The sequence below is a fragment of the Mytilus galloprovincialis genome, chromosome 6 (genome assembly GCF_965363235.1).
Source record: "Mytilus galloprovincialis chromosome 6, xbMytGall1.hap1.1, whole genome shotgun sequence".
In the NCBI taxonomy this organism is placed as follows: Eukaryota; Metazoa; Mollusca; class Bivalvia; order Mytilida; family Mytilidae; genus Mytilus; species Mytilus galloprovincialis.
This window is the reverse complement of record NC_134843.1, coordinates 37,242,719-37,314,807: the sequence shown is the minus strand read 5'-3', so window position 1 is coordinate 37,314,807 and position 72,089 is coordinate 37,242,719. Positions and strand designations below refer to the sequence as shown.

Sequence of the window (72,089 nt, the reverse complement as noted above, 5' to 3'; positions counted from 1 at the left end):
ATTGTCATTGCGGATGATATAAAAATCTGGCAAGAATTGTACACATGAGAGTGCAAACAACACCGGATGGACGGACACCCGGAATTTCGATGATGTCCCCTGCGACGTGTTAATGGGATCACTTCAGTTCCTATATTCCGAAGTGCCGCTGTGATTGGACCGTTTTTTTATAAATGCTAGGAAAGGGGATCACTTCAGTTCTTTTATACAGAAGTGCCGCTGTGATGGGACCGTTTATGAGATGTCAAATATAAGGTTGGTGGGAAACTTTTACATCAAATAAATAAATTATGAATTACATTCAATTTCGAGAATTTGGAGAAAACATTAAAATTTTGTTTGAAATATAATTATATAAATTGGTGGGTATTTTGAAATTAAACAAAAATCTAACCAGTGTCGGATTCTAGGGAAGTACATGTGCTCACAGGAACAATGTCTGAAAAAAAATATAATTTTCTGCATAAAATAGTCCAAAATAAATTTCACATCATTTCAACCCTTGCTACGCCACTGCATAACGTAATAGATGTTTGGACATAATGTAATAGGCATTTGCACATAACTTACATGGTGTTTGCACATAATGCAAGCGGTATTTGCATAACTTAATAGTGTTTGCACATAATGATGTAGTTTTTATACATAACTTAATAGGTACTTGCACATAACGTAATAGGTATTTGCACATAACGTAATAGGTGTTTGCACATAAGGTAAACGATGTTTGCACATAGGGTGAACGATGTTTGCACATAAGGTAAACGAGGTTTGCACAAAACGTATTAGTTGTTTGCACAAAATGTAAAAAGTATTTGCACATGACGTAATGAATGCTCACAGAGAATATCAACTGTACGGCAAAACGCATATGAATTATACCATGATGTATTGTGTTTTTCACTGGAGATACATATGTCTAAGCACAACATAACACCAAAAGACTATAATATCATGAGGTTTACTTAGAACAAAGGTGTATCAAAACAAAACGTGTAGAACATTTGACATATCAATAACACTTGAGACAGGACGCAATTATTAGCTGACTTACGTAAAAGAAGAAAAGACACAACATAGATAAAATATGAGAGAATGTAAAGGTGGTTGATCATAAAGTTTCGAAGTATTTACAGAATATATAGTATTTACAGCATAATGTAATGCATATTTTACTCAACAAAGTTTAGCAATGACATATCATACAATTGTTTGACCAAACGAATAACTAATTTGACATAACACAGATATGCCGTGTCAGGAAATAAAGGCATCTGCACATAAGATAAAGAAGAAATGACAGGACGTAAAGACAAAGCGACAAAACACATTAAATATTCACAATATAAGACAGTTCCGGCGTTCCATACTAAGGTCTTAAAAAACAAGTCAAGTATTGTTTTTCAGAAAACATATATTTACCCTGATTTTAGTTTTTAAACTTATTATATATGAAAATATAATGTACAGACTCCATGGGGAGGAAATTTAAACAGTCAAAACAATTTAAGGTATTTTCGTCCGCTTCGACCTATGAAACACTGTATTTATCCTAATAATTCTTTCATGTCATGCTCTTTGCTCATTTTAACCTGGGTAGACATTATATTTGACAATAATTTACACCTCGCTAATGTTCAGTGTAAAATATCGACAAATATAATGCCAGCTTATGTTTATGTGAGCATAGAGCATGATATGAAGGGATTATTTCTTAGATGTACCACGAAAATATGTTCAAGGTCAGACGAACCATGCCAGACGGATATTTACACCTTACAATTATGTAATGCTTTAAATATAGTTGATCAATTACATATAGTTTCTAAGAAACACACTTTAACAGAAAACCTTAACTTTGACCTATTAACCATTAAAATAATGTCAACATCAGATGGTTTCTGCTAGGCAGGCAGATACACCCCACAATCATTCCATACGCCAAAAACGGACCTTTTGCTTATAATTTAGGAAATTCAGACCAAAAACAAAAAATATTAACCCTCAGTAATGAAATGTGAAAATGATGTTAAGTTTAAGCAAAACCTGTCAGACTAAAATCTACATAGTAAGATATGTCCATACACCATACATCTATACCTTACAATTATTCCATATATACAAAGTATAGTAGACTTATTGCTTACAGTATCTGATATATGGTCTTGACCACAAAGACTCCTCCTTTGAAATAAATTACCAAATGAACCACGGAATGGTGTCTTCTGATTTGATCTTTAGTAACGCTTATAAATTATAAGTGAGAATGAGGGTGTTTTACGACCTTGACTTCCTATGAGGGTTCTGAACGGTCGGCCCTTGATTGTGCCTTTTGAGCATTGATATGTCATTTTTTTTTTACCTTAAGTTAATTGATTTAATTTGTTTTCAGTGATGATATAGATTTGGTGCTTATATAAGCATGGGTCATATTTTAAATATTGTATATAAGTATAAGTTTTTCTTTCTAAAATATTTATATAACTATAGGTACTAAATTTCAGTGAATGTTATATTAAAATGGTTACTTTTTTAGGCAAAAATGTAAACCCCTTACCTAAGCAATATCGAAATTTCACCCCCCCCCCTTTTGTGCCATTATCAGTGATGTGCTCTTCGCGCAAGAACTGCTATAAAATAATTGTGCGAAAAATAACGGAAATAAAAACTTCATTAGTCAATAATTGGTTTACCGAAACAATATGTCTGCATCACAACTCGTAAGCATGAGACGCTTACCTTGTCGTCATACACGTTTTTACTCTTTTTTTTTTTGGTTGATGCGATTTTCTCATCTTTGTTACCTTAAGTTCTCTTCTTTAATGATTAATGAGATTTGAATACCGGAAAACTACTGTTGTTATAATAATATCATTGTATCATTTATATTGGACATCGCATCACGACAAATACCTAACAAAAAATATGTGTCTATGGGAATATACGTGATACATCTTGATTTGATCTTTCATTATATGTATTTGATGGTAATAAACCAAGTAAAGCTCACAAAATCAGACAGTCTTGTAAAAATGATTTCAATTCACCATTAGTAATCTTATAGAATGTGTAGTATTATTGATAATGTCTAATGGTTGAAAATGGTAAAACAGAAAAAATCTATTTAATTTAAAATATTTACCTTTTACAAGGCCCAGAAAAAATATGATAGTCATCATCATTTTAGAGATCAATGTAAACTGTGACAATCAACTTATCGTGTGCTGATATCATATGAAATAGGAAAAATGTTTTCCGCCCATCAAGAGAAAGTTAACTGTAATGCAATTTGGTTTATGATTATGAAATATACGTTTATAACTTCGCTTATTACTAAACTCGAGAGAATTTATAGAACCATTTGTGAAATCTCATGAGAAAGAATTGAAAAATTACATACATTGATTTAGTATATAATTTCTGATTTAGTATATATAGAAATTCTATCAGAATGAATGTTTTACTGTTAACGAAATGCGGACAAAATTTGCCTTTAAAAGAATTTTGTATATTGTATCTTTACATGCTAAATCAATTATATAGGTCACGTAACAAATTTTAATTCAAATTATAAGGCAAACTTTTCCGTGGAATAATCCATTAGTCTCATATAATCTCAAACTTTTTTATTCAAACAAAACATGAGTGATCATATTACATTTTTGGTATAGTGTTGAAACGTTTATTCAGTGTAAACATTTAATAACAAATTACGAGCTTTCTTAAAACATGTATAAAAGTACGTTTACCCAATTGTATCAAACTATTGTAATTGTTTCTTGTGCCCAAAGTCAAGCATTATACAAAAAGTAAAATCACAAAAACACTGAACTGCGAGAAAAATTCAAAAAGGAAAGTCCCTAATCAAATGACAATATCAAATGCTCAAACGCATCAAATGAATGGATAACAACTGTCATATTCCTCACTTGGTGCAGGCATTTTCTTATGAAGGCAATTGTGGATTAATCCTTGTTTTAAAACAAGCTTAATCTCTCAATTGTATGACAGTCGTAACAAATTCCAAAGAAAAAATTCAACTGAATCTGCAATTGTATGCATTGTTACATTCTGGTCATATGGGAATTGTGGGATGTCAGCCCAGTATTAACATGCATCTTATTTGTCGGGCACACCAATGATTTGACACCTTAGTAAGAAAAAACTCACCTATAGTTTGACTCTCATTAATCGACTATCTGCAAGTAATTAGGTTCAAAATGCTAATAATTGTTACTTTGTCTTCATTTTTGTTTCTCATCATATTTCGTTCAAAATGAGTAAGATAACTAATAAATCAATGGCATTATTACTTGAAATGCATGGTAACGATATATATCTTTATACAAATGCTTGAACATTATATAGAATCATCAATGAAACACTTTCAATTTAGGTGACTGATGTTAATACAATGTATATTATCAGTTGAAAGACAAAACAGTCCGTTTTCACGCTTAAGAATATTTGATTACATACCCTGTTTTATCCTGTAACAGTTTTCGGAAAGTTTTACCCTCGTTATATTTCAATCATATGTTTGAATGCTAATTTTTCAAATATATTTCCCATTCATATCAAGATACAATGTTGACACCTTTTTTTTGCAATTCAATTAAATGTCACGGTTTCATCTTTTTAATGGTCACCAGAACACAGCATGAATAGAGTTGGCACATTCCCCATTTCTATTTTCAATGGTATATAAAATAAATGATACAGTTCATATGTCACTGCTCTAAGCAGGAGAGCTCGAATACGGAGAGTGGCTCTTTTTTTTTTTTAATTGTAATCATACCAAATTATAATTGATCGATTCATTTTAGAATTGTAACCCTTAAATGCTAATTAAAACCTATTTCGCATTGTTCTTTTTATATTGTCTTAAACAAAATAGGAAAAGCAAAAATATTCAGCTACATACTAAAATTTACAAATAAGCAAACATAATCGATTGCAATAAATTGGAAAATAAATATCAAAATGGCCTTTTTGTCAGGCTCGTACGTGTCTCTGTTTTTTGTGTGAGAAGAAACTAAATGTGCCAGATACTCCACAATGTAACTTGGCTTAAGAGAAACCCATTGTTTAAAATGTAATGTTTAAGTATAATATGAATCTGATTCAAGATAGGTTCGCAATCCCAAAAACACACCAAATGCATTAATCTGCTGATATAAAACAATAATATTTATACTATCGGCTTGTGTGCTTTTACATATGTATAAAAAGTATATCCAATGTAGGCAGTAGTTACTATATTTTACGTTGGATGTTGTTGGGGATTGCAATAAAAACAAATTGTGTTGAATGTGTTAACGAAACGAATCATTTTTTCTGGACATATTATTCATAACAATAGTGCTATACTCATCATAAGGTCATTGAAACGTGTTTTCATTCAGTTAAACAGAAGCATTTAAAATAAAACACAAAAGTAAAATTCGCAATAATTATTGATTTCGTCATTAACTTCCTTTTCTTCTTTATGTTTTAGTCTAAATGCTTGCACACATAAATCTTGCTTCAATAACACTCCATCGCACCGTTTATATATCTTTAAAAACCCGATCTCTAATTTATTTCAAGTTTTGTTAGAACTTACAATTTGATAGCTAATATTTGAAATGAAAAACATCTCTTTTAGATGACAACTTCTGGCGCTATCTCTCTTCAGTTTAAATTGATTTAAAAACTGTTCATATTTAGAAAAGTCTCTGAAGTTTACATAAAATTTAACTGAAGTATCCAAATCACAAGTTGAAGTATATATTTTATTTGTTGGAAGTGAAATAAACCAATCGAGTAATTAGACCAATAACGAGCTTCCTGGTATCGGAATAGTTTTATATCTTTTAAATACACATGTATATTCAATGACAATCATATTTATCGCTAAATTAACAATTTTGATATCATAAAATTTAATAATGTATTGATTTTTGTCTGTTTAAACAACAGAAATGGGTCTTCAATTGCAGAAACGGTGGGGGTTTCCCATAGATATTTTTTTGAAGTTTTATTGAATGTAATTGAACATCTTCATATTTCAAATAAGTTCATAAATTATTTATTTATGTTTTCTACTGTACTGTCAAACATTAATTTGTGCACTTAATGTTCTTCCTTTTCGTTAACTGAATTTTTCATCTTGTTTTATTCGCACCTAACTGGGAGGTTTATTTGAAGACGAAACGCGCGTCTGGCGTACATAACTGCATCCCTGATATAGATAATGAGTCTATTTGCTCTCCTATAAAGATGTTTCAAGACGCTTACTATGCCATTACTAGATACAGTGTAACTGGAATTATATGAGACAAGTTGAAATAAAAAATTGAAGAATGTGAAAATGGGGCATAGATGATGCCCACTCTTTCATACAGCATTTTAAAGCCTATGGGGCTTACATCGAAAACCGTAAAAGTGAGACGTCACCCAAATTTGAACTTGTTCTGTGTTTTATGGTTATAAGTTTTGTGTATAAGTTTCATAACATTTGTTTGAGACAAAATAAGATAGAGAACGAAAACCACTTTTTGGACGGACGGAAGGACGGACATACATACGGACGTACGGGTGGACAAGGGTAACACTTTATGCCTCTTCCGCTGTGGCTGGAGCATAAAAAATACTGTATTGATCAATAATAAAACTTTATCTGACCTGTTTAAATTTGTTTTATTCCAGCATCACTGGTGGGTGTTTTGTAGATGAAACACACGCCAAACGTAAAAAATTAAAAGCCTGTCATTTATGATGTGTTTACTTTTATCTCTAACCAGTAATCCCTAGAAACAATTTGAAACTTGCTTTTATTTGTTTTTGTTCTCCATTATGGCATATATACAAAATAGAAATGTTAAACAAATTCGTTATAGTATAATATAAACATGTTAGAATTCCAAGACTATTGCAATAGGTAATCTTTTCGCGAATTCCTTATTTGAGATTATGTTATTATCTGAATAGACCAGAAAAGAACTTATCCTGTTTTACATTATTTCCTTCGTGTTTGGGCTTTATTATAGTCAAATTGATTCAAATTTCAATACTTCTTTCCATTTCTTGAAGAATTTATTTCAAGTTTAAGTTTTGTTACTGTGTGCTCACGATCCGATTTTATTAAGATTATATCATTCTATATATGTGATTGTATTTGAAACAGTCATTATTCCAAAAATATATTAAGAGAAAGCTGATCAATCTCTGTAATCTTGTTTCAAAAGACACGCATGGAACTGTACATAAAATGTTGTTCCTGTTATTGATGCAATTGGTTTTGTTGAAGATTACAACTTTAATAAAACAAACATTTCTTAAACTGCTTATAATTGAACAAAGCGACCTAACCCCTAGGTGAACTATGTATGTTGTGTATTGCTAAATGAATTCCTTTTACCACAGTTACTTCGTTCTACTGTATTAAAAGACAAGACGATATTGGAACGAAATAGTTAGTATTAACATTTCAATCAGTTTAATTGAGGTCTTGATCTGGCATGTCAGTTAACTGCTAGTAGTCTGTTGTTATTTATGTATTATTGTTATTTTATTTATTTTCTTTTGTTACATCTTTTGACATCGGACTCGGAATTCTCTTGAACTGAATTTTAATGTGCGTATTGTTATGCGTTTACTTTTCTACATTGACTAGAGGTATAGGGAGAGGGTTAAGATCTCATAAACATGTTTAACCCCGCCGCAATTTTGCGCCTGTCCAAAGTCAGGAGCCTCTGGCCTTTGTTAGTCTTGTATGATTTTTAATTTTAGTTTCTTGTGTATAATTCGGAGTTTAGTATGATGTCCATTATCACTGTACTAGTATACATATTTTTAGGGGCCAGCTGAAGGACACCTACGGGTACGGGAATTCTCGCTACATTGAAGACCCATTGGTGGCCTTCGACTGTTGTCTGCTCTATGGTCGGGTTGTTGTCGCTTAGACATATTCCCCATTTCCTTTCTCAATTTTATAACACTTTAACTTGGAGTGCATTTTTTATTTGTATGATAAAACATGGTACATTTAATGTAGGTACTCAAAAACTGTATTATAAACTGTGAACATAAAAGAAATTAACTGACCGACGAATCCATTGATTGTTGTCTGTCATGTTTGTTTTTTTTTTCCTTTATTGTTGAAGGCTAAATTAGGCTATTGGTTTCCTCTTTATATTTCTTGTCACATTTTCATTGTCATGACGTATTTCTATAAGTTATAGTTATTTAACAAGCAAGTCGGTATATGGGATTCAATCTGCTCAGCTCGTGTGACCTAAATCAACCCGAACGACGTAGGAGTTCTGTTTAAAGGGTTACACGAGCTGCAAATTAAATCAAATATACCGAATTGATTGGCAGATAACTGTTTTAACACATTACGCAATCAATTTACGTGAACGTTTAGGAAATGTGGACGATATTCCGCAATCCACGGATACAAGGAAAGTTTCTTGAAGGGTAAAAAAACGGACAAAATACGACTTTGATAAGTTTTGAATTAATAACTTTTTTTTATATTTAGACTTAAATATTCTAAAATCGCGATTAAATGTTATTTTTTTATCGTTTCTGTTAAATTTATTCACAATTTTTATTTGATTAGTGACGATTAAGTGTTTGACAAAATTTATTACAGGGCGGATCCAACCATTTTAAAGGGGGTCCCAACCCAGATTAAAAGGGGGGTTAAACAATATGCTCCCATTCAAATTCATTGGTCGTCCAAGAAAGGGGGAGGTTCTAAACAACCCCCGACCCCCTGAATCCGCCACTGCAAATTGTATACTTTCAAAAGGGTGAATGAAAAAAATCATAACTGAAAGGGTTATTGAGTTTGGATTAATTGCGTTTGAATTCCTTTCTCTCAATGATATGCGTAGAGAAAGATGTATATTACCTAAATTTAGAATGTTAAATAAACAGAAAATACGTTTCTCTTTCCAATCTTTTACTTCCCAACCCCACAAATTTCCTTTTATCTACTGTATTAATTTTCAAGATGCATCCATCTAAATGAAGTCTGATTGATCTCTAGCTAATCCACCCTCCCCTTGTTTTGAAACAAACTTACATATTATCCCCATTTAATCGATCCAAAAGTAGTCATTTTGTAGGAATAGATATTCAAAAAGTTGTTATAAATTCCATTGAGTCTAAAACTAATCTAAATCAGATTTCTGTTATTCGAATATCCTTAGATACCATTCTTATTTGGCAGAAATTACCAAAAAAGGAACGAGACACCTTTCGTGTGTCCTATTTTGAATCTACGATGTTTGTACAAAGTTCAACTTTGTCGTAATTTAAGGCCGATGGTGGATTCGGAGGTGGGGGAGAAAAGGTCGTTCACCCTTGGATTGGACATTGTTATGTATTGAGTTTTAGCATAAAATCGTCAATATTGTTTTTAGTCTCGCTACACTCGGTAATATTTTTTTTTAAATTTTGTAGATTAACGCTCCTTTCAAAATCCAAAATCGCCCCTAAAGTTAAAAATAGATTTGTGCAGTATAACTGAGGTAGTTAATGCACACCTTTGCTATGCATTATCCAGATTATAGAACAGCAAGAACAAAAAGATTTTACCAATGGCATGTGTTAACTTATTATAAGGTGATGAGTTACTCATGCAATACTAGTTGTTTACATCCTACATGTGTCCTAGCTTACCCTAGCATTGATCATGCACTGCTAGAAACTATTTCCATTTGCAATTATTCCTCTTTTCCTTATTCCTCTTTTCCTTATTCATGTTATTATATATTTGGAAGAAGAAAAACGTTCATCGCATTTCTTCTCATATTTTTATTGAAATGATCTTATAACGTCTAGCTGTTGAATTCTTATTTGTATGGGGTCACCTGTTACCGAGTGGTTCAATAGCTATTTTCAATATTCTACATGTAGGTGCATCCGACTCCGATCTTAGTTAAGGTGCAAATATATTGTTGTCAGCAGTATGTGTTGCTAATGTCGAATAATAAGCGCACCATTTGAAAGATTTTACTTTTTTTTTACATTACAACTGTTTATAACTCGGTTTCAATCAGACCAAGTTGCAGCATACAATTTCCGGCAGTAAATGGTTAACCATAGGTAACATATGGTTAATTGCACTTGCGTGTTTACAAAACATTTGAAGCACTTATTAAACTCCCAGCAATAATATTTATGTAAGTGATTCTCTTATCTGCTACATCTATCTGTAATGATACGTTGTAAGCAATCGGATAATTTAAAAGCGAAATAATTACTGCGTGTACATGTATGTGTGTAGTGCATGTTGTTATTCTCTAGCAAACCGTGACCAGGGATCTCGGAGGCATAACATTCTTTGAAGAAAATCGATTTATACTCAGAAAATTATTTATGATACTATACTTAATGTTAGAGACAAATTAAACATGTTAAAGTATAATAGCGAAATCTAATTTGATAATGTTTGATAAAACCACTCTGTATGTACCTAATTTTACCTACTGTGAAGGCATATTGAGTACATCAACCCGCATTATTTAAAACAATAAATACCAATATAACATAAATTATGTGCAGGCCTTTTTGATTAAAAAAGATAACTTGTGCAAAACCATTCATAAGACTACATACCCTCATAAAGCTTAAAGACGTGTTTGTTTTTCGTGTTGAACTGCTCAGTATATCTGCTCCTTTTAAAAAAAACAGTAATTAATACAAATATCGTTACCCACGGCAGATAAAGGGTAATTATTCCCACAACAAGAACAAAATTACCCCCACCCCTGACAAAATTATAGTCGGCAGCAAACAAAAAGTCATAATACTTTTTTCATTGCAATACAGATCAATTGGATAAATACCGTGAGATAACAGTTTCGTGTAATGCTACAAGATAACAAATACGTAAACCAAGCTTAGAGGTACCATGTACATGATCTCATTCACAAGATAATTTTTATTTCTTATGTACATGTATTTGTTTTTCGGTGTTCGTTTTATTTATATAAATAGAGTTTTAAAACTATCATAAGCAATCGGTAAGCAACCACATTTATTTCGTAAAATTATATTTACATATATTTTTTATTTGAAAAGTTGTAGGTGCTCAGCTTGAACCGCATCAGTATACTGGATATTTAAATTTCTAATATAAAGATGTGAATAGTATAACTTATAAACTTTGATGTTTACGGTGCATGTATTAATTCGGTAAAAAAAAAAGACTGAAAATTGGAAGAAAAAAAAAACAAACATTGACGATAGTTTTAATTGTTATCCAATAACTGAGTACCGGTGAGGGCCTAAGATTTTAGGACTTGGATAATACAGATCGCTCAGATGTAGTATACCAGTCCTTTTTCACTAGTTAGCAAACTCGATATAAAATATCAGGACACTATTTGCAGACACCAAAAATTGGGATATGCAAAAAAAATCATATCTAAAAAAAAATCTTACGGAAAGGCTAGTAATTTCGTTGAAAGTAGGCTCATTTGAATAAAACGTATATAGAAACTTTCCGTAAAACTAACTTCTATTACCAGTGTGTCAGTAATTTTCACAACTTGTCTAGGTTCAGGACTGACTGTTTATTTACGGATATATCTTTGTTGCAATTGTGTGTTGTCCTCTAGATGTCTTTCAATAAGTGTTTGTGTTGTTGAGTTATTGTCGCATTAGTATGCGCCGCATATATTATTTTACGACTACCAACCAAATGTATTTCAGAACAACGCAATTTAGGAAATTGATACAACTTTATGTTTCTGTATATTTTCGGGTTTCTCGAAAAATCTTTTATTCAATGCAGTAAGATTATAGTGTTTGTTCTTTTTTTTTTTTTTTTTTTTTTCTTCTTCTTTTTTTTTGGGGGGGAGGGGGGTAGGAGGTTCCTTTGTCGTTGTGTTGTTGTCTTATTAAATGGCGAAATTAAAAGCTGTTAAGACCCACAACACATAGACAAATATGATAGACTAACAAACAACAATCCACAAAACACCACAGAGAAATGTATAGATTCAATATCACTCACCCAATAAAAAACACAGATCTCGGGATTGGTGCTGAAAATAGGTAAGCGTCTACTTTAAAAGTAGTATTATGGTGTTTTACTTGTAGCAAATAAAATTGAGAAAGGAAATGGTGAATATGTCAAAGCGACAACCACCCGACCATAGAGCAAACAACAGCCGAAGGCAACCAATGGGTCTTCAATGTAGCGAGAATTCCCGCACCCGTAGGTGTCCTTCAGCTGGCCCCTAAAATATGCATAATAGTACAGTGATAATGGACGTCATACTAAACTCCGAATTATACACAAGAAAATAAAATTTAAAATCATACAAGACTAACAAAGGCCAGAGGCTCCTGACTTTGGACAGGCGCAAAATTGCGGCGGGGTTAAACATGTTTATGAGATCTCAACCCTCCCCCTATACCTCTAGCCAATGTAGAAAAGTAAAAGAATAACAATACGCACATTAAAATTCAGTTCAAGAGAAGTCCGAGTCTGATGTCAAAAGATGTAACAAAAGAAAATAAATAAAATGACAATAATACATAAATAACAACAGACTACTAGCAGTTAACTGACATGCCAGCTCCAGACCTCAATTAAACTGATTGAAATATTATGTCTTCATCATATGAATATCAGGTACAATCCCTCCCGTTAGGGGTTTAGTATCATACTATCATAAAATATATGAGAAGAACATAACCCGTGTCATGCCAACAACTGTTTTTTTAGAAGTAAATGTGTTTAGTTCCGATGCAAAGACCCTATCAGTGAATCAATGTTAAAGCCAAAATATGCAATCTTTAATGACCTGACAACAGTATCGTAACTATATCCCCTTTTAATAAGTCTATTTAAAGGTTTTGTTAGTTTCTGAGGAGAATACTGACATTTTTGTGCTTTATAAAGAATATTTCCATAAAATTTTGGATGTGAAATACCTGAACGTATAAGATGTCTGCATGTTGAGTTATATTTACGAATTATTTCCTTATACCGGTGATAAAATTTAGTAAATGTTTTGACCAGTTTGTGATATCGAAAACCCTGGTGTAATAATTTTTCAGTAATACATAAATTTCTCTCGCTAAAATCTAATACATTGTTACATACACGAGCGAATCGTACAAGTTGAGATATATAAACACCATAAGATGGTGACAAGGGAACGTCACCATCTAAAAATGGATAATTAACAATAGGAAATGAAAAATCATCTCTTTTATCATAAATTTTTGTATTAAGCTTCCCGTTTATGATATAGATATCAAGATCGAGGAAAGGGCAGTGGTCATTGTTATCATTAGCTTTATTTAAAGTAAGTTCTACAGGATAAATTTCTTTAGTATACATACTGAAGTCGTCATTATTTAGAGCCAATATATCATCCAAATATCTAAAAGTATTGTTAAATTTTTGTATCAAATGTTGTTTTGATGGGTCTTTGCTAATTTTAGTCATAAATTGTAACTCATAACAATACAAAAACAGGTCCGCAATAAGTGGTGCACAGTTAGTCCCCATTGGAATTCCAATAACTTGACGATATACGGAATCTCCAAAGCGAACAAAAATGTTATCAAGTAAAAATTCAAGTGCATAAATAGTATCAAAGCATGTCCAATTGACATAGTTCTTTTGTTTATTGCTACTAAAAAATGATCTAAAAGAGTTTGAACATATGTACTCGCATTCCGACTTTTTAAATGCCCAGTTAATTAGGGATGTGAATTTTTTCTTAATAAGAATATGAGGCAAAGTGGTATATAGGGTAGAAAAATCAAAACTTTGAACAGATTCAAAATCACCAATATATGCATGCAATTTATCAAGTACTTCCAACGAGTTTTTGACACTCCAAAAGTAATTAATTCCACTATTTTCAAAGGCCTTATTTGAACAATTTATTATCAGGTTTTTTATTGTACCAAGTGTACTAGTAAGTAAAACAGACAATTTAGTAGTTGAACAATGGCTGGAAGATGAAATAAATCTATATTTGTAAGGTTTTTTGTGCAGCTTCGGAAGCCAGTACATAGTTGGGACTTTCATTGTGTTTGGTTCTGCTTGTAAAGAAGTAGCTAAAAGTTTATGTTTGTTACAGATGTCGTTTTCTGAAAATGAAGTCAGTTGGAATGTTGGTGAATTCGTGATTTCCTTTTGCAGAACCTCTATATAAAATTTACGTCAAACAATAATGATATTATTAGCAGCTTTATCAGCCGGGACAAAAACAAATTCCTTGGCTAGTTCTGTTAGTTTATTTTTGATACGCGAAATAGGGTTTTTATAGTTTTTGTTGAGGGTAAAATGTTCTTTAAAATGTTGTATTCGAATATCAACTATCTTCATTACTGAATTAATAAAAGAGTCCAAAGATTTTTTGTCAGCTTTTTCCCGTTTTACCCATTTCAAACAGTAGGCGCGGAGTGAGTCGTTGATGATATTACGACACTCATTCCAGTTAATAGTTGACGGGGGACGATATTTAGGTCCTTTACTGAGGAATGATTTTAACTCTCGGTCGCGAACGATGTTAAGGTCTCCTGTTATAACATGGGAAATTGGTCCATAGGTGTATTCTGAATTACTGCAATTACACGACATAGGTGTATTTTCAGTGATATTTACATCTTTACACAATTGGCTATAATTAAACACATATTTTCGGGTAGATTTCTTGTAAATATAACAAATGAGAGGGAGTTCAGTATTATCAAAATATCCAGGAATAAAGCAAAGTCGAAATCCTGTATTTACTGTTTCGTATGTATTATAATGCTTCTACTTCATCGAAGTTGATAACGAATTCACTATTCACACTGTATGTTCCTGTATATTTTCGGGTTACTCAAAAAATGTTTTATTCAATGCAGTTAGATTATAATGTTTTTTTCTTTTTTCTTTATTTTTATTTGGGGGGAGGGTAGAAGGTTCTTTTGTCGTTGTGTTGTTGTCTAAATGGCGAAATTAAAAGCTGTAAAGACACACAACACATAGGCTAATATGAAAGACTAACAAACAACAGTCCACAAAACACCATAGAGAAATATATAGATTCAGTATCTCTCACCCATAAAAACTCAGAGGGATTGGTGTACAGAATGGGTTAGCGTCTACTTTAAAAGAAGTATTATAGTGTTTTACTTGTAGCAAAGTCAAAATCATGTAATTACTTTTTCGTACATGTTATGGCGCTTCTACTTCACCGAAGTTGATAACTTGACAAAAATGTCCTAGATAATTGTCACTCTAAATGAATTTGCCAAGTATATCATAATAGTTGTGATTACAGTTCATCGACTGCACGTAATATTGAGCATAATTCATTTAACGGCATATTTTCTTCAGGCCATTGTTTTTTTTATGTTTGAATTGTTAAACGTTTTTTTGCGGTGTGGGTTTTGTTCATTTTTTGGCAAGCCGAAGTAAAACTATAGTTGTTTACATCCGAATTTTTTTATGTCAATACTAAAGAAATAGTATGTTTACAAAAGTGAAGGGGAGAGGATAGGATGCACATTCGTTGAAGTTTATTAATTCATTAATTTAGGAAGCTTTTCGTGTTCCCTCGTTTTGGTACGTCATTTTGTACATTTTAGTTAGAAAACATGTGAATAACTTGATGATTGGTTTCTAAACACAATACAGTGAACTCTTTTAGTTTAAAAAAAGGAAGAAGTAGTATAGTTGTCTTTGATTCTCCTTCTCATAGCGTTTTCAAAATGGAGGTGCAATCATGCATTCACCTGTTGGTACAGAAAAAGCATCCCTTTTAAAAGCTACTATCGCCTAGTATGTTTCAACATTTGCATAAAAATATGTATGCAAAAGTATAGGTAGTCGTTTTTTTACATTTTATGTTGTCGGTAAAGGAATGCATTTCAATGAAAAAGCTAAGAAAAGGTTTAATGTGTTAAACATGTTTAAGAAAGTATGTTTGTTATACATATATTACAATATTAGGATACCCATCACCAGGTCATTAACACATTTTATTTCAATAATACAGAAACATAATAAATAAAAAATAAATCACACACAAACAAAACACAACAGTTATCGACTTCTTTATCTTCCTTTTTTCTTTCTTATTTTAAGACTTAATTTTTTAGTAGTCGAAATGTTTGCATACATATATATTGCTTCAATAATCCGTTATATGATTAATTTCGAGTTTTGTTCGATTTTATTGCTGATATTTGAAATAAAAATGATCTTTTTCTAGATGACAACTTCTGGCAATATCAATCTTTGGCTTGAATTGAATTAAAAACATATAGATATAAATAAAACTTGATAAAGTTTATATAACACTCAACTAAAGAATCACTTTAGTTAGATTTATATACCAAAATCACAAGTTCAAATATATTTATTGATAGTAAAATAAAGCAATCGGGTAATTGGACCAAAAGCGAGCTTCCTGGTATCGTGATACTTTAATATCTTTTAATTCCACATTTATATTCAATGACAATCATCTTTATAAGTAAATAAACAAATATGAAATCATAAAATTTAATAATGTATTGTTTTTTGTTTATTTATACCACAGAAGTAGCTTTTCACTTACCTACTCAGTGTGGGTTTCCCATAGACATTTTTTGGAGTATTTAATTTAATTTGACATCTTCATATTACAAATCAATTAATAAAAAATATGTTCATTTATATTTATAATGTACTGTCATTCTTAGAAGTTATGGCCTCCCAATGTCCTTCGTTTTAGTACTTGAACGGACTTGTTAAGTAGTTTTATTCGAGTGTCATTGATGAGTCTTTTGTAGACGAAAAGCGTGTCTGCTGTACATAATTGTATCCCTGGTATCTATAATAAGTCTATTTACACTAAATGAAGGTACCCTCAACCTGAGTTAGAAATGGTACGTCTATCATTTCTGCTTGTCTGGTAATTCGAGAAATATCAAGATAAGTTTTGATTAGAATGATAGCAAATTACAGATTGTTGTCCCCATAACTGTTAATTTCTAGTGCATTTCAACTAGATTATATCAGGGAAAGTAAACGAATTTTATATTAGTGTACCATTCTATATTTTGAATCATGCAAAGTTGAGTGGGTTTGTAGTCGTCATGTTTTCACCAATGCCTGATTCTTATGTAGATTAGCACTCACTCTGATCTACCCCTTATTTTAGAAACAGTGTATCTGGATTTAAAATATATAACTATATAGATATAAAAAATGTAGAATGTGTCCATGGGACAAAGATGATGCCCTCACTTGCATATAGCTGCAGCGGGGAAGAAAAAAAAATATTAAAAATTTAACAAATCTTTGAAATCTAGAAAGTATTGGTTTAACCTATACACTGATATAAACATGTACAGGCCAAACAATATTCATTTGAAAATATTCCCGGGAATAGATCACCTTAGCCTTTCAAAACTCCTCGTGCTTTATTTGATCTGTTTAACTTTTGTTTTAATTTTAGCGTCACTTGTGAGTCTTTTGAAGACGAGACCCACGTCTGGCAAACAAATAAATCGAAAGCCTGGTATCAATGATGTGTCTGTCCCTTTTAAACATTCCCTCTTAACAAAGTTGCTTCGGTATTGTCTGTCCTACATTATTGTTTACAAAATAAAAGACGGAAACATATTCTTTGTCATGTTCATAGTACAATATGAACATACTAGTATTCCATGACTCTTCACCATATATTGCAATCAGTTATCTTATGGTTAAACAGCTGACAAAATACGCGTCTGACCTACGAAATTAAAGCATATTATATGTTTTTGTTAAATTGAAAATTTAATGCAAATTCAGAATAAAAATCTGCAATGAAATACTTTTCTATGAGTGGATACTACATCATTACTATCCTAACTTGTAAAGTCAGCCTCATATTTTGACTTACATCTAGAAATTGACAATGAGGATCGGTAGAAAACAAAACTTTACGACAAAAGAGATGATTTCAGCTTTCCAATTGTGAACTTTCCATTTCTAAGTAGCAACATTCCAGCAGCACCTGCATACGGGGTATATATCTCCCAATTGATACGATATTCCCGTGCTTGCATTTTCTATCATGATTTTCTTGATAGAGGGTTGCTGCTCACAAGGAAGCTATTAAACCAAGAGTTCCAAATGGTGAAGTTGAAATCATCCCTTCGTAAATTTTACGGACGCCATCACGAGTTGGTTGACCGTTATGGAATAACCGTTTCACAAATGATATCGGATATGTTCCTTACGTCGTAACTACAATCCCCTTCCCTTTCATGAATGTGACCTACCGAATTAGACCATTTACCGGATTTGTTATCACATAAGCAACACGACGGGTGCCGCATGTGGAGCAGGATCTGCTTACCATTCCGGAGCACCTTAGATCACCCCTAGTTTTTTGGTGGGGTTCGTGTTGTTTATTCTTAAGTTTTCTATGTTGTGTCGTGTGTGTTGTTGTTTGTTTGTCGTTTTCATTTTTTAGCCATGGCGTTATCAGTTTAATTTAGATTTATGAGTTTGACTGTCTCTTTGGTATCTTTCATCCCTCTTTTGTACGTGTCTTCTGGCTATTCCTGCATTTTGTATTTTACTAATCTGGCTATTACTATACATTGCATTGGAGATTATGGGAAGTACAATATATGTTGGTATTGCAAATTATGTTGTTTAAGTCAATAGTGTATAATTTGGCCACAGGTAACTTTACCAGTGGATATTAAATAAAAATAATTAATTTTATAAAATTTATGTAAAACAAAAAATCTTGTTTGAAAACATGTATCAAGTATAATAATCATGTGTTATTTTTTCAGATTTTTTATAAATATATTTCGCAGCTAATGGGCCTTTTAAATGCAAGTGGATGCGATAACTGATTTATAAATTCCGTGCGTCTAAAGTACTGTATCAAATTTAAACGTTTGAAAGCTGCAGTCTGTTTCTAGAATTATCTGCATATCTATTATAAATTTGGCTATTCTGTGTAGTTTATTTGTCGTCATATAACATCTAACAATGAAGCGTATTTATGCAGCCCGGCTTTCAAACGTTTAAATTTGATACAGGACTTTGGACGAACGAAATTATTAAATCATTTTTTCTTCAGTTATCGCATTCACCTAAAATGGGCATTAGCTGCGAAATATATAAAGAGTCAGAAATATGATGCTTTTGTTCAATCATTAATGAAAGTGAAATAGTGAAATATTAATTCGCTTTTAGCAGACATTATGGTTCAATTTTGCCAAATTGAGTTAAGAAAAATTGATGACGAATTATTCACTTTCAAGTAAATAATTCGACCTAATTGCATCCGTTTTCAAGTGCACTTTAATTTGCCCCTGAGATTAGCTAGAAATTGATAACGCATGAATTGTGCGTGTTCAGTTATTAATGGAAAAAAATTTCGACAATGAAAGTGAACGATGATAAATCTTTTGATCGACTGATTGGATCCACAAAAATCATTCTTATACAGGTAAAAATGATGATTAACATAAATTTGTTTACCTATAACATTAAATTAAACAGACCTTGAAAAATCAAATTCCACGTGTTCGCTATCGTTTTATATCTATATTTATGTTTATATCGCTAAAATGTCAATCGGAGGTCTTCGGAGGTCAACTCTATAGTTATTTAGATGGTACTAGTATCTAGACTACAATACACACGAAACGAAACTACATATCATGGAGCCCATGCCCTGTTTTTTTTTTATTTTAGACTTTTTATGATTTGGATAAATGTTTTACATTGTTATAATTAAAATATGAGAATTTGAGACAAATCGGTGAACATAAATTAGATAGCTCGTGCCCTTTAAATTGCATTCGTTTTTTTATTTATTGTTGTTTCAGTTTGCATTCCGCGTATGGTCACAAAATGCTAAATGAATTGATTCTACTTCTATGTCCATTAGACTACTTTCTATTTCCAATTCACTTGTTAAAAGACGCAGACTTTGTAGGAGACGTCTATATAAACATAGGGTACAATAAAGAACCCAACGCGAACTTGAAAAAAGACCCGAATAGACTGGATAGAACTTATCCTGTTTTACATGAATTTCCTTTATGTTTGGGCTTTATTGATCTTTATTGTAATCAAATTAATTCAAATTTCAATATTTATTCCTATTTTTCAAAGAATTTCTTACAAATTTTAGTTATTTTACTCTATGCTTAAACTCAGATTTTATGAAAATTTAATTTATACTATTCTTTGTGTAATTGTCATTGTAACAGTCATCTAACAAACATATATTGAGTGACATCTGATCATTCAATTTCAATATTATACATGTATCTTAACGATAAAAAAGAATAAAAATATAATTGCAGCGATCTATATTAGATAATATTTGGGCGATAAAATTCATAAAAATCTCTCACGCAATATGTTCCCTTCTTTTTTTCTGTACAACTTCAGGCTGGGTTTATTGTTGCTATACCTGTAGAGGTATATAACAGTATCAAAGTATGCTGTACTTTAACTGAACTGTCTTGCTTCAAGGCAAATCGGCTCTCAGCCGCAATCTCTGTAATCCTGTTTTAAAGACAAGCATGGAACTGTACATTAAATATTGTTCCTGTTAATGGAGCAATTGTTAAGTTGAAGACTACAACTTTAATAAAACAAACATTTCTTAAACTGCTATAACTAAACAAAGCGCCATAACCCTGAAGTGAAAAATACGTGTTGTGTAAATAAATTGTTTTTACCCATTCGTTCTGATGTATTAAAAGACAATACGACATTGGTACGAAATAGTTAGTATTAACATGTATAACGCTCTAATTTTGTGTGCCAAAAGGTACTCAAAAACTATATTATAAACGATGAAAATAAAATAAAATTAACTGATCAACGTTTTCATTGATTGTTGTCTGTCATATTTGTTTCTATTTTTTTCGTTTATTGTTTCAGCCTAAATTAAGCTATTGGTTTTCTCTTTTTATTTGTTTTCACATTTTTATTGTCATGCCGGGTGGTTCAATAGCTAGTTGTAATATTCTAAATCTAGGTGCATCCGACTCCGATCTTAATTGATTTGGATTGCCAGTCTCCTTGCGAAGGTCGGTGGTTCTCTTTGGGAACATTGGCTTTCTCCACCAATAATATACGGGCTACCAAGATATCGCTGGACGGTTGAAAGTGTGTTAAGCATCAACAATCAATCAATCAGTCAGTCAGTCATATATTTCTAATATTGTTTTAAGGTTCAAGTCAATTGTTATCAGCAGTATGTGTTGCTTGTGTCGAATAATAAGCGGACCATTTGAAAGATTTTTCATATTTTTTACATTACATCTGTTATTTGTATAACTCGGTTTTAATCGGACCAAGTTGCAGAATACAATTTCCGGCAGTAAATGGTTAACCATAGGTACCATATGGTTAATTGCACTTGCTTGTTTACAAAACACGTGGAGCACTTATTAAACTCACTGCAATAATATTTATGTAAGTGATTCTCTTATCTGCTACATCTATCTATAACGATCAGTTGTAAGCAATCGGATAGTCTAAAATTTGTGTCATAATCACTGCGTGTACATGTACATGTGTGTTTGCATGTAGTGCATGTTGTTATTTTCTAGCAAACTGTGACCAAGGATATCGGAGGCATAATATGCTTTAAAGAACACCGATTTATACTGCGAAAACTATTTAAGATATAATAATCATACTTTATGTTAGAGACGAGTTCAACATGTCAAAGTATAATAGCGAAATATATTTTGATAATGTTGCCCGCGAAGTTAAATCAGAAATTTACACTTCATAATTATTACAGCAAATTTCCACATAAACAATACTACTCTGTATATATACCTAATTTTACCACCTGCATGTGAAAGAATATTGCGTACAACAACCCGCATTAATTAATAAATTCCAATCTAACATAAATTATGTGTAGATATTTTTTTTTATTAAGAAAGATAGTTTGTGCAAAATCATATATAAAACAGCTGTGCTATAAGCTTATAGACATTTTTTCTTTCTTTTCGTATTGAAATGAGTATATATGTTCCATCTCAATAATCAGTTATCAAGATGCAAAAATCGTTACCCACGGCAGATTAAGGGCAATTAATATTATTGCAACAACGAAAACAAATTGATCCTCCCTCAACCCCCTAAGACAAATGTCGTCGCCAGAAGCAAACAAAGAGTCATAGTAATTTTTTCATTGCAACCACAACAAAACAGATAATCTGTTGCTCGACAGATCAATTGGATAGATGCCTGGAAAGTCCATGAGATAACAGATTCGTGTAATGCTATGGGATAACAAATACGTAAAGCAAGCTTAGAGGCAACACGTACAGCGACTCATTCACACAACATAAATTCCTTTTTTTTATATATATATATTTTCGTTTTAAAGTCTTAAAAAAAATAAGTATCATAAGAAATCGGTAAGCAACCACATTGATTTCGTAAAATTATGTTTACATATTAAACTGAAAAGTTGGAAGTATCCGCATCAGTATATTGAAATTTGAATTTTCAATACTAGTATATAGATATGAATAGTATAACGTACAGTGATGATAACATATTAATCCTTGTGTCTGTGGTGATTATTCGTTAAAAAGTAAACTGAAAATAAGAGAGGAAAAAAAACTTTTAGTACATTGGTTTTATTAGATGTTTATCCGATTACTGCACTGGGGAGAGTCTATAATATTTCAAGGCTTTGATAATACAGATCACTCAGCTTTATTCTAACAGTCCCTTTTCGCTATTCACACTGTATGTTCCTGTATGTTTTCGGGTTACTCAAAAATCTTTTATTCAATGCAGTTAGATTATAATGTTTTTTTTTCTTTTTTCCTTATTTTTTTTCTGGGGGAGGGGGTAGAAGGGTCTTTTGTCGTTGTGCTGTTGTCTAAATGGCGAAATTAAAAGCTGTAAAGACCCACAACACATAGGCTAATATGAAAGACTAACAAACAACAGTCCACAAAACACCATAGAGAAATATATAGATTCAGTATCTCTCACCGCATAAATACAGAGGGATTGGTGCACAGAATGGGTAAGCGTATACTTTAAAAGTAGTATTATAGTGCTTTACTTTTAGCAAAGTCGAAATCCTGTCATTACTGTTTCGTATATATTATGACGCTTCTACTTCACCGAAGTTGATAACTTGACAAAAATGTCCTAGATAATTGTCAATCTAAATGAGTTTACTAAGTATAACATTATGTTGTTGTAATTACAGTTCATCGACTGCACGTAATATTGATCATAATTTATTGTACGGCTTCTTTTAATCAGGCCGTTGTTTCTTTCATGTTTCATAAACGTTTTTTGCGGTATGGATTTTGTTCATTTTTTGACTTGCTCACATCCGAAACTTTTTTTTAGGTCAGTACTAAAGAAATATAGTATGCTTACAAAACTAAAAGGGCGAGGACAGGATGCACATTTGGTCAAGTTTATTCATTCATTAGGATGTGTTAGTAATCTTTTCATGTTCCTTAGTTTTGATTTGTCGTTTTGTACATTGAATTGATGAGTAGTTTATCAACACAAGCTCTTTTAGTTTAAAAAAGGGAAGAAGTAATATAATAGTTGTCTTTGTTTTTCCTTCTAAAAGTGTTGTAGAAATGAAGATCCGTATACTCATGTTGAATATGTATATAGACAAGTGATAAATGTTGCCATGATACGGCAATATTATGAGATATGTATAATGATAACCAAAACTTTGATGCTGATGATTTTTTCTTTGTATCTTGGGGAATTTATTGCAGCAGCTTTTTTTTTTCCTATTGCACTATTGAGTCAGAATGTTCATGAAATATCAAAATAATTTATTGTAAATCAATAGTTGGCAGTGGGTTAAAAATAAATAGGTTTGTAAAATATTGCACACTTAAAAACGAAAGTGATACTTAGAATGCATGTTCAAATTCTTCCATTCTGATGAACTTTTTCATACATTTTGGAAGAGGAAGATGGTCAATGTTTTTGAGTATTGATGTGTCACCAGCACCATGGTTTAAGGATTTGCGTATAGATATACGACAAATTTCAGATAGTGTTAGCGCATTTTCTGCTCGCTCACGTAACCAAACCATAATTTGTACGCCATGAGTTCCATTTTTCATATCAGAAGCCACAAGTCTGCGAAACGATCTGGAAAATGTTGGAATTCGTCGATGACATTGTTCCACTTCCGGAAATGTTAAATTATAACCACAGAGCACCAAAAGTTTCACTGCAGCAGGTTCACACCGGGCGAAAGCGTCCACGAGCAAGTTCCTACTGTACTGCATACTAGTATCTATAAGACAGCCATGCCAAAGCAGCATTCCTGCTATGTGACTGTTACATATTGAAATGGCGGACAGCAATGGCGACCATTGTCCATCACACTGACTAAGCCTACACCGATTGTGTATGAGTTTCTCTAGAACACTATCTATAGAAGGATATGTATTTCTTTGAGCAATTCGATAATAGAATATCGCAGTCGAAAAGGGTGTTGCTTTGTATGCCGTTACTGCATTCACATCTGCTTCACTGTTTATAAGTTTGTCAACAATTTGTTCATTGCCAACTCTGACAGCTTCGTGTAAAGGTGTCCAATTATTCTTATTTCTAGTATTGATAAATGCACCTTTTTCACACAGCATGTATACAACTGTGTCTAAGTTGTTATGTATTGCACGTTGTAACGGTGTATTGCCAGAATCATCCGAAACATTGACGTCACATCCGGCAATTAATAAAGCAATGGCAATATCTGATCGACGATGATTGCAGGCAATATGTAAGGGTGTTTGACATTTTTCGTCGGTCAAATTTACATTCCAGTCAGTATCTATGAGAAGATAAGCGATTTTAATATATCCGTATTCTGTGGCCCAATGCACAGCTGTTTTCCCATTGCCATCTTTGTAATCTCGGTTTCTATAGCAACCATTTCCTAAAATGTTACGAACTTGGTCTTCCTTCCCCGACTTGACTGCATCAAGTAAGAAGTAATCTTCGTCAACGTTGATTTTGTTTGGCATTGTTACAAAGATGTTGCTATCAGATCATCGTCTTCAATTTGCTTCATGTAGACTTGTTCTCTTTATATCTATTTCTTTGATAATTAAGGTTCAGCATCTACAATATAAAAATAATGATGTTATTAACTATTACTAACAAATGTTAAAAATCTTTCGTAGATTTTATAGACATTTTATGAATAATTATACGTTGTATAAATAGAATCGAATCGATTTTCAATAAAAACGTAGGATGAATAAAGTACAAGACAAAGGTTAATCAGTTAAGAAATGTTGAAACTGAAAAAGTACACATCAAGCTTAGGTCGCATAATCACTGTCACTTATACCGTATTCACCGTTTTCGATATTTCGATCTCTGGACTTTGAATATTGCGAAATGGGACAATGTAAGACTATGAGCATTAAGCATGTTAATGGAAGAAAACAAAAAGGAAAGAGGTTGTGATAAGTGTATGCCTTTAAAAGTAAGACATTATGTGGTGACTACTTTTAATAATTCTATCTTTATGTTCAATAAACTAGCTTCATACTAGTGTTCAATATTGCAAGAAACAGTCTGAGTTTCATGTGATGGTGAAATGACGAAGTATAATACTACCTGGCTTGTGACTAGGTTGATGAAATTATAAAGCAGCGGTTTGCTTTATTGTGAACATCAATATTCTATAAGTTTGAATAGCGAAACGATGTATAAATATACAGATTGAAAAGTATCCTTGCTGAAATTTGGAATGATATTATTTACATCGTTTTAACTAAATTGAATGTTTTCAATTATCTGATTTCATAACAATATTTTCTTTTGTCCTTTATAATTACTGTAATTATAATTATGGTGCTGTAAATTGATTTTGTTCGTATCTAAACTTGTTTACACAAGACGAAGCTACATCTATATATATATTGTCTAATATTCATAGACATAATTTTTTTATGCAGGCATCCGTTCTGTGCCGTGTTTCATTGATCTAAATACACGTGCACTCAAAACAAAAAAGTAGTACATTCCGATATTACATAACACTAAATAGATTCGACTATGATAAGAAAATATACACATGGTGTTCAATTAGATGAAAACAAGATTGTAACAACAATAAAATAACACAACAACAAAGCTTACGTTACAAAAGTAATTGGTGGATTTATTGTTGCTAGTTAACCCCTCCTTTCAGGAATACTTTGGCTATTTTGAGACGGACAGTTTATGTTGGAAGACCTTATGCAACACAACAAATCAAACGGTACATTAATGTGTAAGACAATTTTAAAAGAGAGGCAAACAAAAAGATTCAAATCCTTGCAAGTTTTTGACTACCGTGGCCTGTATTTGGATTTATTCTGCAATATAACAGTTATCTGACAAACAAAACTCTACAAACAAATTTGTTTTCGTTTACGATACCGAAAAATATCGTTTCCTTTTATCCGGTATTATATAGTTCATGAGCTAATCAATTTGACCCCCCCCTTTTTTTTCTTAATATTGTTGTTTGAGTTTCGCTTGGGTTTTGCTTTTTGTAAATATTTTGTGATAACTCAATTTATTTGTTGTTATGTTCTCTTGCTACAATATCAGTAGTTGATAGATTTTGAGAAAGAGACATGAAAAATACTAAACGGATAATCACAGTGACTGTCATATTAAGTAGAAACAATAATGAATATGTCATGGATAAAAGGAAAAGCGATCAAAAGACAAACAACAAGATACAATTGCAAAACACAGAAAACTACAGACAGACTCACCAAAAAAAAAACCTCCGTTATTATTAAATCACGTAGAAAAAAATATTAGGAAAAGGGGGGTCCATTCCCTGAACTCCTATTTCATTTTGGTGTCCTCTACACGGTCTGCGTTTAAACACTATATTTATTTGTGAAGCAGATAACGCAGATTCCTCGTCCGATTAAGAGCATTTCAAAAGTTGTCATGTAGGATATTAGACACTCCAACTAGCTAAATGATATCGTTTGAGAATTTCAAAACTTATTTTTTAAGCGTTGATAGCAGCCAATAACAATATAAGTTCATCGTCGAAAAATACATATTATATGTGTACTTACTACGGAGAAAAATGCAGCTGTTCTTCTATCAGATCTGATATTTTAAGATAATGCATGTACATGTATTCCTAGTGTATTCCTTGTACATTTTTGTACATGTATTTAAGAATATCTCTAGAAATGCACACATGTCAATTTTAATAGAAATTTTAAAAAATAAAAATAATTTGAAACAGATTTATAAATCATAGGAAAGATGTAAACAAACAATAAGATAGTACTTACGTGTTTACATTGATTTTCATCTATTCTGAACCTAATCGAAATGCGCAATAACGAATCACATGAGAAGATGGCAAAATATCAATTCTCTTAAATAACGGTGGCATTTCTCCTCTGCATGAGAATAGGTCAATAGACTAAGTTAGAACACTTCGCTACAAGACGTAGCAACATTTCCATAGACAAGAAACAGTTTCGTCGTTTCTTTTTTCTAATCTTTGATTATGAGATAAAGAAGCGTCGGCTGGAAACTTTTTATTGATAAAGAATTCCACATCTTCATCACTATCTAATTAGCAATCAAGCGATTCTCAGTAATGATATATACGAAGTTTAAAATTTTGATAACTTTGTATAGAATATAAAAAATAAAAAAAAATAAAAAGATCAAAGTTTCATATATTTTCTCCGATTTCCCTACTGAACCTCGGTGTGTATGTAAGATGTTAGCTGTTTAGCTAAAGGTGCCAAAGACTGTCTTATCATTAATAGAAACGGGACATGGAAACATACATTTACCTGACGTGCAGATGTAAAAATAGATGATAACGTGCTGCAGAATATTAGAAACGATAATATCTTATGTACACCTGCGCATACATAGGGCATAACCTTTATAATTTGTGCAATTTGTATCAAATAACTGAGAACGAAAAAGCCAATTACAAATTTGATCAAAGTAATTCAAAAACCTGTGCCAAGGGCTGAATTTATTCGTTAAATGATAACACGTAGGGTTTGCAGCTTTTATAATAAATGTTTATAGCGAAGTGAGAGTTTCTCAAACGGCAAACTAACAGCAATCAAACAGAACAAGACAAAATAAAATTATAACATCTCCGATCTAAGATTTCAGTAAAACTGATTAGTAGAATATGTAAGGCAAACAAAAAAAGCAGCTCTAATAATGTTAATTTTTACGGTAACATTTATTTAAATTGATGGTAAGTCCATGTCAGACGATCCGAACTTGAAAAGGACATTTTTAAAACAGGTACAAAAAATGCAATTGGTAACTGCTATAAAAACAATGTCGTGTTTTTAATAACTCGTTTACACTTGTACGAAATTGAATCGATCTTTTTTTTAATCGATCTAAAAAAAGAAGACCAGTTCGCGAGAAGCAAAATCGATTTTGATCTAACCTATTTTTAAAATCTAGTGCGTTTACACTGCAATCTGACCTAAATCATGATAATTTCATACTTTTCATCTATACCATAACATATGGGAACTATCAACGATATAGCTGTTATACAGCGGTTTGCTAGATAATGCTACATAAAAATGCTTTATATGGCGTGGTTAAGTATGTGAACAGAAACAATGTAAACACCAAAATAAACATCAAATTGTGTTGTTTGTTTGTACTATAATCAATTACAATGACCAAAGGTACAAGATCAGTAAAACTTTCTTATGAAGTGAATACACATGTTATAAAATATACTAGTAGAAATTTGTCGCGATATATTTCGTTTAGCACTGAACGGTGGTACGACACGAATAAAAGTTGACTTTATTATCAGGCTTAAAATTTAAGATTGCTGTTAAATTTTCGATAACTATCATCTAAATAAAGACCGATGAAAAACGAAGGAAACTTACGGGTAGTACTCAAAGATTAACAATAAAATCATATCAGATTAAGATTTCTAAATATAAATTTTACTTGATCAAAATTAATTTCCTCGTGGACGCTCTCAATTATCATAAGTGCTTCAAATGAGTTATTTCCTCATCAATTATAACTGGGAACTTTTACTGTACGTTTTATTTTTAAAATATTTCAGATGGCACATACTTACTAAAAATATGTTATAAGATATATACCGAATAACAGACCTTTCACACATATGTGTACAAAACAAATATATAATTGAAAATACAAAATTAGTTCCTCCAATTATAAATAATAAATAATAACTGAATTGAAAATGGAAATGGTGAATGCGTCAAAGAGACAACAACCCCACCAAAGAGCAGACAAATCAAATAAGCTTAAAAACTTAAACTTAAAAAGGTGGTGCTTCTGGAATAAAATAATTAAAACGATTTTGAGAAGATAAAATGTAACATATACCATCTTTTAAGTAAGTATAGCTTAAATACTTACATACCTATAAAGGATGTAGGTATTTTTCATCCGTATTTCTTTCCGTCCTTTTCTGAATAAGCTTTATTCACTGTCCTGCTTCGTATATATACTTCTAAGGCGGAAATGATTACTTATTTAAGTGTTTACAAGTATAAGGGGGAGGGAATAGATTTATAAAACGTATAATTAAGGGAGGACGTCAGGTGTCAAATCCACGTGGACATGGTCTATAATTAGTCATTAATAGTCAATTTATGTTTATTTGTAAATAAGACTAAAATTACACAAAAACCACAGAATTTAAAATAGATAGATCAGATATACGAAGTGATTATGTATGGTGGATAACAAAGTATATAAAGTGGTACTAAGCTGATTCTTCGACTTTGTTGTTTGTTTAAGATGTATTAAATCTGTTATAACTATCATTATCAAGAAAACTAAACAAACTTTGATACGATAAAAAGAAATCCTTTGTCACGTCTTAACAATCATTGTGTAATAAGTATATAAGTAAAGGCGAAGTCCAACTAAATAAAAGTGTTATGTCCGAGATTATTTTTTATAAAGTTTTTTTTTTTTTTGCTTTTGCAATATGATTTTAAATTGATAGTAATTTAACAAGCACTTGAAATCTGTTAATCGTTAATTCACTTATCGAGACAAAAATGAGGAGAGTTGAGTACTCGATAAGCTAGTTTAACCCGGTCCATCTTCATATGCTTATCCCAAGAAAAAAACTTGCGGTGGTTGCTATTAATTATATAGAAATGTCCAAGCATATCTGCGAAGTTGCTTCGCCTTTTTGCTTTTATTTCGCAAAAAAGATAGTACAGTCAAATCTAGACATTTGTTTCAAAAGAATACCTCACTCTACAAGTTTTTATAACGGCAACAAAATTGTAACTTTTATCTACTTTTTATGTACGATATACTATCGCTTTTAAAGTTTTTAATGTTTTATGCTATTATTCAAACAAGATTGTACATGTGAATATATTTTTTTTCTATCTTTAAGTGGATCAAATCCGGAACATCCATCATACAGCTTCTTCAGACTCCGCTTAACGGCGCAAACTTGCATATAACATTACGCACAACATCATAATTGTTAGTAAAAATCGTAGGCAGATTCTGAGAGAGTTTAGAGGAATAAGGTTAATCTTATTGTTGGCTTTTAAAATTGCTTGCGATATTAGACACCAAAGGCAAATCAGCCACTTTGTAGCAATACCAGGGCTCTTTTTGTATAATCATATGAATTCGCCACTGAATGAAGGTTAAAATTCGAAATTTGTAAATTTAATATTTAGTGTATATGAATGCAAGAGCCATGAACTTTTCTCAAATACAATTTTAACTTGCACAGTTTATCAATATATATATATTTTTATATATCTTTGAGGTTGAATGTTTTTTTTTACAAAAAAAACTTCATTTAGAGACAGAGAAAAAAGATACATATATACGAAACAAAAGTCTTACCGTTAGTTAGGACAGGTCATGACCATTATCAAATATTTAATTGATAGTTTATTGAAATAAATATTAGGACACTTAAATGGGGGGTAATTGAGCGGGCAATTTAACGGTTATATCCTGATGTCGTGTTTGTAACCCGTGGGCATCTACATTCATCCATCGGAGTAGCGGTTATAGATATGTTATGAATATAGCTAATCTTTGACCACGGTACTTGTGACCATTTGTACCTAAGTTTAAAAAATCTGCTAAGATATGTCTTGCAGTCATTCTTTCACTGATAGTGAAACTACGTCGTTTGAACTTTAAACTTTTGGTTTTGATGTATAAACTGACTGATATAACATGATAGATTGGAAGATAACTGAGAAGAAAATAATGATATTGTTAAAATTGACAGCTTGTTTGATTCTTAAATTGTTGTTTTAATGTAAGAGTAACTTATCCAAGAATTCAAATACATACAGAAAAATTTTCAACGAGTGACCGAACAATTTACCGCTGATTTAAGAATGCACAACTCGAATATTTGGATATTTCCCAATGATCATTTGGCGATTATGTAAAATCAATTACAATTGCACAGAAAAGTAACTTTTTACATTTCATTTTATTTCTGATAGCAACAGCATTGATAATGTCTTAATCGATAAAACCTAAATTTTATATGCCAGAGAGGAGTTAAATTATAGAGGATTTCTTCCGTATTTTTCCACATGCCGCATGATGCGAAATTATCGGTTTTTATTTGAAAAGGAAATCATATCAGGCAATGTATATACATGTATATAGTAATTTGAAACACTCTCAAAATATTAACAGTGGTATGTCCCTTTTTCATTCGAAAATATATAACTCCGGCGTTAGCACAAAATAGTAAAAAAAAATGTGAAATCGTATTTTTAACTTAAAAAATACTGGATCTATACCCCTCACGAAGATGTCATTAAAATGGTTTTTTTTTTTTTTAAATTCACAGTATATACATCGTGTATTATCAGATTATGCATAAAGCCAAATTCAAACTGAGCAAAGCGAGAGAGAAAAAAACAAAGATCAGCAAAAAACGAAAACAATGAATATATATACAAACAAGGTTACCTTCAAATAGATAGTAGTCTTACACCTTTTCTAACAATCTTAGCCTACATGCTTATTTTTTCGTGGTGATAAGGGGTAGTTAACACTAAACGTAAACCGAAAAAAGGTTGTCATTTCTTTCAAGGAAATCATATCTTTTTTAAACAGCTTGTTACGTTGAAATGAAATAATTATATTACCTAGGATTATTAAGTACTAGACTCAAGCTGATCAAGTTCCTAGATTGTTATCATTTAAAAGTATTTAGGTCTCTAATTTACTCTACAATGTGAATGTAGTTCCTTGTTACAAATTAATGTTTGGTTTCATATTTAATAATATATAATACAAATACAATTTATATAAGCATATATGTATAATACCCATATACATTTATATGTCCTATACGCGAGGAATTTTTTAAAAAATATTTTTACAATAAAATAAAAATTGGAATATGTTAAAGAGACAACAACCTCAGCATAGAGCAGAAAACATTCCAAGGCCACCACAAAATTATTTATTTGTTTGTCTACTGCACAGAAATATTCCTGCTAAATCAGCAGTTTTGAATGGTTAGTATACATTCTATTTGACAGGGTATAGGATCCCATATACCCAGAATACAAAACGAAGATAAGAATGGTAACTAATGTTAAAATAAGGACACTCCAGTAAGATATATAAAATTGTTATTAGTGTTTCCCAGTGGATGAGGGTTTATGTTCCTTGTCAGTGCCATGTATACCTTTCAACTGACAGCTCAGCGGAAATAAAATACTGACAGATGATATGGGTCCATATACTCAGAAGATTCAAAATAACATAACAGTATCTGATTACATAAATACATACATGATAACTTATTATTATTCGGAATAGTAGTGGTAATAATGGCAGCAATAACAGTAAGAAAAACATTGTGGAATGGAACATTAATTTATCTGTCATGTGAAGAAGGTGTTCAAGATGTAAAAATCAGTTCTGTCTGTGTACTTAATAAAATTGAGAATGGAAATGGGGAATGTGCCAAAGAGACAATAACCCGACCATAGAAAAAAAACACAACAGCAAAAGGTCACCAACAGGTCTTCAATGTAGCGAGAAATTCCCGCACCCGGAGGCGTCCTTCAACTGGCCCCTAAACAAATATATACCAGTGATAATGAACGCCATATACTAATTAAAGTTATTCCAACCTTCACACTGTGTTTTCTATTGGATAAATTAGTGTCTATCATTGAGTTTCAAAGCAGACTCTTTTATGCCATAGGGTAGGCGTTCAACCTTAGAATACTATATTTTAGACAAATTATGAATATTACAGGCAGTCGTTGTCCATCAAAAGGTCCTGAAGGACTGCTGGAATATATTTATCGCTATCAATGACAAACTTCCAATCTTATTTAACATGGAATGTTGTAGCTAAACTTCAAACAATTCCGTTTATTTGGTACTTGTCACTCGATTTGGACGTTTATATAGATCTACAATAACTATGCTGTTATATTATGTGTTTATCGTGATTCAAAGAACTTTGATTGTCAGGTCCCTGTCCTCAAAGACTGTTAGCCAAACTCTCCATTTATTTACACAAGGTACTCAAGTTTATTTTGTGCAAATATTATGGTTTTATTAATTCCTTCAATGTATACAGAGTTGAAAGCCAAAGAAAGTAAAAAAAAACTGTTTTTCTTAAATCAAAATATATTTCGGTACATTCATTAAAACACTCGCGTATACGCATCCCCTTTCGAGCACCTTAGGAAAATTCCCGATCGTGTACCTTTAGGTCCCATCTGAGACATGCATGTTTGCAAATTGAATAGCATTTTTAAAGTTACATGCCGACAAACAGTTTCTGATCACCCCAAGTTTTTGGTAAGGTCCGTGTTGCTTGGACTTTGATTTTCTATGTTGCGTCTTGTGAACTATTGCTTAGATATAGGAAGATGTGGTATGAGTGCCAATGAGACAACTCTCCATCCAAATAACAATTTATAAAAGTAAACCAGTATAGGTCAATATCACTGACGACCTTCAACACGGAGCCTTGGCTCACACCGAACAACTGACAAGCTATAAAGGGCCCCAAAAATACTAGACGTGTAAAACCATTCAAACGGGGAAAACCAACGGTCTAGCAAGAGAAACACGTATGAATTACATAAACAATCGACAACTACTGTTACAGAGCATCAGATTCCTGACTTAGGACAGGTGCAAACATTTGCAGCGGGATTAAACGTTTTAATGGTACCAAACCTTTTCCCTTTTTTTCTTGTCTGTTTGCAATTTTCTTGTTTAGCCATGGCGTTGCCAGTTTGTTTTCGATCTGTGAGTTTGAATGTCCCTCTGGTATCTCAGTTTCATCCCTTCCGGCGGCTACATGATCTAGGAGTTCGGAAACCTGAAAGAGCCTTATAATTAGAGCCCATATCATGAGTCTTTTCACTGAATAGAACCCGGAACTTCAAATATTGCTTTTTAAAGCTATGAGTCTGTGCATTGATCCCAACAATAAAATTAGAATGGAGCTTGCATGGGTCCTAGTTATATATATGCAGAGCCAGACCTTGCATGACTTAAAAATTAATCAAGAAATTTGCCGATTTATAGAAATTCAATGGAGCTAGGAAGTTTGCATAAAAGGGTATGCACGAGACAATATAAAACAAAAGTACGCTTACCTTTGTCTGCCAAAGCTGAGTTTAAAGTAGCTATATATAGTCTGAAGTTAAAAGTAAAATTCACCGTGACGGTCCTATTTGTTATATATTGCCGACAAAACAAAATAAAAACATTAAGTTCTGTGACATAACGATCAAATTGATCCTCTTTGTTTAATCCCCATAAGCAAACAACTTAACGATGTCTGTAACACAAAGGAAAATTGTATTGATTTTCATGTATTTTTACTTTTAACTTCATAGAATTCTATTTTTAATACTTTTCATGCAATAAAAATCATTAATTATTTATGTTTGTTTTATAATTTTATTATAAAAAGAATTTAAAAATACTAAAATCTATGTAATTTATTTAAATACACTGTTGTTTTATATCTAGATACACATCTTTTGTTGTTGTTACATGCGAATACACAATTTCTTGTTAACCATGTGATTTTCTAAATATAGACAGCGAAATCCAATTTCTTTGTTTACATTTTATTTCTAACCAATCATTGAAGGGTTAACATTTTCCTCGAACCATCTTGACGTCACTTCTTGTGAGAATTTGTCATAAACAAACCAGATATCATGGATGGTAATATCATTTACTTATAGCTGTTAGGTTCTGATCTTTTGATATTTTTTACAATCCTATTTTAAGGAGATGTTCTTGTTTCACTTCCCCTCTATCTTTCATAGTGTCAGAATCCAGTGTTAAACTAGAAATTAGAACTGTATAAAAAAGAAGATGTGGTTCAGTATGATCTTCTTGTTTCCTTTCCCTTCTATCTTTCATACATTTGTAGTGTCAGAGTCCAGTGTTAAACGAGAAATTATAATTGTATAAAAGAAGATGCGGTACAGCATGATTGTCAATAAAACAATTCTCCACAAGAGACCAAAATAACACAAAAATTAACAACTATAGCCTTCAACAATGTGCTAAGCTCATACAGCATAGTCTACATACAGCTATGAAAGGCCCTGAAATGACAATGTAAAACAATTCAAATGTACATCGAAGAGACTGGGTTTATGCTTTGCCTGTATGATTTTTATAATGATACATGATACAGCAATCTTACCTACAGATGTCTGTGACTGTCATCTAAATTACTACAACATTTTTCATTAATTATAATAAAATTTAAGGATTCCAACTATTATTTAGAGAGATCAAGATCTGGACCTTCGCATTAAAATTTTGTACATGATGTTCAGATGTTTTGTACATGATGTTCAGATGTTTAATTCTAAAAATATGGGTCTCAACCCATCACTCTCATTTACTCACTCAGTCACTGTACATTGTACATGGTCAGCAGTATTTGTCACCTACATTTTTTTCTATAAAAGCATATTTTGTTGGCATTTTAATATGGTCGATTTTTACAAACCATGTGTTGAAAGACATATAAATGTCTGAATTAATTTTAAATTTGATCTTTATGGTCATAGAGTTTTGTCTTGTCTGTTGTTTTAGTTTGCATTGATAATCATGCTTTTATTCATGCTATTTGTTCCAAGGTTGGTTAAACTCCAACCAGAATTAATCCAGCATCAACTTTTGGTATAATGAAGTTTTATATGAAATATGAAATTCACAAGTGGCAAATAGTTAGAAAAATGTACATGCATGACTGACATTATACATTTGTACATGTATTGTAGGGCTATACTTTAATATTGTATTTTTGATTTAGAAATACATGTATGTAAACTTTTTTTTTTAAACATGGTTACATGTACATGTATGACTTACAATTGCCTTTATCATGTTTATTGATAGTTAGTCATCGTAATAATCTGATACATCATGTGAATCATGGTCAAGAAGGTGATTTGTTCTTGGGATATAAATATATATACATGTAAATGTACATGTATACATTAATATAGAGAATTTCATTGAGACATGTTTTTTTTCTTGTTTCAGATACCTTGTTCCAACTCAGAGTGAGTATACAATTGAAATGAAGTCTTCTCAGCAGTATTCTAAAAAACAATGAACATGATCATGATGATCATGATGGTGAAAAATGATTGAAAATGAAATTTATTCAAAAATGAATAGATAATGTTAGCCATGAGCATTTCATGAATAGACAATATTACATTTTTGTACATCTTTAATAAACTGTGACTGTAAAAAGATATTTTTTCTTTAAAATTTTGTTGATATTATCACTGTTAGCACATGTACAAGCTGTTGAAATCAATGTACATGTATCTCAAATAATAGGCATAAAACTTTCAATTTAAAAGCTTATAATTATATGTATGTTTCATTATACAAGTAATACTTTATTCTGATTGGCTAACTGCACATCACATGTTATTCCATAAGCAGTTGCATTGCTCAATACAACTTTTCATTCAGGATAACACGTGGTCCAACAACAAAGTGCACAGGTGAATTAAATGAAAAAATATATAAAATTCATGTTTTCATAATATAGCTAAAAAATGTAATTATAAGTATTGAATGCTTCTTTTTGTAACTTTATAGGGTTGTAAAAGCGTTGACCGTGCGCACATTTTTAGAATGAAGCGCTTCATACAAAATGTACTTCGTCAACGCTTTTACACCCCAATAAATTTACAAAAAGAAGCATTCAATTCTTAAATAAAATCTTATAGGGTACAAGCAAGGACTATGGGAGGATGCTGATTTCTTAATTGTTTTACAAATTTTCATCAAAATGTGATAAATTCTTCTTAAATAGTACAAGGTAGAGTTGTTATGTGTATATGTAGTACTTACTATATGTACCTCTTAACAATTTGATAAGGTACATGTACAAAACCATGTATACATAATTGTGGTTTTTTTTTTTAGTTTACTACCAAACAGTTAGGGAGGTTAGCTACCAAGGCTGAAAAAGAACAAAAGAAGGAACAAGCAAAGGTTAAAAAGGTAACTTACTTAAAACAAACACAGAGTGAAATGACAACACAACAATTTGTTAGAAATAGAATAATTCTCAAAAAGTTTTTTTTCTATACTCAAAATTTGAACACCATTTAGAAATGAAAATGATCTTTACTCTGAAGATTATGGAATAATATTACAATTACTTTATCAGGAACAAACATGGTTAATAAAGGCAACAGTAGTATTATAAACGCTGTTCAAAAGTCATAAATCCATGGACAAAAAACAAAATCGGGGTAACAAACTAAACCTGAGGGAAACACATTAAATATAAGAGAACAACGACACAACATTAAAATGTAACACACAGAGAAACGGACTAAGCATTACTGTAAACCAACTTATTTTCGCGGATACTTTATTTCGCGTTTATACCCAGCTAGTCAACTTCGCGGCGATTTAATTTGGCGATTTTCTTATTTATTTAATGTAGTTTGATAGGGAAAGATCCAAGTTATTCCTTTTCGCGACGATTTAATTTCGCGTTATTTTTCTACTCGCGAAAGTCGCGAAAATAAATCGCTCGCGAAATTTAGTTGGTTTACAGTACACAAAATCTTATGAGAATAACAAATATAACATCAAAACCAAATACATGAATTTGGGATAGAAAAGTACCGTGACACATCTTATCATGCTTATAGTAATGTGAATTCACACTCAAAAATAAGAAAAAACAAAGGACACAATGGAAACACAACGTTAAAATGTAACACACACAGAAAACAAACTATAATATAACAATGGCCATATTCCTGACTTGGTACCGGACATTTTTAAAAGAAAAAATGGTGGGTTGAACCTGGTTTTGTGGCATGTCAAACCTCCCTCTTTTATGGCCAGACAGCATGACTTTGGACTGTACATGCAGTGCATGCACAATATGTGGTGGGTTGAACCCTTTCTTTTTTACGGATCTATAATACATGTAATAAATGTTATAAAAGTATAAAAAAAACAATCAAAAGTCTAGATCTTTACAGTGCACTAGTAACAGAAAAAAATACTGTCTCGCTTTAACTGGAAACTGGCTACTGAAGTCGCAGCTAATAGTTGAAATCTATTGCGGAAGTAAAAATAAATCAAATACAACACTCTTAACAGGTTTCTGAAAGTCTCTTCATGAAATTAAAGTGAAAAAGCCAGTAAGCATTTTCAGGTCATTGAAAAAGGGTAGGAATACACTTTTACTGTCAGTCGACAAACAGCAATTTTTTACCAGCTTTTGTGTCAAATTGGTTAAAGGGAAACTTCGCAAAAAAATCAAAAATTGATATTATGTTCATTCTGTATAAAAATGTTCAAATTCATAGATATTAAAGTTTTATTCCGCTAGATAAGCGATCACCATCGATTTTAAATTTAGAGTATCAATTCTCCGAGATCCGCCATCTTGTCTTCTTTCCCGATGAATAAAAACGATATGTCTATAAACCACAAAGAAACAAAACTACAGTAACCGATGTAGTCGTAATTGCGTGTCGATATCTTGTCAATCGTACGGTTGTTTAATACGACTAACTAACTTGATACGGACAATATTCTTACTTTTTTTAAATTACCATGGTCTGTTGTTTTTAAACTGTTGATATTGGAATTAGGTGAAAAGTCAAAGTTGAAATCATAAATAAGTGTTCCGTGAAAATTGTTTTCGAAAATCTAATTTGTTCATAATTCTTTAAAGTAATAAACTTTTTTCAAATATATTTTGATCTTCCCTTATCTGATCACCAGCATGGCTAAAGGTATTACTTCCAAAGGTATTGTGAGGGGTGTGAGGTGACACGTCCAGGTATTCAAGCGATTTCCTGTCGGGCTTGCAAGTTCATGCATCGTTTCACTTCTGCAGGTATTGATCAGTGTACACGGCTGATAACTTATAACTTATAACTTTCCATTTTGAACTATCAGATGTATAATATACAACTCTGTCTTACTTGTCATTACTAAACTCAAACGCTTGTTTATAAATAACATTTCTGTTGTAAAGAATATAATTCATAATATATAAATAATACCCAAAAAATAAGATTTGATGAAATTAAAATCTATTTAAATATTTTTTCCAAGGGTGAATTTGGGAAAATGTAATATATAGTCATTGTCAATAGTGAAGGACAGATTGGAACAGACCAGAAATATTGATTTAAACAAATGTACGCACTTGCCGACGATTCGTTTATACGACTGGATATAAAGTTACGGAACTATAGCGCAATTTAAAATATATACGTGTATACATTGAACATAAGAAAAAAACATATATTTTGAATAAATAGGGGTAAAAGTGTTGTAAATAGACTAGCCAACGTATGCCAACAGTATGTAATCATCGAATGTCGATAGACTACAGTTGTATACCAAAAGAAGAAGAGAACCAATTTGATTTAAATACAGGTCGATGTATAACGTTTGCTTTGGTTCATTGAAGCTGTGGACCTAGGAAAATCACAGATTTATATTTCAATAAGATTGTTCTCAAACAAAGGAAGGAATTCGTCATCACAATTGTTATATATGCCACTGGACGAACACTAATTATCCCCAGGGGATGTGAATATTTTGCTGGGAAACTTTTGAGTATCAAAGTTTCAAATTAATTTCGGGATTTATTTTCTTTCTTGGTATTCAATAACCGAAAAAAGAATAAATTACTTGTTCGCTAAATAGGGATATTCTTGTCAGATAAAAGAATTTTAGTTATATTTAAAAAATAGGGAAATATGACATTAAATTGGTTCTGTCTTTTGTTAAACATCGTTAAAACGATGTGTGTCTAAGGTGAACGCCACAAGAACCCTGTAATACTAGTACGAGAGTATAGCATGTAAACATTCCTTCTACAGTAACCGATGTAGTCGTAATTGCGTGTCGATATCTTGTCAATCGTACGGTTGTTTAATACGACTAACTAACTTGATACGGACAATATTCTTACTTTTTTTAAATTACCATGGTCTGTTGTTTTTAAACTGTTGATATTGGAATTAGGTGAAAAGTCAAAGTTGAAATCATAAATAAGTGTTCCGTGAAAATTGTTTTCGAAAATCTAATTTGTTCATAATTCTTTAAAGTAATAAACTTTTTTCAAATATATTTTGATCTTCCCTTATCTGATCACCAGCATGGCTAAAGGTATTACTTCCAAAGGTATTGTGAGGGGTGTGAGGTGACACGTCCAGGTATTCAAGCGATTTCCTGTCGGGCTTGCAAGTTCATGCATCGTTTCACTTCTGCAGGTATTGATCAGTGTACACGGCTGATAACTTATAACTTATAACTTTCCATTTTGAACTATCAGATGTATAATATACAACTCTGTCTTACTTGTCATTACTAAACTCAAACGCTTGTTTATAAATAACATTTCTGTTGTAAAGAATATAATTCATAATATATAAATAATACCCAAAAAATAAGATTTGATGAAATTAAAATCTATTTAAATATTTTTTCCAAGGGTGAATTTGGGAAAATGTAATATATAGTCATTGTCAATAGTGAAGGACAGATTGGAACAGACCAGAAATATTGATTTAAACAAATGTACGCACTTGCCGACGATTCATTTATACGACTGGATATAAAGTTACGGAACTATAGCGCAATTTAAAATATATACGTGTATACATTGAACATAAGAAAAAAACATATATTTTGAATAAATAGGGGTAAAAGTGTTGTAAATAGACTAGCCAACGTATGCCAACAGTATGTAATCATCGAATGTCGATAGACTACAGTTGTATACCAAAAGAAGAAGAGAACAAATTTGATTTAAATACAGGTCGATGTATAACGTTTGCTTTGGTTCATTGAAGCTGTGGACCTAGGAAAATCACAGATTTATATTTCAATAAGATTGTTCTCAAACAAAGGAAGGAATTCGTCATCACAATTGTTATATATGCCACTGGACGAACACTAATTATCCCCAGGGGATGTGAATATTTTGCTGGGAAACTTTTGAGTATCAAAGTTTCAAATTAATTTCGGGATTTATTTTCTTTCTTGGTATTCAATAACCGAAAAAAGAATAAATTACTTGTTCGCTAAATAGGGATATTCTTGTCAGATAAAAGAATTTTAGTTATATTTAAAAAATAGGGAAATATGACATTAAATTGGTTCTGTCTTTTGTTAAACATCGTTAAAACGATGTGTGTCTAAGGTGAACGCCACAAGAACCCTGTAATACTAGTACGAGAGTATAGCATGTAAACATTCCTTCTCAATAATATGGTTGTATTGGAAAACTTTTCATACAGATTGACAACTCATTGTCCGATATGCATGTAATATTTGCCACATGACGCCCATAGTTCTTTCTACCATCATCACCTTATTCCTTGATATTGCTGTAAACATCGATGGTTCACACCCAAACAAAATGGGAGTAATGAACCTTCAGAGCTTCTCCGTGTTATACACTTGTGAAATATATAGACGAAATTTCTGTATTGAAATGAATCTACATCTCACAAACAGGATTTTCAAATAACGATTTTGAGTAATCACCTTACAAACCAATATAAACGTATGGCAAGATATAACCATGAAGGAATTTAGTTTTTGTCAGAACTCATCACTATATCATAAACGTATACGTATATATATGCATACAGTTTCAAATATCAAGAACAAGCGTTCGATGTCGATAGTCTGTTCTCTAACTGTTCAGAGTTAGACATGTCACTTGTTCATTCTTGGAAGCCTTCATATTCCCCGTCTAACGATGGGAACTCTTTCTGATTGTGTTGACTATAAATGCTTGTATGGTAATTCTGTCGTTTATCTGTACAAGCGGTTGCATTTCCTCTCCTTTCCCAACAAACAAACGAACGAAACGCAACTAGTCTGATTTCTCTGGAGCTCATCCTCAATGGCTCTTATACGTCAGGAAACTTACATGTATACTAATAATGATTGTTTCATGAACAACGATGTATGAACGAACTATTATAAATTCGTCAATATCTGTAATGCATGACTAAAGTATAACTTTTATTACAACTACTGTATTACTTATTTGGATTAATGACGGCTATCATGTTCAACATTGCACAACTATTATCATAGAATTTTAAAAAAAATCCTCAAAAATCCTCAAAAGATATAATGCCTTAGCTTAGATAATTAGTATTCTTTTCACAAAAAGTTCGTGTAAATGATTGTCAAATGAATTTAATTATGTAAGAATAAAATGTTAAAAAGAAACTAAAAAAAAATTATGCATGTTGTATGTTGTATTTTTTTGTCAATTAAAAACTTTAAAATTGCAATAGTTTTATTAGCATTTAAACACAGCCAGATTTGAATACAAGTTAAGAAATTCCGGTAAAGTCAATGATATCAAACAGATGTACAATGGTATATCAAATTGGGTAATATTGCATTTAGTTTTTATTAAAGATTAAAACTACTATTTTTTGCTTCATATTTGAATCTTTACGCCAATTGCCGCTAAGAAAGTAATCAAAAATTGTTTCCTTTTATTTTTATACACTTTCGGAATTACGAATCTGAATTTTATTTTCAATTAATTTACACAATTTAATTATTGTATCTTTATTCTCATCGTGTATTTAATCTTAGTGTATTAACATCATGACAGCATATACTCTAATCCTTTCTATTTATCCTTTCCAAATAACAACATTTATACCTGTGTACGCTTGAACTCACACCTGCGGCTAAAGAGCTACAAGGTAAACGAATTGACCTCAAGCCGAGAAATATACAGTGACCTTTACAAAATAATATACACACTCTGCTCACACATTAGTTGCATTGAAATGATTATCAAAACAATAACGGTAAATAGAACTGAAATATTTTCAGTTCAATATCAGTAAAAATGTTCAATAAATATTTTATGAAAAAAATCTCAACAATAATTAATTAAATTTATTCAAAAACATTTACTAGAGATAATTTTATAGTTTAATTCAAACAATACAAAACGGTATATATATGCATATTCACTTTCGTTCATTCTTATATTGTGGTTTATAACTTCGACCATTCGTCAGCTGTGCGCTTTTAATTACGTATATTGTCGATAAGCTATAAGAGTTAAACAGATTTTATTTTTTCCCAGAATTCAATAAATCGGGCTAATACGTCACGACCCACTCGAGAATTCAACCAAAAAAGTTACAAATACTTGATTTTCTCCGTTATTAGAAGGAATATAAATTTAAAACTTTGCAAATGTGTTTTTTATGTTAAGATGAACATAATTAGATGATAAGTAAAAAATCGCGGAATTTCCCTTTAAACTTTTTCTGTGAAAATTTATTTGTCAAAATATCGTTGTTGTGATAGTTAGAGGTCTCAAATGATTTGAATACCATTGTAAACAATTTTTTTTTAGAAATGTATTTGTCTTAATCAGTTCATTTTTTAAATGTTTTCAAGATAGTGTACATTTTTTTATCAGACACCAAAAAATACTATTAATGTCATTTGGCAAGATTTTTTACTGTTACTCGCAATAAAGGTACCCCAATTTACAACCATCTAGAAAGAAACAATTGTTTTAGCTTGCATCAAATGAATATTATAACTTATTTAACTGGAAAATTACAGGCTGATAACCTCAATATAGCTTTTGCACTAATTGTAAAGTGGTCTTTTATAGGTACACATGTACCAGAAATATTGGTCAACTAAAATTTTAATACTTCTAAAATATATTTAAAATTTTAGTCTCTTATCACATGTTACGTGCATCACAGGGTGCAATAACTGAGTTCAAGGTGAAAAACATTAGTTTTCCTACATTTAGATTCTAAATTCTTTTTTTCTCAGGCAATAGCACAGAAAAATATAGAAGGAGCTCGAATATATGCTGAAAATGCAATTAGAAAGAAGAATGAAAGCTTAAATTATTTACGAATGGCAGCAAGAGTAGATGGAGTGAGCTCTAAAGTACAGACTGCATTAACAATGAAAGGGGTAAGCTTAGATATTGAATTGTTTTTTTTGAAACTAAATGCAAAAAAAAACACTGTACCCATAATCATGATAATAAATTTTAAATGGTTTAGATGGTCTCTTAGATTGAGATTTGGTATATTTTGATTTTGCGATGGATTTACGACTTAAGGTAGATAGGGTGTCTTCCTCCATCTTGGATTGTGAAATACTAGAAAACAAGGAAATGTTCAAATTTTTATAGTAGTAGGTAATTCATGTGTAAGAATTTTCATTATAATATAGAAAATGCCATGTTTGATCATATTTATGATTGTATTTTACAAAAATAAGAATTCTTTTGTTTGATCCATTTTTTTCCAACTTTGTCAAATAAGGGGAGGCAACTCAAATGAAAGGGCAGATAATTCAGATAGTGTTACTTTTACAATAAAATGTGTTAGGAATTTACCCATTTTTACATGTAGCAAGAAAACGAGTCCAGTGACCCCATTTTTTCTTTTTCTTATCTGAAAGCATAATATTGAAGCTATCTTCTCATATTTTATCTCAAAATTCTATGGTGTGGTTTGCGTTTTATGGCGGAAAAATGGGTTTCCATGCATAATCTATACAAAATCTTGACAATTTTGAACAACCTGTAGCGTGAGAATAAGTCCAGTGACCCATTCTTTTTATTAATGTTTTTATACAAGCAGGATATGAACTACATTTTGGCAAACTATTAAAAGATTCTATGGATTATAATTTACACCCCATTTACCTTAAGATGCAATGTATCAAATGTTTACCACTTTGATTATAAAGCTGGGAGAAATATACCCGATACGTTGACCTATAGTTGTTAATTTCTGTGTTATTTGGCCTCTTGTGGAGAGTTTATTATACCATATCTTCTTTTTCTATATATACAAAGTTTCTGGTTGATAGTTTTCTCATGTGAAATAATCAATTTTGATTTTACTTGGGAAATTGCAGTATTTCATTGCAACAAATGTTTCAATTTCAATAACAGAAATGCACAAGCTTTAATGTAAACTTTTTTCATGAATCCAGGGTCTTATTTCTTACTTATTATATCATGTATATGCAGTGTACTGATACAGTTATATGTTTGAAAATCATTGAAAAGAGTAAATATATATGAGCCAAAATAAATAGTCAGGTTTGCACGTAAACTTTTATAATAATCATTGTAATTTGATTCATATTCAACCATAGAAATAAAGTTATCAAATTATCTTGTTTTCCAATATTTATGTAAAATTGTCCAGAAAATAGTTAAACTTTTCAATGAAAGATCTCTGCTTTATTTTGAACAGATTATGAAGAATATGGAAGGAGTAACAAAAGCATTAGATAAAGCCATGTCATCCATGGACTTAGAGAAGGTATGTATTTTAGTTTTATATGGCTGGAAAATATAAGTCATAACAATTTATTTTTCTTCTTTTCTATCTACGTTAGGTATTGATTTATATGGGGTTTACTGCATTTTGATCAGTAGAGTAGATAATTTGTTCACTGCCAGTTTAATTTATTTGTGATTCAAATGAAGTTTGAAATCCTTACTGATGAAAACTTTCGATATGCATAATGTGAATTGAATGTCAATTTACCTCAGTGTGAGGCTAGTAAGGAAAAACAATTTGTTGCTACCATGTACATGTATGGTATAAAATGATTTTAAGGGGTATGTGCAAAATTTTTCATTTTTTCTATCCCCAACTTGGGAGTTGGTAGAACCTTAAAAATGTCCCAAGCCCCTTCCCTTTAGAGTGAACATGTAATTTCTTTTTTAATCATAAGCCTTGAAAAATAGTATTAACTATTACATTAAATGTAAATTTATGTTGTATTTGATTAAGCTTCACTTGGCAGGCAAGGTAGAAAAAGCCTAAACTGTCTGATGTGTAGTGTAGGATAAATAACTGGAAACATGTGAAATCTAACACAGAAAATAAGTGGAAAAATATTTATATGATAATTGTGACAGAATTTTTGGTAGTACTAAACATTGGTAGAATGTGTGCTTTAGTTTATAGCAGGAAGTTAAAGCTATGTCCAGGCATGGTGTTTTGAAAGCTGACCAATGTTTATAAAGACATGAAAGATGACATTTCTCCTTTTCAAAAGGGTTTATTGATTGACTGGTGTTTGCTTTATGAAAAGTCAGCACAAAAAGTCTAAATTAGTGTGAGGTTTTTATTATGCCAAGTGGTAGCAGAGGGGGCATTAAGTTTTACCCTTGTTCAACTGTTTGTCAGTATATCCCAGAATTGATTTCCTTTCTATAACTTTAGTTTGCCTCAACCAAATGTTATGAAACTTATACACAATGCTTAATACCACAAGACACAGATCAAGTATACCTATGAATAATTGCAGATAATGTATATTAATAATTTTTGTTCTGTTTCAAGGTAGAACAAGTGATGCAGAAATTTGAGAAACAGTTTGAAGATTTAGATGTTAGAACTTCTGTAAGTGTTGTTAAATAAATCTTTTTATACCACCCAATCTCTATAGTTTTATGCATGCAGATGCTTATTAATGTGATTTAAAAAAATCAATAGCATATTTTCCTTAGCTTTAATGATATCAATGAATATGGGATATTTAAATATACATGCTGGAAATATTTATATATGCTAATGAGAAGGTACCAAACACAACAAAAAGCCAACTGGAGGTCAACATAAGGTCATTGGATTGGTTGGTGTTTAAAGCAACTTTCAGTTTTAATTGATCGAAGAAGCTAGAGAAAATCACAAATCTTTGGTTGAAAAACTGACAAGCTACATGTAATAAGTCAATTAAGATCGATGAAGATTGGAGTTGAGCACACCTGCTGCATGTTTGATTCAAACTCACAACCTCAGTGCCTGACAAGTTGTTATACCATATTCAAAATTGTGACTTGCATCAATCTTCTTATAAATCAGTCTTTTAGATGTCTACATCATTTTTATTTTATGAAAAAAAATATTTATACTTCCATGATTACTGACTAATACATGTTTGTCAAAGTGCTATATAAAACATGACCCTATTTTTTTATTTTTAGACATTGGAAAATTCTATGGGAGCAGCAATGACCATGTCAACACCTCAGGATCAAGTAGATCAGTTAATACAGCAAGTAGCCGAAGAGGAAGGCTTAGAAATGATAGATCAATTAAAAGACCTCAATCCCAGCACATCATCTATCAGTTCATCTAAAACAACAGAACACCAAAAAGAAGATGATTTATCAAGAAGGTAAATCAGCATTTAATTATTGTCCATCATTTTGATCTTACAGTGAGGGTTACGTAATTAGTTCTGCCTGTTAAATTGTGTGAAATACTTAGTTCTAAATATAATTATTTTGTTGGGGGACACACTCAATGACATTTGTTCTGTACCAGCATATTCCTGACTTGATAGAGAGATTTTCATACTTAGAAAATGATCGATTTAACCTGGAATGTGTGAACAAAGGAACAGACATAATAGGTGAAAATGTCAAAATAGGGGGAAATGTAAAAAAAAAGCTTGAAGCAAATGTAAAACAAACTGAATTTGATGCATTTGATCATGTTGATACACATGTCCTGATTGACCTTCATCAAGAATGGTGAAGGTTTAGGATTTGGAAACCTTAAGATGTTTTAAACATGTTAAACGAACAAGGAACTATATAGCTATCAAATATAAAAAAAAGAATATATACCAAACGATGCTCTAATATACTTTTATTTATTCTTTTTTTTTCTTTTTTTTCAGATTGCAATCCTTAAGGAATTAATCATGGACTGTTTTACATAGTTTAGTCTACATACTATTTATACTGTTACACAAAGGATGATGGACAATAATCATATCTAAATACAATGTATTTATTTCATATACCTTTGTGTGATAATATTTAGGGATACAATTACACAGCCAAGTAAAAACAAAATGTCGATATGGCTGTGCATGATTGAGTGTAATCTTTTTCTGATAAGATCTTACATTTATTTTGCATCGCATAAACAAAACTTCTTGATGAGATGAGAAAAGAATGGAAAATTTGGACTTTGAATATATGAATATAGTTTGTATAAGAACTGTCAATTTTTGTTTCAACAAAGCATTGAGAGTATTAACCATTGTTAATGAATAATTTTCATATTATTTTTCAAAGATATCTATATAACTGGAGATATCATAAATTTTTAGAGATTTCATATTCTGAAATAATTTCCTCTATGTACAAATTATATCTTTTATAAGCTGAAGTAAATTAGCAGATTACATCTCAAAAGCAAATCTTTTAACAATCAAAGAATTTCTAATAGCATTTTATCATATTTTTATTAGATTGATTTGGGATCAGAGTGGGGGCAAATTTTCTTCTTTTTCTATTATACCATAATTTGTGGACACTTCATGCAAAAATTTAATAAAAGCTTGAAATCAAAATGTTTTTTTTTTTTAAGTTGCTCTTAAATTTATGTGAAACAATCTGTGCCGTTCGGGATTTATAGAATCTAGCATATTTTTTTTTAATAACTGTTCAATCATTACAGTGGGATTGATAAAGTACCATTTTCATTATAAAATTATCTAAATTGCAAGAGTTTTTTTTTTTTATTTTTTTTTTTTTTTTAAATATGATAAAAGCAATATTAAGAACTGTCCATGAATTTACTATTTTCATCTTGAACATTATTTGGATATAATGTAGCAGTACCGGTATGTTGTGAATGTACGTTTCAATCTTTTTTTTTGAATACTTTTTGCTACAGTTGTTATTATATTATTCTACTGTTGATTTTTAATTATATATGAAAATAATCATTTCTAAAATAGTTTTGTAATGTTTATTATTTTATTCCTACTGATAAATTCCAAGGGGCTTTAGGTTTGTACTCCATCCATTTGTCTGACTGTCTGTCCATCCTTCAGTTTAGCAAATCAGCTTTACACACTTTTTTCTTCATGCTTGAAGATATTGATTTGATATTTAGTGTATTGCTTAATCATGACAAGTTACACATCAAGTTTGAATTTTGTCCTGGTCTGATGATTTTATGCAGAGTTATGGTCCTTTGACTTAGAAAATTCCCTCTCATAATCAGTTTTCAACACCTTTTTTCGTCATGCTTGAAGGTAATCATATATACTTGATATTTGTTATATAGTTTACACCCTGACAAGTTATGGATCAAGTAAGTATAGAATTCCAATACAAAGATTTTTTAACTTGTAAGGGACTATACATTGCCATGCAATAATGCAATACAATACACACAGAATGCTTGTTTTAATACCAGTTAAAGTTTATTTTTCATTTATAGAGGTACATGTAAGACTGATATAAGAAATGCATTTTCTTCTGTTTCTTCATTTTTAGCTCACCTGGCCCAAAGAGCCGAATGGTTCTTTTCTCGTCACTTGGTGTCTGCCTATCTTCAGTCGTCATCTGTTTATTATTTTTATAAAATCTACGCTGAAACAAAAACTTGGCCACAATCACCATTGTGTATTTATTTAAAAAATGTGTCCTATGACCATCCTACCAAACAAGAGACCCACATGGATAAAAATAGAACATAGAGGTAAAATGTAAGTTTTGTCTATTATTTTAAAATCCATCATCAATAGAGAAAATTTGTTGGTAGCAAAAATGAACAAAATGTTGAGATCTACTAGTTTACCATATACATGCAAATTGTCAGATTACTAGCTACAGTTATAGTCCTTAAATAAATGACAAATTTAACTTTTTAGCAGCGTCCGGCGTCCGTTGTCATCCGTCGTCGTCCGTCGTCGTCCGTCGTCGTCCTGCGTTAACTTTTACAAAAATCTTCTCCTCTGAAACTACTGGGCCAAATTTAACTAAACTTGGCCAAAATCATCATTGGGGTATCTAGTTTAAAAAATGTGTCCGGTGCCCCGCCCAACCAACCAAGATGGCCGCCATGGCTAAAAATAGAACATAGGGGTAAAATGCAGTTTTTGGCTTATAACTCAAAAACCAAAGCATTAAGTGCAAATCTGACATGTGGTAAAATTGTTCATCAGGTCAAGATCTATCTGCCCTGAAATTTTCAGATGAATCGGACATTCCGTTGTTGGGTTGCTGTCCCTGAAATGGTAATTTTAAGGAAATTTTGCTGTTTTTGGTTATTATCTTGAATATTATTATAGATAGAGATAAACTGTAAACAGCAATAATGTTCAGCAAAGTAAGATCTACAAATAAGTCAACATGACCAAAATGGTCAGTTGACCACTTTAGGAGTTATTGCCCTTTATAGTCAATTTTTAACCATTTTTCGTAAATCTTAGTAATCTTTTAGAAAAATCTTCTCCTCTGAAACTACTTGGCCAAATTATTCCAAACCTGGCCATAATCATCATTGGGGTATCTTGTTTAAAAAATGTGTCCAGTGCCCCACCCAATTAACCAAGATGGCCGCCATGGCTAAAAATAGAACATAGGGGTAAAATGCAGTTTTTGGCTTATAACTCAAAAACCAAAACATTTAGAGCAAATCTGACATGGTTAAATTGTTCATCAGGTCAAGATCTATCTGCCCTGAAATTTTCAGATGAATCGGACATTCCTTTGTTGGGTTGCTGCCCCTGAAATGGTAATTTTAAGGAAATTTTGCTGTTTTTGGTTATTATCTTGAATATTATTATAGATAGAGCTAAGCTGTAAACAGCAATAATGTTCAGCAAAGTAAGATCTACAAATAAGTCTACATGACCAAAATGGTCAGTTGACCACTTTAGGAGTTATTGCCCTTTATAGTCAATTTTTAACCATTTTTCGTAAATCTTAGTAATCTTTTAGAAAAATCTTCTCCTCTGAAACTACTGGGCCAAATTTAACCAAACTTGGCCATAATCATCATTGGGTATCTAGTTTAAAAAATGTGTCCGGTGCCCCGCCCAACAAACCAAGATGGCCGCCATGGCTAAAAATAGAACATAGGGGTAAAATGCAGTTTTTGGCTTATAACTCAAAAACCAAAGCATTTAGAGCAAATCTGACAGGAAGTAAAATTGTTGATCAGGTCACGATCTATCTGCCCTGGAATTTTCAGATAAATCGGATAATCGGTTGTTAGGTTGCTGCCCCTGAATTGGTAATTTTGAGGAAATTTTGCTGTTTTTTTGTTATTATCTTGAATATTATTATAGATAGAGATAAACTGTAAACAGCAATAATGTACAGCAAAGTAAGAACTAAAAGTAAGTCAGTATGACCAAAATAGTCAATTGACCCCCTAAGGAGTTATTGCCCTTCATAGTCAATTTTTAACAATTTTCTTAAAATTTGAAGATTTTCAATAACATTTTCCACAGAAAGTACTGTTATAGATAGAGATAATTGTAAGCAGCAAGAATGTTTAGTAAAGTAAGTTCTACAAACACATCACCATCACCAAAACACAATTTTGTCATGAATCCATCTGTGTCCATTGTTTAATATTCACATAGACCAAGGTGAGCGACACAGGCTCTTTAGAGCCTCTAGTTTCATGTGTGCCTATTATCTTCAAAGTAATATTAGATAGAGAGAAACTTTTATATTGAAATGATTAGCATGGCAAGTTCTACACCTAAGTTTCATGTTCTAAATTGTCTAAAGACTGGATAAATAGACATTTCATTTTTGTCGATTATCTTCAAAGCAATATTAGATAGAGAGAAACTTTGAGTGTGAAATGATTAGCATGGCAATTTTTACACATAAGTTACATGTTCTAAATTGGTCTGAAGACTGGATAAATAGACACTTCAAATCACAAAACTTATCTGCAAGTCAAGATCTAATAATAAGTCAATTTTTGCTGATACAGCTAGTAGACTCACTCTTTATTGGAGAGATTTGCCTTTGAGTAGATTGTTACTCTGTATGTGAATAAGGATTTTTTTTAACCCTCTTTTGTGTTTTAAGCAAAAACTAAGAAGCTAGAGAGAAACTTAAAAGACTGATAAGCAATACAAGATTATAACAAAACGGATGTATTCGTCATGAGTTGTATAACAGTCTACAATGACGGAAGTGTCCTTTATACATCAAGGTGTGCGACACATGGTCTTTATATACTCTTGTTACTTGAGCTGACATGAACAGTTAGAAGTCACGAACAAATAAAATGTGTTGCATTTGTTCACAAGACAGTTTCCAATGTCTCAGGCAAAAAAACAGATATAATCATAAAGTCTGCAACAATAGGCTTCAAATCAATGCATAGAGTATAGCATGCTCCCAAGACAAGCTGTGATTTGTAGTTCCCTCGAAAATTATGAGACCAACAGACACAGTATGCAGTAAATCAGTATTTCCCCTTTACTTGCAGTAGGGGAAAATTAAGCATCTGTACAACAGATAGAGTGTCCTTCGTCTGTCAGTCTGCCCTAATGACCTTCTGTCAAAGTTATCTGGGCTTTTGTGAAAGGGAATTATTTTACATTTTGTTCTTCAGCTTTATAATGTTCAGTTGTATTCAGTAAGAAATTTTTAATTCTGCCGTGTATCTACTTTAATTTATGTTTGCTGATCGTTTGAAATTTTTCAACAATCATTGGACAAGGAAAGTTTTCCTGAAAATTTTCTTGGATTCAGTGAAAAGGCAGATGTGCCCAGTATATATATATATATATACATGTAACCACAATCAATTCCATGCAGCAATACAGGTACAACCCATGGTCTTGTTTCTGATTGAATAAACCTGAATTATTGTATTGGCTTTCTGCCTAGGTAAAAATTCTAAAATAAATTCCTTTCTGTTACTATCTACTATACTAAAATTGCACAATGTTCTTTGCTGTTATCAAAAGCAAAATACCTATTTTTTCATTCAATATACTGTATATTATTTTGAAATGTATTTAATATGGTGATGATAACTTATATTAAATGAAATAGTTGGCATATAGTAGATTAACTTTTTGATTCATCAGTGAAATTGTCTTGAACATCCTTCCTGGTACTGATTATGGTTATGCTGTTACTTTCAATCAGATAACATGACAGAATGTAACAGAAAGGAATTACGCAATAAAAATGCTAACATTCCAATTTTCAATAACAGTTAACAGGAAATACATTATCACAATAACAGATAACAAAAAAACTAAAAGCCCAATAACAGCTAACAAAGAATAAGACAATAACAGCTAACAGCAAATATATTTTCAAAATAACAGATAACAAAGAATTAAATTGCCCCATAACAGCATAACAGTTAAACCCCTTGCCCCCCCTCCTTTTTGTTCATTTACTCGAATTGTGCATATTAAGTTTATTTCCTTCTACATGTCAATTTGATAAGATACTATAACAAGAGTGCACACACTAAAATGTCTCGCCTTCTATACTAATCATTGATATTATGTTGATAGTCCAAAGTATAAAGCTAAGCTTTATTACCACTGTCACATAAACTTAACATTAACCAAGATAACTAAACAAAGACCAATGAACCTTGAAAATTAGGTCAAGGTCAGATAAACCATGCCAGGCAGACATGTACAGCTAACAATGCTTCTATACAACATATATAGTTGACACATTACTTATAGTCTAAGAAAAATAAACCAAAACACAAAAACTTAACACTGTGCAATGAACCGTTAAAATGAGGTCACGGTCAAATAAAACCTGCGCAACTGACATTAAGATCATAAAATATTTCCATACACCAAATATAGTTGACCTATGGCATATAGTATTAGATAAAAAGACCAAAACTCAAAAACTTAACTTTGACCACTGAACCATGAATATGAGGTCAAGGTCACATGACATCTGCCCGCTAGACATGTACACCTTACAATCATTCCAAACAACAAATATAGTAGACCTATTGCATATAGTATGAGAAAAACAGACCAAAACACAAAAATTTAACTAAAACCACTGAACCATGAAAATGAGGTCAAGGTCAGATGACACCTGCCAGTTGGACATGTACACCTTACAGTCCTTCCATACACTGAATATACTAGCCCTATTGCTTATAGTATCTGAGATATGGACTTGACCACCAAAACTTAACCTTGTTCACTGATCCATGAAATGAGGTCGAGGTCAAGTGAAAACTGTCTGACAGACATGAGGACCTTGCAAGGTACGCACATATCAAATATAGTTATCCTATTACTTATAATAAGAGAGAATTCAACATTACAAAAAATTTGAACTTTTTTTTCAAGTGGTCACTGAACCATGAAAATGAGGTCAAGGACATTGGACATGTGACTGACGGAAACTTCGTAACATGAAGCATCTATATACAAAGTATGAAGCATCCAGGTCTTCCACCTTCTAAAATATAAAGCTTTTAAGAAGTGAGCTAACACCGCCGCCGCCGCCGCCGGATCACTATCCCTATGTCGAGCTTTCTGCAACAAAAGTTGCAGGCTCGACAAAAATACAGTACTGGTATAGTGCTGACAATGATATATTCTCAGAAGGTACACGAAAAGGCTGTAACAGGAGAGAAAACATCAAAATTATTTTCTTCAAATTCTGATCTTTGGGGAGTTCAGATTTTTTAAACTGGTTGCCATTCACCTAAACAATGGACAAAAATGAAATAAAGAATAACAAAAAGAACATTGATGGATTAATTTACTGATGGTCGTTGATGACACTTTAGTTCTTATTGGTGAAGGAAACCGTAGTGCCTAGAGAAAACATCATATGCAGATGAATTTATTGACAATCCTTCTCATAGCTATATAGTCCCCTTAAAAGTACCATAAACCGGACTCTCATGAATATAGTTCACCAACATACATACAATTTAGCACACAGTTACTAGATATAGGTGTGACAATAAGACGCATTTATACCTAATATGTCTGTTTGTTTAGTTCACACATCGTTAATTTAGCAAAATTTTCAAAGTCTATAGACCACGAATAAGGGGGCGGAGCCAAATAATCTCCATGGAAATGAGATATGCCAATGCTTATACAACTGCATACCAAATATCATTGACCTACCACTAGTGGTTCCCCATAAATTGACCTAATCACAAACTAATACATGTAAACTATGAAAAGTTTCAAAGTCAATAGACCTTGACTGAGGGGGCGGGGCCAAATAATCACCATGGTAATGAGATGTGCCAATGCTAATACAACTGCATACCAAATATCATTGACCTACCACTAGTGGTTCACCATGAACTAGACCTAATCACAAACTAATACATTGTTGAAGCCACCGTCGCTGCCACCGACAGAATACCTATGTCTCGTTTTTTGACTCCGTCAAGACGAGACAAAAATTAATGAAAATTGTTAAAAATTGACTATAAAGGGCAATAACTTCTTAAGGGGTCAATTGACAATTTTGGTCATGTTGACTTATTTGTAGATCTTACTTTGCTTACCATTTATATTGCTGTTTACAGTTTATCTCTATCTATAATAATATTCAAGATAATAACCAAAATCTGCAAAATTTCCTTAAAATTACTAATTAGGGAGCAACGTTTCCCAACAACAGGTTGTCCTACTTGTCTGGAAATTTCTGGAGAAATAGATCTTGCCCTAATAAACAGTTTTACCGCGTCAGATTTGCTCTAAATGCTTTGGTTTCAGAGATATAAGCCAACATTTACATTTTACACCTATGTTCTATTTTTAGCCATGGCAGCCATCTTGGTTGGTTGGCTGGGTCATAGGACACATTTTTTTAACTAGATACCCCAATGATTGTAGCCAAGTTTGGTTAAATTTGGCCCAGTAGTTTCAGAGGAGAAGATTTTTGGAAAAGTTTAGGGACGACAGAGGACGATGGACGCCAAGTGATGAGAAAATCTCACTTGACCTTTCAGGTCAGGTGAGCTCAAAAACGAGAAACACGTGGTCACTATAAAATGAACCCCAATTTTAAGTGGGGATAAATGTTATGTTGTAGTTGTTGTGTTGATTTTGATCTTCCACATTAGAAAAGAGGAAATTTCACCGATGAGGAATCTGCAACTAGACAAGGTAATTTTTTTCATCAATAAAAGGTTTAACAAATCATAGTTTGAGCTCTTGATATCATGCTTCCTTCTGTTATATTATGTATATCACTGACAACAAATGAGTGGTTTTTAATTTGGAGGAGGGGGAGGAATACCTAGGAAAATATTAGAGGTTCCTGTCAAGATAGAGAGTTCAAAATAATTTGAATCTAAAAAAAATTTAAAGTTGAGGCCTGTGGATACAAAACATATCGAGTATGGGATAAAATGTATCAAATTAAAGAAATTTAAAACAAACCAAACACATTCAGACAAGAGAATTTATTTTTCATGTAAATGGTAAGACAGGTTGAAAAGATAACTTCTAACACCTTGTTATAACATTTTCAAAATGTGGTTATACATTCATTCATTAAGATAACAAAATATATAATAGTATATTAAAATGACAAAATAACAAAGATACAGAGATACAAAAACCATACAACAATAAAAATACAAAATTACAGTGCAACCAAAACCATCTAACAACCATATAATACTACATAAATCTAAATAATTATATAATGAGACTTATATACCATTTACAGGAATAGGCAAGATGAATGATCATAAAACATATTAAAGGTATTCTATTGCAGAAGCCTTCAGCTTCTTGGTTAAAGATGAATATCTTATTCTACAGGCTAGTAACGACCTTGTTTTACAGTTGAGTGATTTTCAATCATAATCACCTGTACAAATCCACTCATGCGTGCATATATAAACCCGTGCACACCTGTATTCTGTCTCATTTTATTCTAAGGCTAGAACGAGTAAAGTAAAGTAAAAATAAAATTGCTGAATCAGCAGACACGACTCGTGTCTATACTTTATAATGTCTAGTACGGAAGACTCCGACTCGGGTCTTTCCCAATCCAGCCAAGTGGCGGCGGACATTATGTCCATTCTAGCGTCGGGTGACGAAGCTAGTTTCTCTGGGTTTTCTGTAGTGGCTGATGAGTCAGTACACTTTTCACCACCCAAAAAGAGACAATTAAAGTCGGTCGTGGTCCCCCCAGAAACTGTTAAGAAATTAAAGAAAACTACCGCAAGTAAACAAAACAATGAAAGAGGCCCGGGTATGGGACCCGGCAAGAACAAGAAGGGAAAAGCTCCCGTAAAACGGGGAAACAATGTAACACCTTCAGATAAAGATAAAGAAGGAGAAGATGAATTCAGAAGAATTTATTCTAAACTAGAACTTTTGTTAGACAGGCAAAATAGTAATGCCGACAGATATGAATTAGCGAGTGCACCGGAACACCCGGCTGCACCGGAAGAAGACGAAGGTGAAGGTGAAGTTGATTTTAGTCAATATGACATTTTTGGAAACAATGCAGATGATGAGGTTGAGTCAGAGGAAAACAGCGAGGAAGAGTTCGCTTATGCTATACCAAATTTTTTTTAAGATGATGACAAGTTTGGTGATGAAACACATAAGAGTATCGCTGCTCTTGTAAACGCTGTGACAAATCGTAAGTCTGTTATTACAGAAATAGCTAAGGATTATAAAGTTCCTTCAAATAGCAAGTCGTTGGCACCTCCTAAAGTTAATCCTGAGATTTGGCATCTATTGAATCGCCAAGCCAGAAGTGATGATCTGTCCTTTCAGACCATACAAAGGATCCTGGGTTTTGGCATTGTACCAGTAATACGTACTGCAGAAGCACTGACGAAACCAGATGCAGTAAAAACGGTGGCTAAAATGAGGGTCAACATTAATAATGCCCTGTCAATGCTTTGTGCAGCATTTTTTGAAATATCATATGTTAGACGCATGACACTGAAAAACAATATGGATCAGAAGTACCATCAACTGTGTACAAGACATTTAGACGTTACCGAATATTTGTTCGGAGATGATGTGTCCAAGAAAGTAAAAGATATTAATGATGCCCAGAAGATGAAGGGAGTTGTAAATACAGCTACTTCAAAAAACTGGAGACAAGGGGGTTGCAGCTATGGTTGCCCCCAGGTATAAACAGGGGCCGAGAAAGATACCAAAACAACAATTATGGCCAAAGAGGCATGAGAAACTCCCGCTACAGAGGGAGAGCTGGTTACAGAAACCAAAGAGACAGGCGATATTAGAGGTAAATAATCTATCTCCCACTTTTATAGCTGGGTCTATTCGTTTTGGTTTACATAATTGGGAAAAAATATCATACGATCCTTGGATTCTAAATCTAGTTCAAAACGGTTATGAAATTGAATTTGAGAATAAACCGGTTCAATTTTTTATGCCAAAATTTATGAATTTTGACAAAACGGAAATAGAACTAATTGATAATGAAATTCAAATTTTATTGTCAAAAAGTGCAATACTTTCAAACCCTGAGAAAGATGAATTTATATCAAATATTTTTCTTGTTCAGAAGAAGAATGGGAATTATAGGCCTGTAATAAATTTGAAAGGTCTGAATCAGTATGTGAAATATTTTCATTTCAAACTGGAAAATTTACAGTCTGTCCTTTTGAATATTAGCAAGAATGATTATTTTACATCAATAGATTTATGCGATGCATATTTTTCAATTTCAATGAACAAAAAATGTAGAAAATATTTGAAATTTGTTTGGAAAGATCAGATTTATGAATTTACTTGTCTTTGTTTTGGGTTAGCAAGTGCACCTAGAATTTTTACAAAACTTATGAAAGTAGTTTTTTCTCATATAAGGAACCAAGGAGTAGGGTCTTTTTTCTACATAGATGATTCATTATTACATAGTCCCTATGAGAACATTTGTTATGAAAATACTGTCATGTTGAGAAATCTGTTACACTCTCTAGGGTTCTTAGTAAATAAAGAAAAATCAGTATTCATTCCAACACAGAGAATAATTTTTCTAGGATATTTGATTGATTCTGTGCAATTTAAAGTGTTTCTGACAGAAGAAAAAATACAAAAGATTTTGAAAAGTGCAAACAAAATCTATAGTTTATATAATCCTGTTATCAGGGAAGTAAGTTCTTTAATAGGTTTACAATGTATTTACTTCAGCTTCATGTGCAGTTTTATTAGCACCAATTTTTCATAGATATTTAGATATTGAGAAAACTTAAGCTCTGAGCAAAAACAATGACAATTATAATGGTATCATGAGTCTCTCCGAGAATTCAAGAAATGAAATTTTATGGTGGATTAAAAATGTAGATAGGAATGAAGGGAAAAGTATAAGCTTTGGTACTCCTACTGAGTATATTGAAACTGACGCTTCTAAAATTGGATGGGGAGCCGTTTATGGAAAAAATAAGTCTCAAGGAAGATGGATGAAATCTGAAAGCATTTCACACATTAATATATTAGAACTTTTAACTATGAAATATGCATTTTTTTCATAAGAAAAAACATTTCAAATTCTCATATTTGCATTAAATCTGATAGCTCTACAGCAGTTCAATATATAAATAACATGGGAGGTAGTGTTGTAGCACTGTTGGAAGTAGTAAGAGAAATATGGTTCTGGGCTGCTGATAAAAACAATTTTATTACAGCAGTCCATATTGAAGGGAAAGATAATATTACTCCTGATCAATTGTCAAGAAATTTTAGTGACTCTTCTGAATGGAAGTTGAAAGAAAATATATTTAGAAATATTTGTGGGCATTTCTTTCAACCAAATATTGATTTATTTGCTTCTAGACTTAATAAACAGTTAAGTAAATATGTCTCATGGTTTCCAGATCCAGATGCTATGGCTTCTGATGCTTTTTCTTTTTCTTGGAAAAATTATTTACCATATGTTTTTCCTCCTTTCAGTATCATAGCAAGAATTTTGAACAAGGTAGAAGAGGAACAGGTGAGAATGGTTAATGATAGTTCCAACATGGCCATCCCAACCTTGGTTTCCAAGGTTATTGAATTGTTTGGTCGATTATCCTGTTATTCTCCCTTTTTGTCAAGATCTTTTAAGACTTGTACACAACAATCAAAAACACCCGCTAAACATGAGAAAGTTATTCCTAGTCGCTTGTGTAGTATCAGGCATTCCCTCCAAAAGAAGGGAATTTCAAAATCAGCTAGAAACATCATCATGTACTCAGTCATGTAGAGTCTCTACCTCGCGACAATATGAATATAGTTGGCGGAAATCGCATTTTTGGTGTAATACACAAAAAATCAATACCACTTCACCAAATGAAGTACAAGTATTAAATTTTCTCGCTAGACTCTATGATGATGGCAAATCTTATAGTTGCATTAATATGAATAAATGTTCTATTGGCCACTCTGGCATCAATTGTCTGTAATACAGTAATCAATAGTAATCTCATTTCCAGATTTATGAAAGGAATTTTTAATGCAAGACCACCTTTGCCTAAATATTCCATCACATGGGATGTTGGTAAAGTTGTTCGTTATTTAGAAACTTTATTTCCACTGGAAAGTTTAAGTCTCAAGATGTTAACTTTAAAAATTGCAACCTTATTAGCTTTAACTACTGCTCAAAGAGCTCAAACATTGACAAATTTAAATTTGAATTACATGGAAACATCTAGTAAAACTGTCGTTTTTACTATGAACTGTTTACAAAAAACAGACAGAATTGGTAGGATTAACCAGAACATAACTCTGGATGCATACAAGAAAAAAGAACTTTGCCCAGTATACACATTAAAATATTATTTGAAGGCTACCAAAAAATTGCGCAAGGATGATTATCTCCTGGTGTCTTTTAGAACATGGCGTAAAATATCAACCTCAACTTTAGCTCGATGGTTAAAAATTGTCTTGACTTCATCTGGTATTGATGTTACAAAATTTCAGGAGCATTCTTTCAGAGGCGCCTCTACATCTGCAGCTTTTAGTGCTGGTATCACTCTAGATACAATTATGAAAACAGCAAATTGGAAATCTGCAAAAACATTTAAGAAATTTTATCTAAGAGAGGTTGAAGCTAAAAGAGGTGTTAAGACATGTAAAAAGAAATATATTAATGCTGTTTTGTCTGTTTAATGACAACCTAAATAATATTTTACAGGAGTTCCATTCTTTACAGAAACCGGTAACATTGTGGATTGACCAGAGCTGTCGATTTTTCCAGGATAGTGTTGTGTTGGATATATGAATGAACTTTATGGACTTTGTGTCATGATGGAAATGTGAAGAATTTGATAATGTTGATGGAAATGTGAAGAATTTGATAATGTTGATGGAAAGATGAACTTTCATTTTAGTGATTATGATAAAGACAATTATAGAAAGTTTTGTATTATTGAAATATTTTATGACAGCATTAAATGTGGATGTTTCAAATCTTATATTTGTGGCCATTTTTATCTCATTTCATTGATTCTCTTTGCTTTAAAGATTCATCTTTAACCAAGAAGCTGTAGGCTTCTGTAATAGAATGGACCATCATCCAAGCATCCATAGGATGTGATGGATGATGGACATTCTGTAAGGAAGCCGAAGGCTTCGCGGGTTAAAGACCCGCCCTTGATTTATGGCCCACCCATTTTATATACAATTAAATGAGTTTTTTCGCTCATATCCTTTTTCGGGATACTTTAAAATGAGACAGAATACAGGTGTGCACGGGTTTATATATGCACGCATGAGTGGATTTGTACAGGTGATTATGATTTAAAATCCCTCAACTGTAAAACAAGGTCGTTACTAGCCTGTAGAATAAGATATTCATCTTTAACCCGCGAAGCCTTCGGCTTCCTTACAGAATGTCCATCATCCATCACATCCTATGGATGCTTGGATGATGGTCCATTATAAGGTAAAATAAGAGTCATAATGTGTTTTCAATATGAAACAAATATGTTTATATTAAATCTAAGGAAAATACATCTGAATAAATAAAAAAATTATTGACAGCACTGCAATGAAGCACAGCCATCAATATACAAAAACTGAAATAGCAAATCAAGGCATACTGACCTCGGTCACCTGGTGTAATCCATTCATAAAATGAAACTCATGATTGGTGTATCCGACAAAGATCTATATTATTAATACAATGTAGACTGGTCATTACATCCATTCTATCAATCGGTGTCTTTTTAAAGTACAAGAAAGTTAATACTAAATAACTTTTTTTGCAATATTTGCTGTTTGGGTTAATGGTAACTTTCTTAAATAAATTTCCAAAACAAAATAGAATAATTTTGATTTAAAAGTTGATAAGATGTATACCTATTATTTGCTTATTTTGTTGTTATAGTAAAAGAGAAATAGACGAAATTCTTGCACTTCCCCTTACATTCCTATGTCACAATACTCATGTTTATACATCACAGTAAGACCCAACGTGCATTTTCGTGATTGACCTCAGGGTAACCAGTGCAATGCATTCAAAAATAAAAGCAACTTGGCATTGGTCTATATTATACATCAGTTTCTTCAGTAACATTATTGCAATTAGTGGTACATGTTAAAGTGCAGATCCAGTCATCATTAAAAAGGGGGATTCCAATCATATGTCCCCATTCAAATGTGTTGATAACCCTGAGAACCTACTGAAAGATAATTTTGAAATAAACTATTTTCATATATATTTTCTATTTTGTCTATTTCATATGTTGTTCACCTTCCTATCTTAAATAATTATTTTAATGAGCATTGTATTCCTCCTCATATCTATATAACATACACAATGCTACACTTAATGCATATTTTTTAAAAATAGATAAATAAAACATACCTTAACCTTGTAGCCTTGCAATCTTTTTTGTATCTGCATCCAATTTAAAATTCTAACAATAGTTAAAAAAGAAATAACACTACCATTTCGAGTAACACTTACAAATAAGTGTAATATACATATAGCACCTTAGAAAATACAATAATATAAAAGTTGTAAACATCAATAAAAGCACTTTAGTTGTGTATATATAAGTTACAATAAAGAATATCAACAATAACACAAATGTAGACATTAAAATAAGAACTAACTTTAAAGTTACATATTTCAAGAAAAATGAGTATGATTCTCACATAGTGAGCAACTCCATCCTTATGAAGAACATGCTGTGCATGTTTATTACTGTGGATTCATCATTATTGGTTGGATACCAATTTTCGTTGATTTCGTGGGAACAGGTGAACCAGGAAATTAAAGATTCAACGAAAACCAAATTTTCTATAGGTTTGTATGCAGATTTCGCCAAAACCATGAAATTAAATATCCACGAACATGTAAGTTTTCCTCAATCCATGAAAATTGGTTCCCACAAACATGAATGAATCCACAGTATTAGTCAGAAATTACTCTGACATCTGACAGCCTTTTAAGGAAATGCAAATGGTCACAAGCATATTTAAAATAGATTTTTCAATAAAGAAACAAAAAAAAAGCCTTGTCCTTACAGAGGTATATCAGTGTAAAAATAACAAGAACATAAAATTACTCTTGATTACTGAAGTAAATAAGAAACACTAATTTTTCTCTATACAAAACGAAAATTAAATACAAAAACTCTAAGCAGAGATAACAAATTTAAACCTGAGAAAACCACTAACCTACAGTAGGAAATCTGACAATCCTAGCTTGTCCATTAAGATTGTATCCAAATGCACTTACCACTTGCGAGATTCAAACTCTCAAACTTAGCATCAGAAGCCAATTGATAAAATGTTCTTTATACAAAACATATAGTAAATCTCTTAGCAGATATGACAAATTAAAACCTGAAAGATCTACTAACATACAGTAGGAAAACTGACAATCCTAGTCAACTGAGATAGGAGCAGAATGCACCTGCCAAGAGCAGGATTTAAACGCACAACCTAAAAGGCAACAGGCAAGTGATAAAATGTTCTCATTAAAAAACTGAATTAAAAAAAAACTCTTACCAAAGGTAGCAAATTAAAACCTGAACTTTCTAATTTGAAATATAAAAAGTCAAAGATATTTTGGTATGGTAAAACCAAATAATCACATCAATTAAAACATAAAGTAGAAGGTGTGAAATCAGATTGGTTACTGAAGATTTTCGAAAAGTGTCAAGCCATTGAATAAGAATGACTGGTAGATACAAATTAAAACTGGTTTACAAATGGATGTACAAAATCAATCAAATGGACAGACAAACAAACATATGAAGATACTTAATTGATCATTTAAATAGTAATGCCCTTGTTTGATGTAAAATACCATTTTAATTTTTTGTCATATAAAATATATTTTTTTGATATATATACACATGGAAAAAAGTTTTGCAACACCTTGATTTTTCAAAAATTGAAAAATCAGCCTCTTTTTTTGGATATATGTAATAAGATATTTGTATAATATTATTGAAACATAGTTTATGATAACATTGGCATTGAAACGAACAAAAAATGTTTAAAAAAAAAATGATTTATATAACCACAATTTTAATAACAAAATGAAGCGTTTTTTGTACAAAAAAATGCATTTTACAACTTTGACTGTAGTCGAACTTTACAATGTCAGACATTTCAAAATTAATCTTCAGATGACTGTTCACATCATGATTGATCGTTACACGCCAAAGAATTATTACTTTGTGCGCAGCCTCCATTCAAACGGATAACCGCATCTTAACGTCTTCTGATTCCTGCCAAAAATCGACTAATTTGTTGCTAAGGTAGCAGCAACCATTTCTGATGAAGGGCATTGTTTATTTCATGATGTGTTTGAAATGGGGTGTCCTTTCGCGCACTTCCCGCCCAATAGTGTCCCATATATGCTCGATATGGTTCAAATCTGGGCTACGATCCGTCCACGGAAGATGACCCGAATTCCATTGGAACAATGAATCTTCCTCCATGATGCTAATTTTCAATTTTAGCGAGCTCTGCACTACATTGGATACGGAAAACTGTGTGTCTGTTCGTGAACCAAGGTCTCCGAAATGGTCTTATCGCACGATAACCAGTAGCGATGAGTCAATCTCGAACAGTTCTTGTTAAAAGGTCCCTGTATGCCAAACACTCTCTTTTTTGGATTGTATTGTATGCAAGGGGTTTCCTTCTGACCAACCTTTTTTATGCTTGATTTTCCCTAGCAAATGGTATAGAGGGTCTTCTTTATTTCGGAAGGTCTTTAACATCGTTTAGTGCCATTTTTAATTCTCAAAACGACTTCTAGTGGAATGGTGATGACCAACAATACGTGCAGTTATTACAGCGACCTCCTGCTTCACTCATGCTGATAATCTGTCATCTTGCTGCAGTTAAGAGTTGTCGATGACCCATTACAAGGTGTCAATCACATAACTTTAAAATTTTGGTTATTTTATTAAAGTGTTGAAAACAATGAGGATGAAAACACCTGTTTTGCTGTTTACGGGTACAGTAGCTGCATGTGCAGATAAAAACTTACCGAGTCGATATTTATTGATTAAACTCAGGTGATACTTAAATAATGTTTAAGTAGTTCTATTTTACTAAATTATATCACAAAAAAATAAAAAGTGTTTTTTTAATTTCAATTTCAATTTGGTGTTGCAATACTTTTTTCCATGTGTATAGAATATAAAAAATTTTCAGACATTACTTAAGTGTATACAATTTGACAATGATCCCCATATTTTTTAATCATTTAAATAGATATATTACAGCAATAAGAAAACATTTTGCAACACATTCTGTTGACGCAATATTTTAGAAATCTAAATTTAAAGATTATAACGAGGCCAACATATTGGTCGATTTTTAATTCAGCCCTTACAATGCAACTTTACTAAAATCTGTGTAGTGCATTCAAACTCAAAATCTGAATACACAATATGTCACATTGTGTATGATGAAATGAATAAATATATATCAATGACAATAAGTGGTATTTTTTTTTAAGACAGACATATGAAGGAACTATATATATATGCTCATGTCATTTAGTACTGAGTAATATAAAATGGTCATGCCAAAATCCGGAGAGTCTTAAACCAGAATGTTATTACCTTAAGATAAATAATTATCAATATTTAAACTGTTATGTTTCCGTTCTGTTGACAAATGAAATCCTTATATTCAATCACCTGATCACATGCAAATAATGCACAAATAATCATTTTATACCCGATGAATTTCAATATATGTCAGTTTAAGAAAACATTTAGCTGTTTATTATTGATCTACTATAAATACTTTAACACAGATATCAACTTGTTCCTTGTCCAACTTTTCTCAAGTCTAAATATGGTTGTATGAATCTGCAGCTGGGGTAACAGTTGATGGTGTCAATCCTCCATAATTTGTTGTCTTGCTCCAATCGTAGTAGGTGTAAGCAGGGGCCCAGTTAGTGTACGATGTTGTGTGCTTGTCATCATCTTCCTTTAGATCAACCTTTCCAAAAACACATTCAGCATACGATGGCGGCACTTAAATATAAACGAAGAAATAATTGCACTTAAATGTCAAACTAAAACAGATGTCCTTCTTTTCAATTCCATGTAACAATATAATAGCACCACATACACAAAACAGCATTACAGTAGAAAACACATAAAAAAAAACTAGGTGTGTCAAAGCGACATGAATGGCCCCGTCCCAAAAAGTTAAAAATCTGCAATTTCAATATAAACACATGTGGACACAAACACAATGGTAGCCTCACATATCAACAATCAGCTGTCATTTTAGTGGAGTAGAACAAAACTTTAACTTGATCTGTAACTCATCATGGTTAACTCACATACCAAAAATCAGCCCAATATCTGAAAGCGTTTAGAAAAAAAGTCTGTATAACTTGTGATTTTCAACAATTTCTCAAAGTCCAAAGCCCGTAATTTAGGCAAAAATTAGTGAAGCAAAACGAAACTTAAACTTGATCTGTAACTCATCATAGTTAACTCACATACCAAAATTCAGCCCCATATCAGAAGGCGTTTAGAAAAAAAGTCTGTATACCTGTGATATTCAACAATTTCTCAAAGTCCAAAGCCTGTAATTTCGGCAAAAATTAGTGGAGCTGAACGAAACTTAAAACTTTATCTGTAACTCATCATGGTTAACTCATATACCAAAAAACATAATGCCCCTCTACTATCGTAGGTGGGGCATAAAAATCAGCCAAATATCTGAAGGCATTTAGAAAAAAACTCTGTATAATGGTTTGTTGCGGAATGACGGAATGACTGAATTACAGAAAGATGGAATTACGGAAAGACGGAATTATGGACAAGGGTCAAACTATATGGCACCGACAACTTCGTTGCGGGGCCATAAAAATGGAGAATGTGTCCCATATAAGTGATGGGAGAGTGTAATAAAAGAGCCAGCCAGACATTTTATATCTGATCCCGATTTTAATCCCTAAGACTAAGTCACAAATGGCAATTATGGTAATCAGATGGCCATCCCAATGACATTAGATTAAAAAAAAAAAACGATATTAAACTTTACTTTGATAGGAATTTGATGTTCTGACGTAAACTGTTAAAATTGGCAGTACATCATTCAAAGTGTGCACATCAGTGTGCTCATATCTGTCTTAGACTCTTTATTTGTGCAAAATGATGTCAAAAACTTTACTTTCATTTTTAAGTCACATTTCCCAAACCGGATGTTGACTTGACAATGGTAAAACATGGACCTTAAACGGATACGTAAAATCTGTGTACGTTTACAAAGCACGACTGAGTGAAGAAGCTCTTTCCACATTATCTCTTAAACTAAATACTAGAAATGAACGTTAGATACAGGTATCAATGATATTTTAGCATTTTTGAAGAAATGTAGGATTCATAATTAAATTTCCCACCTGTGCACATGTGCACACGTGTTCTTGTTCATACAACGTAGTTCTGACGATTTTTCATTTAAAACCTTTCTAAATGTTCCATCAAATCATGTTTATAAATGTATTTATTATAATTTTAATCTTTTGGACTAAATAAATTAGATACAAACCGCTGAAATGTACCAAAATAATTGTGAATAGACAGATTAATTCATACGATGTCCGGTACTGAAAATAGTTAACCTGTCACCTGAACAGGTACTTTTCAGCTGTCCAACAACTAATTAGCCTTGATTAAATTAGAAAGTATTGAAGTAGGGATTATTTTGATAGTAATTAATCATCATGTCATTTTTATGACCGGAAATGTGTGGTTGTTAAAGGCAAAACTTTGGGTCAAAAAGATCATGAATTATGCTAAAATGACAGAAAAGCCGTGAAAGCTAAAAAGTAGATGACAGTTTCATGCTTTGCCCAGCCGGACTTTTACCGGACATTATACAATTGACCAGAATATATAACCGTTTTGGAAGCCTTGATTTATACTTACATCCATGAGGTGCAGATGGCTGAAGAGACAACCCAATATCGTTAGCAGATAATGCTTTCTCATCTGTAGTTGGAGGGGCTGGAATCTGATATTCTCCAGTTGTTGGGATTGTTCCTATAAACACTGGCGCTTTAAACTTTGCAGGAGTAAAACTGTTTTCAACAAAGAGCTACAAGAATCCAAGAATAAGTTGTTACTTTAATATTGTTCCCTTTTTAGAGGAATCTATATGATTCCTAATATGCTACCAGAAAATTTTAAAATTTCATTAAATTTTAAAACACAAAATTAAATACAACAATCTTATTGAATATATTGGGGAATTTATCTGGCTTTACCCAAAACCATACATGTGATCATCTTAAACTTAAAGGTGCTTTTTGATGCAGCAAGTTACAACTAATAGAAATCATAAATCTGGCTAGCAAAGATGGAATTATTCAAAGAGCTGATCGCTCTGAGGTGGAAGAGATGCATAAAAGGTAACTTTTCGGCTCTCCCTCAACACCATTTGTGAGTATGGTTTTCAGAAACGAGGATAGTCCATTGGAAGGGGACGATAAATGGCTGACCAATGTTAGGAGAGAGCCATATCTCTAGCACGTAAAAGACACTCTTAAAATTTCAAAAAAAGAGCAGGCTAATGCCACTACAAGGCAACACTCACACCCTCCACCAATAAAGACTTTATGGGGGAATGGACTCTATGGGCGAAAAAACTCAGGACGAACAGACCCACGGTGAACATGTAATCAAGGCGAACTAACCGGGTACCAAATTCATGCATGCATACTACCAAATCTACTTTAAAAACAAGCGGGTACAAGTAAACAAACAACGTTCATGTAAGATGAAATAAAATCTAATAATTTACATAAAAAAAGTGTAGATATTAATACATTAAAACATGAGAAATTATAACACTATATAAAGACAGTGATTATTTTCCAAGCGTAACTAATAAATTAAATGATGCAGATGCTTAGATCATGTGTAAATATAGGTGTCAAGATATGGCACAGAAGTTCTAATAATAATAAAAACCTGGCAATAATTTCTGAATTTACAGAATTAGAAGCATAGTTATAAATAACAACTTACAATCACATTATAGTCAATATCAATGATATTACAACCTGCTAGTCCAGTTGGTGGAATAGCCGGTATTGTGGCAGCACCTTTAAATGATTTATATTGATTCACTGGTATTTCAACTTTTTCATTAAACAGTTTAAAACTGGCTTTCTTTGTGTGGAAGTGAGGTTTACCAGATGAGAGCATACGGTCTGAAAATCCAGCAAAAGTCGCATTCTAGAATAAAAAAAGAGATAGAGAGAACGTTATTTACATCTGGTTATCTTTCTGTTAATTATATATATAAATGTTTTAAATATTTTGTAATCAAAAGGAAACAATGAAAATCACACTGGACAAATATATTAATCTAGTAATTCAATTAAATGAAACTTTTCCAAATCATACTGCCAAGTTCACAAATAGTTTCTTAATTTGATAATTATAAGTATGATTGATTGATTGATTGTTGGTTGCTTAAAATCCAGTGGCAAATATTTCATGCATATTCAGGGCGAGAACAAGTTCACAATAAATACTATAGGTAGGTCTTGAAATAAAACAGACCATCTGGAATGATGGTCAGGGAAATTTGGACTGCCACTGAAAAATGAGGGTATATTGGATAGGGACAGAAAGTTTGCCTTGCAACAGGCCACCTATGGACCCCTCAAATTGTTGCAAGGGTTCTTAACATGCAAAGAGCATGGCACTTTCTTTACACGAGGAATCGGATTTAATGTCCCCAATCTGACCGGACGTGACTGCGAACTTGATACATCCCGCACAGCCAAACGGACGCCCCACTTCAGCAAGAATTTTACTGCCAGTCGGAAGAAGACCAAGTGACCATATTTCTATCCCCCAGTCACCCTTGTGGGTATAATTATAAGTATGTATACTAAAGTTATTTTCTTGAAAATGTTTCAGTTACAGCTTTATTAAAACCTGTATGCTTAATATCTTAACTAATAACTGATAATTTTTCTATATACATATATATGTGCATGCAAAAAAAAAAAAAAAAAAAAAATTATGAAAAAAACAAATCCCCCCTCCCAATTTATTTTTACCCCCTTTTTTAGAAGTTACCCCCAACTTTCCCTTTTGTAGTATGGAACCTTGTAGTACAATTTCAGAGGGATCCTTACACTTAATCACAAGTTATTGTCTGGAAACTTGAAAAATGCTAGTAATTGGCCCCTAATTCCTAAACCTTTGGGGCAACTACCCAAAAAATTCAAGCCCTGTCTTCCCTTTGAGGTATGGTACCTTGCATTACAATTTCAGAGAGATCCATACATTTAAACACAAGTTATTGTCTGGAAACTAGAAAAATGCATGTTTTGGACCATTTTATGCCACATATTCCTAAACATGTAAGGCAACTGCCCCTAAACACAATCCCAGCCTTTCCTTAGTGATCTGGAACCTTGTGGTACATTACATACCTGCCAACTGTCACTTCGAAATATATTGTATAATGAAGCAGTAAAACACAACGATTAATTTTATAACTTGTCTTCTGACGAAAAATTTATAGTTTTATTCAGTAATGAAGAGCTATGTCAGGTAGTTGCTAAAACCTGCTATTATATTTTATGTAGAAGAACAAATTTTTTATTTGTATATAGCTAATGATGTATTTTAATTAGATACTTATATTGTTTTAAAATTATGTAAAATATTGTATATAATTAATCCTTTAATATTAGTCTCTCATAATTCTTAATAAAATGGCACTTGTTTATGTTTTAGTATTTATAAGCTAATGATATTTTACTGTTAGTTTTAATATACAATATGTTTTATATATGTTATCCAATATTTCATGTTATACGCAATGTTTTATATGTATATTGAAATGTATAATGTTATACAAGTGGTGAGACTTTAATAAACTATTGAATCTGAATCTAAGTTATTATTCAGATTAGAACACAGATTTGTTTATTTAACAATAATCAGTCCTTTCAATTCTATAAATGTTAATGGCATGACCCCTTTGGGTGTTTATTTAGCAATATGAATGTATAACAATTAACTACCAGACATAATATAAAATCTGCCTGAGATAATATAAAATCTGCCCGAGATAATTTAAAATCTGCCTGACATAATATAAAATCTGCCTGATATAATATAAAATCTGCCTGAGATAATATAAAATCTGCCTGAGATAATATAAAATCTGCCTGACATGATATAAAATCTGCCTGAGATAATATAAAATCTGCCCGAGATAATATAAAATCTGC

General features: G+C 31.9%; 3 protein-coding genes across 9 annotated transcripts in view; 1 reads left to right on the top strand and 2 right to left on the bottom strand.

Moving 5' to 3' along the window:
- Positions 1-23,796: 23,796 nt before the first annotated feature.
- LOC143079507 (uncharacterized) lies at positions 23,797-34,811 on the bottom strand. 5 transcript variants are annotated; one of them, XM_076254876.1, is made up of 3 exons: positions 34,666-34,736; positions 34,241-34,385; positions 23,797-25,120 (listed from the first exon to the last, which is right to left on the bottom strand). In XM_076254876.1, the coding sequence occupies exon 3, from the start codon at positions 25,021-25,023 to the stop codon at positions 23,899-23,901; it is 1,125 nt and encodes a 374-aa protein (XP_076110991.1). In that variant the 5' UTR covers positions 25,024-25,120; positions 34,241-34,385; positions 34,666-34,736; the 3' UTR covers positions 23,797-23,898. The 5 variants fall into 5 exon arrangements, with proteins under 5 accessions (XP_076110991.1, XP_076110990.1, XP_076110989.1 ...); XM_076254875.1 differs by lacking the exon at positions 34,241-34,385 and having other exon boundaries at positions 34,666-34,811; XM_076254874.1 differs by lacking the exons at positions 34,241-34,385; positions 34,666-34,736 and adding an exon at positions 29,432-29,540.
- Positions 34,812-35,163: 352 nt separating this feature from the next.
- On the top strand, positions 35,164-48,973 carry LOC143079506 (charged multivesicular body protein 1a-like). The gene is made up of 8 exons (XM_076254871.1): positions 35,164-35,245; positions 36,587-36,606; positions 37,490-37,567; positions 44,399-44,545; positions 45,847-45,915; positions 46,948-47,007; positions 47,592-47,785; positions 48,293-48,973. The coding sequence occupies exons 1-8, from the start codon at positions 35,239-35,241 to the stop codon at positions 48,312-48,314; spliced, it is 597 nt and encodes a 198-aa protein (XP_076110986.1). The 5' UTR covers positions 35,164-35,238; the 3' UTR covers positions 48,315-48,973.
- A 17,518-nt stretch (positions 48,974-66,491) lies between these two features.
- Positions 66,492-72,089, bottom strand: part of LOC143079504 (arrestin domain-containing protein 17-like) — a 39,379-nt gene continuing 33,781 nt past the window's right edge. For all 3 annotated transcript variants that reach the window (XM_076254870.1, XM_076254868.1, XM_076254867.1), the window contains exons 6-8: positions 69,859-70,068; positions 68,758-68,926; positions 66,492-66,846 (exon numbers count right to left, since the gene is read on the bottom strand). In XM_076254870.1, coding sequence (XP_076110985.1) covers positions 66,659-66,846; positions 68,758-68,926; positions 69,859-70,068 — 567 coding nt within the window. In that variant the 3' untranslated portion in view covers positions 66,492-66,658. The remainder of the gene's footprint in view (positions 66,847-68,757; positions 68,927-69,858; positions 70,069-72,089) is intronic.

Bases quoted from the DNA above. Each gene is read 5' to 3' on its own strand.
- LOC143079507 (XM_076254875.1), bottom strand. From the start codon at position 25,023: ATGCCAAACAAAATCAACGTTGACGAAGATTACTTCTTACTTGATGCA.
- LOC143079506 (XM_076254871.1), top strand. The intron at 37,568-44,398 runs GTAACTTACTTA...TTTTTTTCTCAG, and splicing joins AACAAGCAAAGGTTAAAAAG to GCAATAGCACAGAAAAATAT. The intron at 47,008-47,591 runs GTAAGTGTTGTT...TTTTATTTTTAG, and splicing joins ATTTAGATGTTAGAACTTCT to ACATTGGAAAATTCTATGGG.